This window comes from Suricata suricatta, chromosome 15 (assembly GCF_006229205.1).
Source record: "Suricata suricatta isolate VVHF042 chromosome 15, meerkat_22Aug2017_6uvM2_HiC, whole genome shotgun sequence".
Taxonomy (NCBI): Eukaryota; Metazoa; Chordata; class Mammalia; order Carnivora; family Herpestidae; genus Suricata; species Suricata suricatta.
The window spans coordinates 51,289,651-51,361,739 of record NC_043714.1 but is presented as its reverse complement, the minus strand read 5'-3'; the positions used below and the strand labels follow the sequence as shown (position 1 = coordinate 51,361,739).

At 37.7% G+C, this 72,089-nt stretch overlaps 1 protein-coding gene across 1 annotated transcript; it reads left to right on the top strand.

Annotated features, from left to right (window-relative positions):
* Window positions 1-30,053: 30,053 nt before the first annotated feature.
* On the top strand, window positions 30,054-38,264 carry KCNV1 (potassium voltage-gated channel modifier subfamily V member 1). Its single transcript, XM_029923938.1, has 4 exons — window positions 30,054-30,408; window positions 30,804-32,008; window positions 32,851-33,380; window positions 36,680-38,264. Exons 2-4 carry the CDS (start codon window positions 31,542-31,544, stop codon window positions 37,189-37,191), a joined length of 1,509 nt encoding a protein of 502 aa, XP_029779798.1. The 5' UTR covers window positions 30,054-30,408; window positions 30,804-31,541; the 3' UTR covers window positions 37,192-38,264.
* Window positions 38,265-72,089: the final 33,825 nt, after the last annotated feature.

Sequence of the window (72,089 nt, the reverse complement as noted above, 5' to 3'; positions counted from 1 at the left end):
AAAAAACAACAAAGATAATTGGTTCTAATACCTTAATTAATGGCAGGTCTGTATAGTTTTCATGTCTACAATGTTGTCTGCTCCTGATCTTGGCTCCAGTGAAAGAAAAGAAAAGATAATGCCCCCAGTCAATAGTCCTGACACTAAGCTAAGAGATGCTAAATAATTTGCCTCCTTTCTAGAACAAAGAAATGGCAGTACTGGTCCTTTTTTTCCCCAGTTGTTCTGGCCTGAAATGTCCACTACCTGCAAAACCTCAACAAATGGCACTGAGACACTAAAGTCCAGGGGACATGCAGCTTCTGAATACAATGAAGGGCCTATCACACTACACTGTACAAATGCTAAGTAGTTGGGCCTAAGTTGTATTGCACTGAAATCTTAGTGCATTATGTACTCTTGACTCAAATAATTAGTAACAGTCCATAAAATCCTCATTGCTGTAAGAGTTACAATTTTTTACCTTTCTGTTAGATTAAGGAGCAAAACATGATTGAAATTGGGGTCAGTGTAAATGCCATTTCTACAACGATAATTGTTGTATTTCTGTAAGTTAATTTGTACAAAATACAATAAAGAAAGAGAGGGGGGATAACCTGAGATCAAGAATTTTGTTTAAGAGCTTATTTCTAACCTTAAATGAAAAATATCTATTGCCGTGGAAATGAGATAAGCCCATCCTTTGGAAAATAATTTTTTCACTGGAAAAAGATACATTCTACAACTGGGAAATATTAAAGCATTTTCATGTTTCTATAGTTGACTAAGCTGGCTGAATTTAAATAAAACCATGATAATAATTATTTTACAGATATTTAAAGACAGCAAAAAATTAGGATTGGAATTCCAGGAAAAGTTAAGGGAGGCAGTAGAATATAATGGTTAGTGACTAAGTCCAAACCCTAAACTATAAAACTTCTAAAAGAAAACATAGGAGATACCTCTGTGTTCATGAGTTATGCAGTTTTTCAGATACAACTCAATAACTAAATCCATAAAAGATAACTTAGCTACTTGTATTTCATCAAAATCTAAAAAGCTGCTATTTTAGAAGGACTATCAAGAGAAAAGAAGATCAGCCACAAAGTTGAAGACATTATTTACAAGCCATATATCTGATAAAGGCCTTCTATCTCAGATCTCTGTAATAAAATAACAATACACACACACTTTCACACACACAATGAAAAAGATTTGGACACGTCTTCAAAGATACACAGATGGCAAGCATATGGAAAGGTGCTCAACATACTAGAGAAATACAAATTAAAACTGCAATGTGTTATAAGTATGCACCTATTAGACTGTTAAAAATTACAAGACTGACCATACTACCTGTTGGTGACGATGTGGAGCAACTGTTACTTTCATAACGCTGGTGATGGAGCATAAAATGGTACAATGGCTTTAGAAAACAATGTGGCAATTTTTTAAAATGGTTCATGCACTTACCACACGACCTAATCGTTTCACTCGTATTTACCCAAGAGAAATAAAATATATATTTACACAAAGATTTGTACACTATTGTCCACAGATGCTTTATTTGTAATAGCCCAACACTGGAAAAAATGAAAGTGTCCATCAAAAAGTGAGTGTATAAAAATGATATCCATAAAATGCCATACAATCCAGCAATAAAATTAAATGAACAATGGATACACACTACACATTGAACCATTTTCAAATCGTTATGTTTATAGAAAGAAGTCAAATAAAAAATGCACACTGTAGGATTCTATGTAAAATTCTAGAAAACACAAGCAAATCTATACTACTAGACAGTAGATAAGTAGTTGCTTGGGGAAGAAGAAAAGATAGGGAAGACCAGAAGAGGATTACAAAGGGACACTTTTTAGAATAATGAGTATGTTCCTTATCTTGATATTGGTCAAGGTTTCACAGATATATACATATATGTCAAAAATCATTAAGCTGTATGCTTTAAACATGTGCAGCTTATTAAATGTCAGTTGTATTTAAACAAAACTGTTGATATGCATGCACATGTGCATATACACCACGTACCAAATTATAGTCTCAACCTAACCAAAGAAAAACCACAATGCCCTCAAGGAGCAGTGTGATCTAATACAAGGCACAAAAGTGTGGCCACTCAGTCAATTATTGATCAGGTGAGGAAAAAGCAAAATGGCCATTTGTAAGAACAAGTTTCAATTTCTTTTTCTTATCATCTTTTCAAGATCTAATTCACATAACTTACTATTCAGCCATTTAAGGTACACACTTCAATGGTTTTTAGGCTACTCACAGACTTGCTCAACCACCACCTCACTCAATTTTAGAACATTTTCATCATCCCAAAAGAAACCCCATACTCAATGAAAGTCACTCCTCATTTCTCCCAACCCCTTCCCACCTTAGGCAACTAATCCATTTTCTATCATTAATTCCTATAGATTTGACTATTCTGGACATTTAATGCAAATAGAATCATACAATATGTGACCTTTTGTGACTGAGGTATTTCATTTGATAGGTTTTCAAGGTTTATCCATGTGATAGCATGTGTTGATATTCCATTTCTAAATCTTATCGAATAATATTCCATTGTTTGGATATAGGACTTTCATTTACCCATTCATCAGCTGATTCACACTTATGTTGTTTCCACCTTTTGTATATTATGAATAATTGAATAAAGCTATTGAACATTCATGTAAAGATTTTGTGTGGACGTATGTTTTCCTTTCTCTTCATAGACTAACAGTAAAATTGCTGAGTCACAGGGTAACTTCTATGTTTAACCTTTTGCAGAACTGCCAGCCTGTTTCCAAAGCAACTTCATCATTTTACATTCTCACCAGGAAGTATAAGAGCTCCAATTTCTCTTTCCCTGGTTCCCTCTGGGAAACTCGCTAGCAGAAGGTTTAGCTTGTGACTCTAATGGAGTTACCGCCTCCTCTTAGTTACTTAATACCAAAATCTCCTTTTTTTTTTTCCAGGACAGCCTCAGGCTTGAATTTACCCACACTCTCTGTTTCAAATAAAGTCAGTTTCTTTCCGGTGCACTTTCAAGCTCTCTTATGGACTACGTCTCTGAGCCACTACCCTGGTCCTGGGGAGCAAAGACACTGGCCTGTTTCTGTCAGAGTGACACCCCTGCTTTAGGAGCAGGACATTGGGCGGGGTGGTAGCCTGTCCTTCCAGGCTTGTATTTCCCAGCAAGGACCTTCCAGCCATGAGGAGCAGCAACAAGTGTGATTGAGGCCCCTGCGTCCCTACTCTGCCACACGGCAGCACCGGGACAAGTGGGAATTGTCTGGAGGAAGGGGGCTTCTAAACTCCACACTTGCCTGGAATTTGGCTGCCCGGAGGCCCGCTCTGGCTGGTCCAGGGCTCCCTGAAGGGGTAGAGGCAGACGCGAAAAATAGGTTGAGAGAGATTCACGCAGTTTCTTTCTTTCATGGCATCATCTTCCTGGCATCATTTTTCTCACCAGGTTTTGGGCCTTCATTTATAGACTTAGGACATCAAAAAGTTGAATTTTTACAAATAATTCTCAGTGATAAAGATGCTTTGAAAAGGGTACAGAAACAGGTTTTACAGAGGCATTTTTTCAGAACTATTCTACTTACAATGAGGTAACTTACACATCATAGGATGACAGGATATTCTCAATGAAAAGCAGATAACATACCCATTTGTTTGAACTGGTAGTAAATCTTACAACTAAGACAGCAGGATGTTTTCAGTGAGAAGCAGATAGCAAACACATTTTATAACAATGATGCTAAAATTCCAGCAGAAACAGGGCTAGGAGGCATTCTATTTGGCTCACAAGAGGAAGATTGTATTCGCGATGGTTACTGAGTAAACCTTTTGTCAACCTTGTTCTTTGATGTTGAAGGTGTAAGGGCCATAGGGGCCCTAGACAAGCCGGCCTTTGCATCTGAGTAATGCAAGTTAACTTGTAACTACTCTTACCCATCACTCTTACTGAGCACCAAATTAGCATATGTATGCGCAGTAGCTTATGCCTGGCTTTTGTTTGTTTCTTATTCCTAAATTAGGCCTTTTCTCCGGGCCAGGGTAAACATTATCTTTGTGTTCTTTAACCCCCTTTATTATCCACGTCTTAAGTTTGTGAAGTTCAACAGAAGAGCCTTTCGACAAACATCTGCAGTGCTTTAACTTCCTCTTTATAGAGGTGGGAATATGCTTCTTCCCATGAGGCATCTGGGGAACATCGGTCTGATTTGGAACATTGTGAGGCCTAATCAATAGCAACAGGCTTAATTTCACATGAGCATCAGTAGCAGAAGGAGATGCCAGTTTCCGTCACTTGTGGCAGGAGCCATCCAACGTCTGCCATTTCCTTACTGTGACCCTGTCATCCAGCAAGGCTGGGGCGGCTCCCAGCGTTTGGCCTCTGCAACACGGATCTGAGGGTGGTAAGAAACCCTAGTGGCCTGCCCTTCCTGGAGGGAAGCATAGTCCTTGACCAGAAACTGGAAGAAGGAGCCCTTGCCTCCTTGACCACACTGCTCAGAGCAGAGTCCCCTTCACATCCAGCTGGTATGTGACAGGAAGGCGCAAGGGCCCGAGGTGTAGGAATGAAAAATTTCAGGCCCTAGAGTGACCATGGAACTAAAGTCGTTTTTCAAATAGAAGTTGTTTGAATCCCAGGATGTGGCTTAAGATAAGCTGAAATGCTTCCCTCCCGAAAGTGTGCAAACAACCCGCTTGAGCAGCCATGTGGACTCTGCTGTTTTGCTTATCTGACGTTGCCAGATGTGTGTTGTAAAACTTATAATGGAAAAATACCTGTGAAGAAAAAAAGAAAAGAAAAAGAAAACCCTATAAGAACCCCACTTCAATCTTCTTCGGGGCTCTTCTCCTCTACCCCTGAGTGGGATAAGAGTTGAGCCCCAACGCGTCGGTCCTTGAATAAAGCCTCATGTGTTTTGCATCAAGTGACGACTCTCGCGGTTGCTTGGGGTGAGCGCCAGTACCCAGCTGACAGTGGTAGGGTCTCCTTTTGGGGTCCTTACAGAGGTTCTCACTAAGCTTGCAGAGACTTAGTAGATTTTCTTACATTCATATTTCTCCTTTTTCTTTATACACTTAGGACAATTTCCAGAGACTTTAAATTGTTGGGTTTTTTAAATAATCTCACCAGTTATGATTATTTCCTTGGAAGCAATCCACAGGGCGCCTCACACTATCAGTCTGGAAGTGGAACTTCAGATTTATTATATATCAAGAATTATAACTACATGGGTGACTTTTTACATTGCATTTTTCATATTAAATGATCATTTTTCCCTCCGTAAACACAACTACATTTAAGAAGCATTTTGAGTTATGTTAACCTGACCAAGTTTCCCATTGTTTAGCTGACTACAATTCTCGAAAATATTTAGTACTCTTGCACACCCATGTGTGGTGTATTCCAAACTGAACTTTGAAGAGAACTCACACTTACTGCTGTACCATATTTAATTGTAACTTTTAAAGGAAGACCGGAAGTTCAGATAACAGTTAATTTATTCAAGTGAAACAAACCTTGTCTTTTATCACTGAAAGATGAGGTACTCAAGAGCTGTTTCAAATTTCCTTCTGTCCCAAAGTGCTGTCAACACCATTCTGTAGTCTTCTAGGTCCTTTCAATTACAAAGTTCAAATTAGCAGCAATTTAACACTAATAGCTTACTAATTAATGCACATCCTCCTGGGCTTTTTGTCTAGTCTATTCAAATAAACCTCAGCTCTGAAAAACATACGGGGCCTATTTACCAAATTATCTCATCATATGGAATTTCTGTCATGAAACAATGCCACGCAAAGCTGGCCCACTTACAAAATTCCTTCTTCTGTTTCCTTGGATTAGCACTGAAACTAGCCCCTAAAGCTAATCATACATAAAACTGAGAATTAGGTTAAATTTTTTGCTTGAAGCTCTCCCAATTAACCTTGCTGCATTTCCTTCTCAACTGCTGACATACCTTTCTCTAAAGATAGTGTCATCATTTAGGTTTATCTTTATTGCAAAATGTCTCCACATTCCAAAATGATGCTTCCCTGCCCCCCACAACTAACTTCTGTCCTTAGATACCCCGTCTCAACTGGCTGATGCACTAAGTCACACTAAGTTGTAAGTGGATAACAATAGTTCAGTCCTTTACTGTTCTCAAGGTCATTATTATTTTACATATAGACACATTATATGCAAGTTACTAATGCAAAACACTGATGCTAGGAATTCAAAGGTGAATGAAACAGAAATCTGTGAACTTCAGTGAACTGATGAACTAAGGACAGAGTTAAATTTGGTAATAACAGCATCTAACATTTATTAAGCCTCTGCTGTGTACCAGGTAATATCCTAAGGATTTTATTTACACTATCTTTCCTAAACCTCACAGTAACCTGTTCAGGTGAATATTCGCATTTTATATGTAAGAAAGCAGACTCTGGGGGAAGCAAACTTATGTATCCAATAAGAAGCCACACCAGGATTTGAATCCACAAAGCTTATGTTTGTCCCCAAAGCCAGTTACTAACCCCCAAAATACAAACAAAACAAAACACCTGGTATTAGAAGAAAAACTTACTATCTTCCAAGCACTATATTAAGTGTTTTGTGTCTGATCACGGGTACTACTTATTATAATTCTATTAGTTAAGCACCACTAGATTTTATCTTTTTTTTTAAGTTTTATTTATTTATTTGGGGGGGCGGGCGCAGAGAGAGAGGGAGAGAATCCCAAGCAGGCTCTGAGCTGTCAGCACAAAGGCTGATGCTGGGCTCGAGCTCATGAACTGAACGATCATGACCTAAGCCTAAATCAAGTGTTGGAAATTTAACTGAAGAAGCCACCCACACTCCCCTACCTTATTTTTTAAAAGTTTATTTATTTATTTTGAGAGAGGAAGAGAACGTGAGTGCACACAAGCAAGGAAGGGGAGAGAGAGAGGGAGAGATAAAATCCCAAGCAGATTCCATACTGTCAGCACAGAGCCTAACGTGGGGCTCGATCTCACAAACCACCAGATCATGACTTGAGCTGAGATCAGCTCTTAACAGACTGAGCTTAACACTTAACAGACTGAGCTCCCCAGACACTTCATGCTACTAGATTTTAAAATGAAGACACTAAGACTTTGTTTAATGTGTTCAAAGACACACAACTGTAGGTAGGGAAATTGGGATTTGAACTCAAGTTGAGACAGAACAATTGGGGCCTATATCAATAATGTGACACACTTAAAGAAAATATTTAAGACGGGGGAGCGGCAAGATGGCAGAGAAGTAGGGACCTCTGGAATCTCTGCCAGCCAGCAACCATCAAACTGAGAAGGACTAAAGCCACAATACTCTGATCTACAAGAATGGGACACACAGAGTCCTTATAGATGACAGCATCATGGATGCCTGAGTGAGTGCGAACTGGGACCAGAGGCTCTGAGGGGAGGAAGCACCAGCCCAAAGCAGAGCCGGAAGAGTGTGCCCAGAAAAGTGGTGCAGGGCTGCACAAGGTGGCGGAAGGCCGTGCACAGAGCAGCCAAGCAGAGCGGTGGAGAGCCAAAGGGAAGAGAAAGAGAGACTGAAAATGCTCATAGAGTGGTCTCTGGAGAGGGGAGAGACGTTGGCCCAGGACAGAGAGACACAAGCATCCCATAGAAACCTGCTGGGTGAGGGGAGAGAAACTTGTCCCCTCAGCAGGCTTGTTCTCCCTTGGGCTCAGCGGCGCCCTGACTCAAGGCGGAGCCAGGGAAAAGCTGACTCCCCAGTCCCCTTACTCAATCCCAGCTAGAAAGCCGCCTGCCTTCAGGAGGACATTTCAACTGGGGCAGCAGCATTAAAGTGCACGGACTAGGATTTGGAAAGGTGGCAGAGTTTAGGGGAATAAAAGAGATTTGGCCCACCCGTGGCATGGGGAGATCGGACTCAAGAGAGTGGCTTGCAAGCGTGGTCTGAGGGGAGCTTGGGGTGCCACTATTCTTCTCACCACAAACACTAAGGTGGGGCCTCAGAGTCCAGCCCCTGAGACCCAACCTACCTACACCAAACCACGCCCATCCACGCTAGAGAGCTGCTTTTTTTTTTTAATGTATTTCCCTTGTTTTCTCTTTTCTCTTTTCCTTTTTTCTTCTTTTCTACTTTTCCCCCCTGCAGTCTGGGAAAGACCAACATTTATGTACTGCCGTGAGTAGGTCAATTCTTGCTGTCCAGGTATCTTTTCCCTTCTCTCATTCTTACCTCTCCCCTCCACAGGTTTTACGCTCCCAGACTGTCCTTTGTCTGGCTGTTTCTGCCCCTTCCACTGCCTTCTTTTTTTTCTTCTCCTTTCCTTTCTTTTCTTTTCTGTTCTTTTTTTCTTTCCCCTTTTTGTTTGCTTGTTTACTTGATTTGCCTGTGCGTTTGTGTGCTTTTGTTCCCTGTGTGTTTGTCTGTCCGTTTTCCTTTTCAGGAAACAAGCCAAAGCACACATGGTGGACACTCTCAAATATCACTGAGTAGGGAAATAAAATAATCAGAGGCATAACAAGAGAAACTGAGAGACACCATTAAAAGAACACTTACTGAAATGACAGGCCCTGGACAGTCAATGAGCCTCCTTTAATAGAGCAATACTAACAGGTGCACAGTGCAGAAAGAACTTTTAAAACTGACAAGAGAAAGAAAGCTACCAAAAATGATGAAACAAAAGAAATCTCCTCTGAAGAATTTCCAGCCACAGAACTGCACAAAACAGACACAAGTAACATAACTGAACAAGAATTTAGAACAATTGTCATAAAATTAATTGCTGGGCTTGAAAAAAGCATGGAAGTTATCAGAGAAGCTATTGATACAAAGACTAGGGACCTTCAAAATAGCTGTGACTAGTTAAAAAAGGCTATAAATAAGTTGCATAATAAAATGAAGGCAGTGACTGACTGCATGGATTGAAGAGGCAGAGAGGAGAATAGGTGAATTAGAAGACCCAGTTATAACAAAAGAGGAAGCCGAGAAAAAGAGAAAGAAAGTGATAAAGGAGCAAGAAAGGAGAATTCGAGACCTGACTCATACAATCAAATGCAACAATACCCGTATCACAGGAGTTTCTGAAGAAGAAGAATGAGAAAAAGGTCCCGAATGGGTGCTTAAGCAAATTATAGCCAAGAACCTTCCCAGTCTGGGGAAAGAAAAAGACATTGAAATTCAAGAGGCACACGGAACTCCCCTAAGATGTAACTTGAATTGACCTTCAGCACTATATATCATAGTGAGACTGGCAAAATATAAAGATAAAGAGAGAATTCTGAAAGCATCTAGGGATAAAAAGACCCTCACATACAAAGAGAAACCTATCAGAGTGGTTACAGACCTATCTAAGGAAACTTGGCAGGCAGGAAAGGAATGGCAGAAAATGTGATGAACAGGAAAAATATGCAACCAAGAATTCGTTATTCAGTGAGCCCATCATTCAAAATAGAAGGAAAGATAAAGGTTTTTCCAAATAAACAAAAATTGACAGAATTCATCACCACCAAACCAGCCCTACAAGAAATCCTAAGAAGGATTCTATGGGAAATGTAGCAAGCAATATAAGACACCAGAGACATCAATAAAAACATGAACTCTACAGAGAACACAATGAATCTAAACCCACAATTTTCGATAATAACACTGAATGTAAATGGACTGAATGCTCCAATCAAACGACATGGTAGCAGAATGAATAAAAAAAAAAATCCATCTATTTGCTGTCTACAAGAGACTCATCTTACACCTGAAGACACCTTCAGATTGAAAGTAAGTGGATGGAGAAATATGTATCATGCTACTGAAAGTCAAAAGAAAGCCAGAGTAGCCATACTTATATCGGAAAAACTGGACTTTAAAGTAAAGGCAGTAACAAAAGATGAGGAAGGACATTAGATAATAATTACAAGGTCTCTCCATCAGGAAGAGCTAAAAATTATAAACATCTATGCACCTAATTCGGGAGCATGCAAATACACAAAACAACTAATCACAAACAGAAACAATCATATTGATAAGAATGTGTTTACTGCAGGGGATTTTAATACTCCACTGATAGCAATGGATAGGTCAACCAGACAGAAAATCACTAAAGAAAAAATGGATCTGAACAGCACATTGGAACAGATGGAATTGATAGATATATTTAGAACTCTGCATCTTGAGGCTAGGGCATTAACTTTCTTCTCGAGTGCGCATGGCACATTTTCCAAGATAGATCACATACTCGATCATAAAACAGCCCTCCATAAATACAAACGAATTGAGATATACCAGGGCTATGAAACTTGAAATCAATCCCAGGAAAAAGTCTGGAAAACCTCCAAAAATGTGGAGGTTAAAAACCACCCTACTGAAGAATGATAGGGCCCATCAGGCAATTAGAGAACAAGTAAAAAATATATAGAAGCAAATGAAAATGAAAATACAACAATCCAAACTCTCTGGGATGCAGCAAAGGCAGTCCTAAGAGGAAAGTATATGGCAATCCAGGCCTATTTCAACAAACTAGAAAAAGCACAAATTCAAAATCTAACAGAGCTCCTAAGGAAACTGGAAGGGGAGCAGCAAGAGCATCCCAACCCCAGCAGAAGAAAAGAAATAATAAATATCAAGGCAGAAATATATAATATAGAATCTAAAAAACAGTTGAGCAGATCAATGAAACCATGAGTTGGTTTTTTGAAGAAATAAACAAAATTGATAAACCTCTAGCTGGGCTCCTCAGAAAGAAAAGAGAGAGCACCCAAATAGACAAAATCATGACTAAAAATGGATCTGTTAAAACTGATCCCTCAGAAATACAAGCAATCATCAGAGATTACTATGAAAAATTGTATGCCAACAAACTGGACAATCTGGAAAAAATGGACAAATTCCTAAACACACATGCACTACCAAATTCAAATGGGAAGAGATAGAAAATCTGCACAGACCCATAACCAGTGAGGAGATCGAATCACTTATCAAAAATCTCCCAATGAATAAAAGTCCAGGGCCAGATGGCTTCCCAGGGAAATTCTACCACACATGTAAAGCAGAGTTAACACCCATCCTTTTCAAGCTATTCCAAAAAATAGAAATAGAAGGAAAACTTCCAAACTCATTCTATGAAGTCAGCATCACTTTGATTCCCAAACCAGACAGAGACCCAACAAAAAAAGAGAACTACAGGCCAATATCCTTAATGAAAACATATGCAAAAGTCCTCAAGAAGATACTAGCAAATCGAATTCAACAGCACATAAAAAGAATTATCCATCATGATCAAGTGGGACTCATTCCTGGGTTACAGGGCTGGTTCAATATTTGCAAATCCATCAATATGATACATCACATTAACAAAAGAAAAGATAAGAACCATATGATCCTGTTGATAGATGCAGAAAAAGCATTTGACAAAATACAGCACCCTTTCTTAATAAAAACCCTCGAGAAAGTCAGGATAGAAGGAACTTACTTAAACATTATAAAAGCAATTTATGAAAAGCCCACAGCTAAAATCATCCTCAATGGGGAAAAACTGAGAGCTTTCCCACTGAGATCAGGAACACAACAAGGATGTTCACTGTCACACCGTTATTTAACAGAGTGCTAGAAGTCCTAGCACCAGCAATGAGGCAACAGAAGGCAATAAAATGCATCAGAATCAGCAAAGAAGAAGTCAAACTTTCACTTTTCACAGATGACATGATACTCTTCATGGAAAACCTGACCAACCCCACTTCTAGAACTGATCCATGAATTCAGCAAAGTTGCAGGGTACAAAATCAATGTACAGAAATTGGTTGCATTTTTATACACCAATAATGAAGCAACAGAAAGAGATATATAAAAAAACAGATCCCATTCACAATTACATGGAAAACCATAAAATACCTAGGAATAAACCTACCCAAAGATGTAAAAGACCTGTACAATGAAAACTATAGAAAGCTTATGAAAGAAGTTGAAGAAGACACAAAGAAATGGAAAAACATTCTGGGTTCATGGTTTGGAAGAATAAACATTGTTAAAATGTCATTATTACCCAAAGCAATTTACACATTCAATGCAATCCCAATCAAAACTGCGCCAGCATTCTTCTCAAAGCTAAAACAAACTGGGGCGCCTGGGTGGCTCAGTTGGTTAAGCATCCAGCTTCGGCTCAGGTCATGATCTCACAGTTCGTGGGTTCGAGCCCTGCGTCAGGCTCTATTGTGACAGCTAGCTCAGAGCCTGGAGCCTTCTTTGGATTTTGTGTCTCCCTCTCTGACCCTCCCCTGCTCACGCTGTCTCTCCCTGTCTCTCAAAAATAAATAAAAGACATAAAAAAAATTTTTAAAAAGCTAGAACAAACTATCCTAAAATTCATATGGAACCACACAAAAAAAATAAAAGCCGAATAGCCAAAATAATATTGAAGAAGAAAACCAAAACAGGAGGCATCACAATCCCAGACTTTAGCCTCTACTACAAAGCTGTCTTCATCAAGACAGTATGGTATTGACACAAAAACAGATACATAGACCAATGAAATAGAATAGAGAGCCCAGAACTGATCCCACAAATGTATGGCCAATTAATCTTTGACAACGCAGGAAAGAATATCCATTGGAAAAACCTCTTTAACAGGTGGTGTTGGGAGAACTGGACAGCAACATGCAGAAGAATGAAACTAGACCACTTTCTTACACCATACACAAAAATAAACTCAAAATGGATGAAGGACCTCAATATGAGACAGGAAACCATAAAAACCCTAGAGGAGAAAGCAGGAAACAGCCTCCTTGATCTCAGTTGCAGCAATTTCCTACTTGACACAACCCCAAAGGCAAGGGACTCAAGAACAAAAATGAACTATCAGGACCTTATCAAGATAAAAGCTTCTGCACTGCAAAGGAAACAAACAAACAAAAAAAAACCTAATAGGCAATTGACTGAATGGGAAAAGATAGTTGCAAACGACATATCAGATAAAGGGCTAGTATCCAAGGTCTACAAGGAACTCACCAAACTCCACACCAAAAAAATGAAAAAGCCAGTGAAGAAATGGGCTGAAGACAAGAATAGACACTTCTCCAAAGAGGACATCCAGATGGCCAACAGACACATGAAATGATGCTCAGTGTCACTCATCATTAGGGAAACACAAATCAAAACCACACTGAGATACCACCTCACGCCAGTCAGAGTGACTAAAATGAAGAAATCAAGAGACTATAGATGCTGGCGAGGATGTGGAGAGACAGGCACCCTCCTACACTGTTGGTGGGAATGTAATCTGGTGCAGCTGCTCTGGATAACAGTGTGGAGGTTCCTCAAAAAACTATCCATAGAACTCTCCTATGATCCAGCAATAGCACTGCTGGGTATCTACCCAAGGGATACAGAAGTGCTGATGCATAGGGGTACAGGTACCCCAATGTTCATAGCAGCACTTTCAACTATAGCCAAATCATGGAAAGAGCCTAAATGTCCATCAACTGATGAATGGATAAACATGTGGTTTATATATACAATGGAATACTACATGGCAATGAGAAAGAATGAAATCTGGCCATTTGTAGCAATGTGGATGGACCTAGAGGGTGTCATGCTAAGCGAAATAAGTCAAGCAGAGAAGGACAGATACCATATGTTTTTACTCATAGATCTAAAAGGAGAAACCTAACAGGGGACCATGGGAAGGCAAGGGTAGGGGGAAAGTTAGGGAGAGGGAGGGAGGCAAATCATAAGAGACTCTTGAATACTGAAAACAAACTGAGGGCTGAAGAGGGAGGGGGGAAAGTGGAAGGGGGGTGATGGTCATGGAGGGCACTTGTGGGGAAGAGCACTGGGTGTTATATGGAAACTAACTTAGCAATAAACTATTTTAAGAAAATAAAGAAAATATTTAAGGAGAATAGATAGATAGATACACACACACACACACACACAATATCTATAAAAGACATTCAATTATTGAAAAGGAAACTGCTGTGGTCTTATTAAATGCTGATTTCTATAGTAGAGGCAGAGATCAAGATAGTGAACTGAAACAGTTCTTTTTAAAATGGATTTTACAGACTCTGCGCTGACAGCTCAGAGCCTGGAGCCTGCTTAGGATTTTGTGTTTTTCTCTCTCTGCCTCTCTCTCTCTCTCTCTCTCTCTCTCTCGTTCTCAAAATAGATCAACATTAAAAGAATTTTTAATGGAGTTTGGTCTCCCACTGAAAAGGACAAATGAATAAATAGGCACAGATCCGGTGGGATAAACTCAAGAATTATGGAACAGTAAAGGAGGAGCCTACATTCAACAGAGGAAATACCTAAGCTGAAAACTAACAGACACCTTAGAGTCAGGCACGTGGAAATGGAAGTGGGAAATGGAAGCACACTGACATAGAATGTGAAGGACTCCCTCTCAGGAGTAGGGCTATGCTAGGATGCCTAAGAAAACGTGTGAGGGACAAAACTAAGTGAATCCTGGATCCTAAAACACACTGAACAGTGATCAGGAACTGAGAAAGTGCCCTGAGGAACCAAGAGCCCTTGATAGGTTTTAAGTGGGAGAATGACGTGAGCAAATGTACCAACATTTAGAAAGACCTCTCTGACTGCTAAGTGGAAAATGTGTGGGAAACTGTCAGAGGGTGAAACTTCAGTCAGGGAATTCATCATAATTGACTGAACATAATACTATAGGCACAGTTAATCTTTAGTAACATAAGTTACTATAGTTTAAGAAAATAATCCAAGAAAGAGGGAACTTAATCTCCCATAGGTGTAATTTGAGAAAACGACCCAAGAAAAAGGGAGGTTAATTTATAACACAGCCAAGGTTGAAATATGCACTTAGAAAAGAAGAATAGTTAATAAATAGCTTACTGTAATGAAGATGCAGTCTTTAACATTTTCTACTTGATTTCCTGCCTACTCATTTGTTAGAGATATATGATATGAGATAATGTCCATAAGGAAAAGCAGCTTGGTATATTTTTTATTTTATTATATTACACATTTCCCCACAATAATTTAAGATCATTTAAGCGAATAACAATAAAACAAAAGAAAAATAAACTTCAGAAAAATAACCCAGATCTATATGGGAGACAGCCTATGTAAGTTAGGCTATGTTTACAATTTGGTCCCAATATTTCCCAGTAATGTGACTTTAGACAATTACTTACCCTCTCTGCATTTCAATTTCTTTATCTGTAAAATAGGAATAATAACAATACCTATTTCATGGGGTTATTATGAGAATGAAATGGGATAACCCACACAAAATACTTTTATATGACACCTAGCTTATCGTAAGCATGTGATAAACATTCAGTGAATAAATCCTCTAAATGTCAACGTCCATAAGCAACATAAATCAATTGAAAATAATTATTCTTCCATCTGAGAAAGAAGATAATTTCATAGTAGAGATCCTCTTAGAGAGTATACCATATAATGGAATAGATATCATCCTCAGTAATATATTCTCAGAAAACTCAGACATACCCGTTTTAAAGAGCTCTTTCTTATAAGGTCCATCAGCATAGACCAGAGAACATACACCACAATATAACTCTGTTAAGAAAATTCTACACTAGACCAATTTGGCATGATCCCAATGAATATCTTGATAATGATCTGACAAAACTAATCTATAAAATGTAGACTATCTAGAATAATGGACTGGATATTTTTCAGGCAAATGTCCATAAATATTTTTCTCATGTCTAAGCATTTAAAGTCACTCAAGAGCATTGAGCTGGAGCAAACATTGTTATCATCCATGAGCAAGACTATGTTTAAAGGTTCCTGGGGGTGCTCCTGGGTGGCTCAGTAGGTTAAGAATCTGACTTTTGAATTCAGATCAGATTATGATCTAGCTGTTTGTGAGTTTAAGCCCTGCCTTGGACTCCACACTGATAATGTGGAGCATGCTTGGGATTCTCTCTCTCTCTCTCTCTCTCTCTCTCTCAAAATAAATAAACTTTAAAAAAATAAATAAATAAAGGCCCCTGGAGATTATCTAAACCAGGAGAAAAAAAGCAGTGCCAATTAGAGGCGACATATCTTTGCAATGTTCTAGGAGAGATCAAAAAACAAGTCCTCAAACCAGTAATCTATAAAGAGGCAATGTCCTTAGCTCTGGCTCCAGAAGTGGCATATTTATGTATATAAACAAATATTTTTAAACCTGAGTTTTGACAACTGCTACACTGCACAGCAGCATAGTCCGGTTTTTGGTAAGTCACTGTCTGCAAAATCTGTAATTATTAGTGTCAATTCTGTGACAGGACCTATATTAGGGCTTGAGAAAACAGTGGTGAACAGTTCAGACAAGATGACTACACTCCTGAAGCTTATATGGCTGTACTAGAGACAGAAGAGAAGATATCAGGTATTAAAAACACCCTGTTCTTCAGCATCTAGGTGTCTTAATTGATTGGACTTCTGACTCTTGTTTTCCCCTTCGGTAGTGATCCCGCAGTCGCGAGATTGAGCTCCGTTTCACGAATTGGGATTCTTTCTTTCCCTCTCCGTCTCTGTACCCCCGCCCGCTCATGCACGTGTGAGTACTTCTCTCTCACTCTTTCTCTCAAAATAAATAAATAAACTTTTAAAAATATTCTATTTCTTCCCCCATTGTATAGCTAATATTATATAAGAAATAGGAGACCAGCAGCAAAGATTAAAATGTCCATGGTTACAAATGAAGAGCTGGAGAACCAGAAGCCTTAAAGGCCATGGAAAGGAATTTAAACTTCATTCTATGTGTCATGAAAGGGGACTGAAGGCTTTTAATCAGGAAACCAGCATTATGTGATGTGAATTTTTTTTAATACCATGATGCAACCTATTGGAATTTGGGAGAAGTCAAGAGTGGAAGGAAGAAGTCATTTAATGGATACCAAGAGTTGATATTCAGACTAGAATAACAGTGAGGGTGTGGAGGAGTATATGAATTTGAAAAACATTATGGAGAGAAAACAAAGCCCTTTAATTTTTTTAATGCCAACACATTTGATAAAAGAGCATATATATATGTATATATGATTATATGTGTGTGTGTATATATACATATACATATATATATATATATATATTACTTTTTACAAAATACCTATTAACAATCTAAAAAGTTCCAGAAAAAATGTTAAGAGGAGCGGCTCATTTGAAACCATATCCATTCACACTGGTGACCATCAAAAACAGCTATGAAGGATTGTCCTTGCAAACACTCCACAGACTCATCAATATTAAATGGCCTGTTTCTAAAATTAGAAGTTAGGTGGCCCTGTTTTAACTTCAAACCCCACTAGGCTAAAAATATAGAAAGGATGGGGCATCTGGGTGACTCATTCAGTTAAGCATCCAACTTCAGCTCAGGTCATGATTTTGAGGTTCATGAGTTTGAGCCCCTATTATTGGGCTCTCTGCTGTCAGTGCAGAGCCGGCTTTGGATCCTCTGTCCTCCCCCTCTCTCTGCACCTCTCTCTCTCTCAAAAATAAATAAGTTTTAAAACATAAATAAATTAAAAATTAAAATATAGGAAGGATGGGTGAGATAAGGACACCCAGATGCCTAGGATCTATGGTGACTTAAGCAAAGCCATCAAAAGGCAAAGCAAGAAAAAAAGAACAAATATTGTTCAGGATGTGCTGAGACACAGTTTCAAGCAATAAATAAGATCCCCTGGATGCTCAGATGTAACAAGCAGTTGAGCATGCCAGGTGTGCAGTAATCAGAAACCAACTGTCTCTTTCTGTGTCTAAGAATTGATTTTTAAAGGAAGACAGATTCTGTAATAGTGACTGAAATTGTGAGGAAAACAACTGCCTTTCGTGTGTATGATGTGCTTCAAAAAGAAATAATTATGGAGAATTTACTACTTTATTTTTTTTAGTTAAACATATAGATAGCAGTCACTCAATATTAGCAATATCTTTGTGTTTTATGCACAGAAAAGAAAAAAATAAGAAGCTCTTTATGACTTTCAAAATATTTTACATGTGATCCCACTTAATCCTCAAATATTCCAATGCCCATAGACACGTCAAGCATTTGCCACCAAAGCTGCCAGATCTCATTGTTCTGCCTTTTTGTCTTTACTTGTCTTTGGGAAAATGGAACTCTTCCATCTGTTTCATACACAGGTGCTGAGATGAACTCTCTGCAAATGCTCCGTCTTAGTCACCTAATCATGCTAGTCCATTCAAGAGTCCACCCGTCCATTGGGTTTGCTTGTGGTCCTCGAGTGAATACACAAAAGCTTTGCCAGATAATCACTGCCCTCCTTTTGGTGAGGTTTTAAAGACTTTCTGATTCAACTATCTGAACTGCGCCTCATTGCAAATTTCTGGACCAATGCTGGAGAACAAAATCACTAAGAACAACAAAAGCACTAAGAGTTTCCAGTTCTGCCTCCCCAGTGAAAACTTTTAACTGTATGTTCTAATTCCTGACTACACTAAAACCAACGATTCTAAATAGTTATCTTTGAACCACAAAATGCACCTCCATTCAGTCTTTCCTAAATCACTATTAAAGTGACGGCAAACAGGCACCTGGGTGAGTAGCTCAGTTGGTTAAACATCCATCTTCAGCTCAGGTCCTAATGTCACTGCATGAGTTTGAGCCCCACATCAGGCTCTGTGCTGACAGCTCAGCTCAGAGATTGGAGCCTGCTTCAGAATCTGTGTCTCCCTCTCTCTCCGTCCCTCTCCTGCTCACAGTCTTTCTATCAAAAATAAATAAGCATAAAAAAAACTTTTTTAAGTGAAGGCAAATGAACACTAATAGTCACCAAAATTGTGAATCATGATTTAAATATATATATAGTTAACAAAAAATGTTTCTATCTCTTAAAATATTCAAAAATAAGTCAACTTCTGACAAAGATTATTTTATTTTCTATAAAAGAGAAAATACACAACATATTTGGACATGGTTATGGATTTTGTAACGTGTGTGCTAACTCACATATTGTCATCTTCCTAAATTAAAATATCTCCAAAACTTCCACTGACTCTGAATCACTCCAAATTAATTCACAGCTCAAGAAATATCTGTCATGCAAGTCCTTTAATGTTCTTTCTGGAAAAAAAATCAATTCAAATGTGCCGCTGTCATCAGGCGTAACATATGCCCATTAATGAATGCATTTGGAGGAAAAAATGGCAAAATTAAATCAATGAAAACTGTAAGATAGTTTTAAGAGAAGGCCTACTTTTGCAAATATATCACATCCACAAATGAAAAAATATTCCATCTGAATATGTTCATTTTGTGCATTGACTTAAAGAATCATAATTATATAGATGGTAGGGAATTCTGATGCCCAAATTCAATGTTTGGCCAATAGACCTGTAGGAATTTTGTATGATTATTATACATATACTATGTATTTTATTAAACGAAGACCAAGGTTTAGAATATTTTGAGTAAATAGTATCATAAATATCTAAAGGATATTTAGTTAATTATTGTATAAAAATACCTACAGGATATTTAGTTAATTATTTGCAGTCCATTTCTTTATTTCTACATGCAAACTGTTTTCTCTCACGTGTGGGAGTCAGTTAATACACTGAGTTCCCAAAGGGAAATACAGATTGGTGAAGTATAGGGAAGTGAATGGAAAAGCACTGCAAAGACATTCTGGAAACAGCAACTCTTGTTTGTAACTTTGGAAGTAAAATGATTATCTGGAAGCTAGCAAGGAGATCATTTTGGATCTTCTGTCCCTGAGACGGCTAACCAAAGGTATTAAAGAAAGTAATTTCCGTTTTTCATGGATTCTTCTGGAAACCTTGCCAAGTCAGTGGTGGAGCATACACGACAGGCTGTTTGTGTGATGTATGCCAACATCTATCCATAAGGACCTACCATCTTTACAGTTATGACAAGCAAGCAATGTTATTTTGCTGTACATTTTAAATAAATGCACATACATTTATATATTTAGTTATTCTGTTTAATGTGTCATCTCTATGCAACGGTAGCAAAAAATGATCACAAATTCAAATATATGTACATATTTCATATGATGATAATAGTATTTTTTATATTTCTGGTCCATGACATTTTGTGCAGTCAACTCAAGGCATCCATCTGGAGAATCGTGGGAAGACTTAGATAATTTGTGTGACGTCTCGTATTAAAGACCACAGCTAGGCTGGGAAGCCTCCTTCCCCAGGTTCTGAGAAATTTGTATCTAGAGCATTGTTTCTTATGCAGCATTACTAGCATTTCTGGAAGAGCAGTTCTTATTGCTCACACATTAAAGGATATTTAGCATGTCTAACTCCTTGGTAGTAATCGTCAATCCTACTCTTCAACCATCGTCACAGGTAAAAACCAGCTACCCAGTCCCCACCACCATGATCAATCACATTTCCATATGTCTCTTTAAGGAGGACATGTTAACACCGAGAACCAACGACATATACATGAGCGATAAAACATGAATAATTATAAAGAAAAAAAGGGGGAAGGGTAAGAGGATCAGCTTTAGGGTTCCTGTATCCCCCATGAACACAAATACATATCGATGATGAACCCCTGCAGGTCCAGGAGAGGCACTTAGAAGCTTCTAAGAGGTATGGAAAAGCCCGGGAATATGTGCCTTAACACTTCACCATTCATTTTAGTGAGAAGCTGCAAGCTCTGGGAGGTGCCTCAAATCCAATCGCTTCTAACTTGGGCAGATGTGATTATGTGGAAATAATATTAGAAGATTATAGACAGAAACCAGAAGTGGCTCCATGCACTGCTGAGGAGAGATAGAGATGAGATGCTGGAGGGGACTGATTAACCATTTATAACCTGGGCAAAGGGACAAAGGAGAGGAACTTAGAGACTGGAAGCAAATGGCCCAATGTTGGCTTCCAATGGTTCGCACTCGCGTATAACATTAGTCTAAGAAGCCCTCCCCCTAGTCAGCGATGATCCGATTGGTTTCCCTTAATGTATACAGGAGAATCTCATCTTTCTGGGCCACACCTAGCCCCTCTAGAGGGAGACGTAAAGGAGGCCAAAAATCTGAGACTGGGCACATTTACATAAAAAGACTATTACTTTAAAATTTTTTAAATTATCGCATTATATTAAATTTATGTGACTAAACTAAAAAGAAAAGCTTAACTTTATATTATATCCTATAATTGGAGCTGAGATTAATTACATTTTTTCTGCATATCTGAAAGTATGCATACATTCATATGGTCACATTTCTGTGTGTGTGTGTATGTGTGTGTGTGTGTGTGTGTGTGTGTGTGTGTGTGTACGTGTGCATATAAAATTTATGTTTAAGGCATGTGTGTGCTTACCTTCACAGCATACACGAGGTACAGGAATTTTTTGATGTGACCTTGCAAAACAAAATATAAATGTCCTATACTTCTTTCTGTAATTCCCACACATGTAAACATAAATTCTGTGTTTAAGTTGTCAAAATACATATATTCCTTATAACAATAGTTTTCATAACATGGTCTATAAACCGCTGAGGTTTTATGAGACATTTTAGGAGTCCTTGATTTAAAGTATTGTTTTCACAATACCAGGGAGTTATTTGTATATTCCACTGCGTCTAGATTTGCACTAATAGTATAAGAGCAATGATGGGTAGAAGTGCTTGGGGTTTTGCACACCTCAAAGCAGTGACACCAATCTGTACAGCCGTCATCATATTCTTCACATGTTTGAAGAGGTAAAAAAAAAAAAAAAGCTAGTTAACAACATCCTTGATGAATAATAATAAAAGTTACTTATTTTACTAAAATGTGAGTTTTATAAATCTTGTCACCTGAACATGTCCTTTTTCAATGTTTTATTTAACTAAATGAGAAGTGTACTGAAGCTCTCTGTCACATCCTTCAGTACAATTGTGTAATTATTCTGAATATAAGCTTTTTTCCCGTGGATCACCATTTTTACTTGAAAACATGGACTGCAGGACAAACTATTCAGATATTTATGAATAATTTCTTTAAAATGAATCAATGGACCCTGTTATTATCAAGGAAGCAGACCGTAGTTGTTGCCAATCACAAATTTTAGGCTTCCAAGTGAAAATTAGAATTTTGCAAAGCTTATTTCTACCACCATGAGGCTGATAGCTTCCCAATACTTAAAAACTTCTCTAATGAAATTGGTGGTGATATTAACAAAAGAGATTTTGTGTGTGTGTGTGTTGTTTAATTAAATGTGTCACTTTTTGGACAAACCAACATTTTCGAAAAGAATAACGCAATGACATAACAAAATCATGCATGGATTAAAAAAATAAAATTCCAAGGGCAAGATAGGCCAATGGGTTTTAATACAACCGAAGATGAAAACACACCGATACAATTCAGATTCTACTTTGGAACTAGCCTGTCAGGTTCTAGTATTACACAGACATGTATATCACAGTATATCCAAAAGCTGTTAAAATGCCCCTCTTTTTTCCAATACTTATCTATTTGGCACTGAATTTTCTTTATAAGCTTCAAAAAATGTATCAGATTTTGACAGTTTGAATACAGAAGCAGATATGAAAATATAGCTGTCTTCTATTAAGCCAGTATCAAGGAGGTATGAAAAACTGTAAAACAATTCTAAGTATATTGTTTTGGAAAACATTTTTATTTAAGGGAGTATTTATTTTGTTAATAAGTGTTGTGCTTGTTACTTTTTAAATGATTTAATAAATAAATCTAAATTTTTTGTTTTAACTTTTAATATGATAAGTATCCATAGCTATAACCCACCTCAGCAGAAGTTTGGGGTCTTCAATAACTTTTCAGAGTGTAAAGGGGTCCTGAGACCACCACCCTGAGACTTGGGCCAGCCATCTTCTAGCAAACCATGTTGAAAACCTGCAATCTTAAAAACAAATATCTTAATAGCATCCCTTATCCGTACTTATGTTAGAAAGTGTTCTCCACCAATTCACTGGAGAGAGGCTCACTCACTTTGTTACTCTCATTGCCCAAGGGACAGATTCTCCTTCAAAGAGGAGATGAAAGTAGGTCACCACTTCCCCGGTGAACACGGCTCCAACTGCCTACAAGGTTTGCCCGCATCCCTAACCCTGGACGAGGCCACACGCTCCTCTCCTGTGGCCTTATTCCAACCTGTTCAAATACATCCAGACTTGCTTTTTATTTTACAATTGTTCATTCACTACGTATTTTACAATTGCCATGATTGCAATACTATTATCAGAATAAAAGTGAAGTGAGACAAAACTTAACTGTATATGGAGTCTTTTTGAAATTTTCACTGAAAAATGATACTTTCTTATTTCTTGAGTAATATTAAATCAGGCAACAGTTCCATATTTTTGGCTTCATTAAAAAAAACAAATTAAAATTCCTGTTCTATACACATATATAAACACATATGCGTCCATAAAACTGCTTGCTATTCTCAAAACTTCTGTAGGGTCGGTAATTATCTGTTCTTAATTTCTCATCAGCTTCTGCTATCAAAAGTAAAACGTATCTGGCCTAGAGTCAGCGTCAGTTTTGAGTCTATTATGAAATCGATATTTCATAAAGTCATTTTAAAATCCCAATTTGTTTTATTTACCTTCTTTTACAATATAATTGAGAGTTATTTTCATTCCAAACAGCAAAAGCGGTATGGAACAGGATATTTCTCGCTGCGGCTGTGAAAATGAAACATTCCCAGTTACTCAATGGGTAAATTTGACCTTCTAGAAATTTATAAAAAATCAGGCCAGGACAAATTTGCAGCACTTTAACTTCCTCTGGATTCCCATTTGGTTTGGTTTTCCGGGAAATCTGTTTGTGGGAGAACAGCGAGGCCGGGTCTGTAACTGAGCTGTCAGTCAGAAGCCATGGTGGAAAGGAGAAGCCAGATGGCTCCCTGCTATTTTTCATGTTGAAAAAAATGACAAATTTTTATATTCAGTTCCCTCCAGTTTAATTACACTGTATAGAGAAAATATTCTCTGAAACCCATGCACTGGTCCAAGGCTCTTTTTTCAAATTAACCAAATAAATGTGTACTGACTGAAAACCCATATTTCTATTATATTGAACCCATGATAAAAGTAGAAGTCAAACATACAGTTAAGTGTCAAAAGCAGTAATTTTGAACTTAAACAGAATTAGTTTTTCCCCATTTATGTGCAGTGATTTAAGATGTAAAATATTTAAATTAATGTTCTAGGTGCACTGACTGAAATGAGAATCATAGGTATTCTATCAGGTTTACAATGCAGTTCACAAAACTACTTTGGAAGAGTTCGGTGTATGTGTCCTAAAAAGTTACTTCATATATTTCTTTAATTAGACCATGTTTAAAACACAGGAGGATGCTATTTAAAGCAGCTACACTATGTAACTAAGAACCATTTTGTAAAGAAAAACTGCCTTTCTCCTTACTTATCTCTAATATTTTCTTTATATTGCTTCTGATTTTTCACTACTTTTCTATCATGGAGTAATAATAATATGACCCACTGACATAGTAATCAATGTAAACTTTACTATATTGTTAGTTTTTATGTGCGTGTTGTGTCTATTCACATATAAGGTATAAATTATGCATATGATATATAATAAATATTCTATCTGTATAACCACCCTCGGCAATTGCAAAATACATTTCTATAAATATTTACCGATGGGAAACTTTTCTTTTAAGTTTACTTATGTATTTTTAAGAGAAAGACAGAGAGAGAGTGGAGGAGGGGCAGAGAGAGGGAGGGAGAATCCCAAGCAGGCTGTTCACTGTCAGTGTGGAGCCCAATGTGGGGCTTAAATTCACAAACCATGAGATCATTACCTGAACCAAAACCAAGAACCCAACGCTCAACCAACTGAGCCACCCAGGCACCCTGAAAAACTTCAATTTTGAGTTGATTCTAGGAAAATCAAGGAAATGCAACATAAAAAAACCTTATAACACATATGAAATGTAAGGATTACCTCTCTTCCACTTAGAGAATGGAATTCAAGTTTACTGAGTTCCTTAATAATGGAAGAAAGCACTGAATAGCATAAAGGTAAGTTTAAATGCAATTTTACTTCTAATATTAATAGATCACATATACTCGATGAAAAGCATTTTTAATGGTTCTGTATGACTCAATCTCTGTCAACATAAGAAAATTTGATAGAGCTGGGTAGAAAGGATTTAATTGGAATTTTCAAATTTAATATAGGGTTCACTTAACAGCTTACAGGACAGGATGAGCAAAGCACTTACCCTGCATTTGCTTCACCGCTTCTAAATCTTGTTTATAAAAATTTAATTTCAGTGTAATTATAGGAGTTAATCCAGTGAACAACAAGTGCCTGGTTCTACACAGTTTCTCAGTAACTCAGGAAAAATTCCACGATGGCTTTTGCAGGTCACAGTGGCCTAGTGAAAATCATTTAATGGCCAATCCAATCAACGACCTTCTTTATAATGGTTAGAAGAAAGAACAAATTTTTTTAAATGAAAATCACATGCAATATGTTGTTGGTCATGGCCTAAAAAGTATATAGTCATCTCAATTATTTTAAGTGTAGAGTCGAAATTTTCTCTATAAAATTGTTTTAAAAGAAAAGAGCATTTCTAACAGTAACCTCTCATCACTGCATTATTTTCATGTTAATGCCCTTCAAAGCCTCTGAGTCAGTCAAAGGTGTTCAAGTCTATTTCTACTGCCAGCATAACACTTGAAAAATCTGTTATCCTGGGTTTTTATCTGCAAAAATATGTTGAGAGTATTACTCTCTTTGTTGTGTTAAAAGAATTATAAATGAGGGGCGCCTGGGTGGCTCAGTCGGTTAAGCCTCCGATTTTGGCTCAGGTCAGATCTCACACTCGTGGGTTCAAGCCCCGCGTCAGGCTCTGTGCTGACAGCTAGCCCAGAGCCTGGAGCCTACTTCCGGTTCAATGTCTCCTTCTCTCTCTGCCCCTCCCCCTCTCATGCTCTGTCTCTCTCTGTATCAAAAATAAATAATACATTAAAAAATTTTTTTTCAAGAATTATAAATGAAATGGGGTAAGTTTTTAACATGGTAATAAGTGACATCCTATGTGATAAGGTCACATAGTAAGTGCTCAGTAAGGAGGATCAGAAAACATCTGTGAAACATAATAATAATAATAATAATAGTGACAACAGAAACAATAACACTGCACTAAACATTCACATGGATTATCTCATTTAATTTTAAAACAATAACATAAGGTAAGTCCACTTGTGACCCCTATTTTACAGATGAGGAAAAGATCTAGAGGGATTAAGAAACTCTTAATGTCACACAGTTAATAAAAGAGCAGAAGTTGAATAAGTAAATGTAGCAGCTATTATTACCATATTGTTATCCTTATCATCACCATCATCAGCCCATTCAGTGATGTCTGCAGCAGACTAGGCTATAAAAATGAGTTCTTGGGTACTTCCAAAGATAATTGCCTCCCTCTGGAAGGAATCCAGAACAAGCCCACATTAAGCTAAATTCTGCTCTAGAGTGGGCTGTTATACAGTTGGGAGGATTTATTCCAAGCACCTAGAAGGCTCATGGAAGACGGATAGATAGAATTTGTCAGATTTTCCTTTACCTTTAAACATACCCAGTGCAATGAAGAAGACAATGTCATTTTGTCCATATACAAAGGCATTTTTAACCATCATTACCATTTGTTTATCTGGTTGTCAGTCCCTGAGGAATTAAGTACTGAATCAAAGATAGGTATGCACACCTCACATGAAATATGGTCTGCACTATTAATGAATGATAAAAATTAAAGGGATTTTAGTGTAAAGGTATGAGTCTACACTTAAACAGTTGAAAATGAAGGTGGAGTTTCCTCAAATTGAATCCTACAAAACTCTTTGTCAAAAGTATTCACTTGTTATATCTCCCCTATTTAATTATTTTAAATAACTGTAAAGCTGTAGTTTTTTGATATAAATTAATACTGAATGTACATTTTTCTAAAAAATTTTTCAATGACTTATGATCATATGTGTATAATCATTTTAAAACATCTTATAAAAGATGAAACTTAATGATTTCACAGAACATCATACTTTACGTAGATTACAGAAATCAAATATAATATTGATATAAATATATTCTCCTTATTTTTTCAAAAACCTAAAAGAAATGTTCCAGAGTTTTAATAATAGGAATTTTCCATGTGCTATGAATGACTTTTAACTTTGATTTTCTTAATTGTTATCAATAATCAATTCTTCTGTTTTTGAAAGTTTTTAGGTTTTGGGGGTTTTGTTTGTTTGTTTCTTAGTAATCTCTACCCCTAACATGGGGGTTGAATTCACAGTCCCAGTCTCAAGAGTCACGTGCTTTTCCAAATAAGCCAGCCAGGGCCCCTACTGGTATCAATAATCAGTTGTTTAAAGTATGCTGTTTTTGGGGCGCCTGGGTGGCTCAGTTGGTTAAGCTTCCGACTTCAGCTCAGGTCAGATCTCACGTTCGTGGGTTCGAGCCCTGCGTCAGGCTCTGTGCTGACAGCTAGCTCAGAGCCTGGAGCCTGCTTCCGATTCTGTGTCTCCCCCTCTCTCTCTCTGACCCTCCCCCTCTCATGCTCTGTCTCTTCTGTATCAAAAATAAATAAAACATTAAAAAAAATTTAAAGTATGCTGTTTTTTTGTTTTTTAATGTTTCAAGTTTTTATTTAAATTCTTTTTTTTTTCCCTTTTAATTCAATTTAAAGACATGACTGTTGGAGTGCCTGGGTGGCTCAGTCTGTTAAGCATCTGATTTCAGCTCAAGTGATGATCTCAAAGTTCCTGAGTTTGAGCCCTGAGTCGGGCTCTGTGCTGACAACTCAGAGCCTGAACCTGCTTCAGAATCTCTCTCTCTCTCTCTCTCTCTCTCTCTCTCTCTCTCTCTGTCTCTCTGCCTCTCCCCTGCTCATGCTCTCTCTGTCTCTCAAAAATAAATAAACATTAAAAATAAAATAAAAACAAGACTGTTAAGAATGCATGTTGATGCATGTTGTTCATTAGTAAATTCAGAAATATTCACAAAAATTGGAAGAATTGAAAGCAGTGAGCTGTATCTGGAGCTTACTATTCAAATCAATATTTGGAAGACTTGATAGATAAAGCCAAACACCAGTAGAGCATTTTCTAACAAGACTGTTCATGGAAAATCACCTGAATATAACATCTGATGACTAGGGAAAATATACCCAAAGTCATTACAATGTTGCGTTTTCACATCTCAGTACTGAGCTGCCTCCTACGTGACAGTCACATTCCTCCCAGGCTTTGTAGGAAGGAAATTGAAAGCAAGACCTCACCACCCCCAAGTACTTATCAGCAATTCTTTCACTTCTTGACACATTTTAGGGTATACCTCAGGTCAAGATCAGGGACCAGGAAGGACAGCCTTTGAATGAACTTCTTTCTGCCTTTATTTATCATTGCTTTTTCACTGGGCTCTCAGATTCAAACCTGGGAACAAATGGAGGAGGAGAGACAATAGATTAAAGGGAACAGGACAGGGGAGAGAGCAGAAATTTTTATTAACTAAGAGAACTCTCTATTTTAAAATAGGTCATTTGTGTTTGTATGCTACCGGTTAACTAGGCATCATCTCTCTAGTTATGATTATTTTATTCAGTGGAAATTGTATTAACCACAATTGAAGCCCAGTTGAAACTTTTAGCATCTCATCTTGGCAGTTGAGATGAAATCTGGAGTGAGAGAGACCTCAGTTTTGGTCCCTTCATACACATGTTGACTGTGTAATTGGGAGAGCTCCTTGGAGCATGTGTGTCTGAGCGGAGATGTGTAACTAAGGAAGACAGTCCTTATACTTGAGGGGACCGTTGCGGAGAAGTCAGATACTTAGCATGGGTCTTACACTTAAAAGGTGGCTATTGTTCTAATTCCTTCTACAGGATACCACTAGCTACACCCGAAGTCCAGGGTTCTGGTGGTAGTGCAGGAGAGCTGCACACCTCAGTCACAGTTTGTTGGTCTCTGTTACCTGTCCAAGATCTCCCTTCTCACCGACACTTGGCCTTCTCCTTCCCTAGCACAGTTTGTAAAGCTAGGGTACACCTTTAATGCTAATCATCTGATGAAAGTTGTTTATGCTAAGGTATGAATGAAGTTTAACAGAAGCCTGGAATTATTTCAATGCCCAAATAATCTGGAACAGAGATGCTGAGGGAGTTTTTCTTATGTAAGAGAAGTTCTGCTTCCTTACATAAACTGACACAGTACCTAAACATATTGATGAAGAATTTACTGGATTTAACTCCTCCATATTTTCTGAATGAAAGAGTTCCTTCTAGAGGCAAAAGCTAACCAAATAAATAGCTGTCAAAGAACCATAACCTATAAATACTATAATTTTTTTAAAGTTTCACTAAAGTTACTGTTTATTCTCACAGCAAAAAGTTTAGTTCCATAAGAAAAAAAATCTTGTCTGTTCTGTTGATGGATCTATCTGAAGCACCTAGAATAGTGCCTGGTGCATAGTGGCTGCACAATAAACATTTGTTGAAAGATCAGAAAAAAGTACATCATTTAACATTAGAAATTTGCAAAAATAAGTAAAAAAAAAAAGTAAACAAAACACACTTTGATTTATTGGAAAGTCACACAAAAAGGAGATGCCCCAAACATTGTGTTTATGAGGGCAGCCTCTGGTAACTAGTCCTAGGTTTGAGTTTGGATGTGTGACCCTAAGTAAATATCTTAATTTCTGTTTTACCTCAGTTTCCTTCTTCTGTAAAATGGGTGCGCTGCTACCTCGAGATCATGACCTGAGCTGAAATCGAGTCAGATATTTAACTGACTGAGCAACCTAGGTGCCCCTAAGTCCATTTATGAAAAAGTTCTCCCCACTGTACCAAGCTGCCTGCTCATCTCTTTATATATACTTTCCAAAACTAATTACGAGGAGAAAAAGGTGGTTCACACTCTCCTGCACAGACTTTTGAAAAACGCAAACTTCTGAGACGCTTGCTGGAAATAATGAGAACCTTGACATGCTGCACAAAGCAGTCACCGTAAGTGCCCTCGCCCAGAGCGTAGCAGACATGGAAAATTTTGTTCCCGAGCATTTGCGAGCACACAGATCAGGGGAACGGGAATCCACACAGCAGTCTCTGAGGTGTCTTCGGGATGAATATGATATTCAGAGTCACGGAGTGCCTCACTTCCTCCTCCGGTCTCACCTCCCTCGGCTCCCCGCGTTCCCCACAGCTGGTGCTGGAAAGCGCGAATGGCTCGCTAGCGCGGGCGGGGGCGGCCGAGGGGCCGGAGCCGGAGGCGGGGGAGACGACGCCAGGCGACGCTGCAAGCGCCAGTGCAGAGCTCAGCTTCGAACCCAGTTTTCCTCCCGGACCTGGCACGGCAGACCTCACGTGTGCCCCGGGAGAATCTAAACGCAGGCCACCTAACCAGCGGCGGACCCTGAGCGCTGCACAGATGTGCCAGGGGCGGAAGGTGAGTCACCCTGTCCTCCTCCCCACCCCCACCCTGGTCCAACAGGTGGGCGGGGGCTCGACTCCAAGGGGCCCAGAGGGTCCACCCCTGGTCTCACCTGGGCGAGGCGCTCGGCTTCTCCCTTCGCCGAGTCGTCGTTACTATTTAAACTCCGGCCCCATCCCACGCCCGTTCTATTCCTTGTCTTTCTGTCTTCCCTTCTAAAATGAGAGCTCCGCTGTGCGCCGGGGAACGCGCCCGGAACGCCCTGCTCTCCGGGAAACTTCTACGGGCAGAAATGGTTAAGCCAAGGGCGCAGAGTGCCTCGACCCGGGGCAATGGTGACCCCTAGTTCTTAACGACTCACTGGGACCGCGGCTAAAAGTCATCATCAGTGGTCTTTATTTCTCAACCAGGAGGTCCAAACCAGACGGAGGGAGAAGAAAATGGAGCGCGAGTGACAATCAGACTAGAATGAGAATGAATGGGAGCAGATGATGCGGCCCCGTCGCCCGGCGCACCCTCCCCCACGTGCTCACACCCCCAGCGACCGCTCCCGGGGAGGCCTGTGAAGCCGCCGCAGTAAAAGGAGACGGAGGAATACATATCCTCCAGCTGGAACGGACTCAGACCAGGTTACCACTTCCTCGGCTTTCTGAACTTTTCTTCTCGGTCTTCTGGGCTGGAGTGGGTCTTGCCATCCCCCTTGCTTGCGTTCCTTCCCGCAACAGTCTTCCCGTCCTCCTCCTCCACTCGAGACCTGCCCCTGCCCGCCCGCTCCACCCGCTAAGGAACGGGGCAGTGAATACGTACACCTCCCGGGCTAGGGATCTCCCTCTCAGATTTAGCTGGGGGGCTGAGGGCGTGCGTCCCGGAGGGTGTGCCCTGGGGCTGTCCCTGGCTGAGCCCTTGCCGGGCGCGACCCCTCCGCTCCCCGCAGCCTGGGCGCGCCGGACTCGTGCGCTACCGTCGCGCACCCGCCGCGCCCTAGCTGCCGGAGGGGGAACGAGCTCAGGGGTGCGCGGGTGGGAGGCCCCCGCCTCGGGAGCCAGGGAAATCCCGGCCGCCGCCAGGGGCCGTGCCACCACCCTCGCCCGACCGAGGCTTCCGGCGCGCCCCCAACTTCGTGGCGCCCTCCGGCAGCGGCGGCGGGGATGGAGCTGCCTTGCCTCGGGCGGGCGCCGCCGGACTCGCCGCTGGACAGCTGCTCCCTGACCTCGCTGGAGTCCAGCGTTTTCTGCAGCGAGGGCGAAGGGGAGCCCCTGGCGCTCGGGGACTGCTTCACGGTCAACGTGGGCGGCAGCCGCTTCGTGCTCTCGCAGCAGGCGCTGTCCTGCTTCCCGCACACGCGCCTGGGCAAGCTGGCCGTGGTGGTGGCCTCGTGCCGCCGCCGCGGGGCCCTGGCCGCCGTGCCCAGTCCCCTGGAGCTCTGCGACGATGCCAACCCCGTGGACAACGAGTACTTCTTCGACCGCAGCTCGCAGGCGTTCCGCTACGTCTTGCACTACTACCGCACGGGCCGCCTGCACGTCATGGAGCAGCTGTGCGCGCTCTCCTTCCTCCAGGAGATCCAGTACTGGGGCATCGACGAGCTCAGCATCGACTCCTGCTGCAGGGACAGGTACCCGGGCGGCGCGCGGTGGCCGGGCGGGGAGGCGGGCGCAGTGGGGTGAGGGCGGCGGAGATCCGATGGGAGGCTTCGCAATCCTCACGGAACGCAGGCCTAAGGCTCCCTGAGGCCACTTCTGAGCTGACAGGTGGGGTGGCCCGGGGGGGGGGGGGTGCCGGAAAGTGTCAAAGCCAGCTTTCGATTGGAACTTTTTGAACCTCCTTTTTTTTTGGATGAATGCGTCCCGATTCGTTTTCATGGCAAAGGAGGTCAGGCCTGCAAGAAATGCTTGACGATTGAATAAATGAGTCAGAAAAGCTATGATCCAGAAGATGCACGTAGAGGGATGTAGGTTTCAACACGGTTATCATTTATCACTGAGAACCCTTAACTTTAAACTTGGGTGGAGAGCTGCTTTAAACACCGAAGATGGAAAGTTGGTTCCTTGACTGAATGTTTATGGGTCTTTGATGATGACTTTCCTATTATCTTGCTATTAGTGCCATTTCTTGGGAGATACCTTGCCATCACACACACAAAAGAGTTCCATAGGACAAACTTGTGTTCTTTTTACAAGAATAATGGGTAATAAAATGCATTAAAGTAGATTTATTACGTATAAATTCGGTTGTATAACCTTATACCAAGTTAAGTATCATTTAAAAATAATAATCATAAATGAGAAATTTGTAGTACTGTGGGCAGGAGACAACCTGGGTAAAATATGAATGGACATTTTCTGCATTTTACCGAAATAAAAAAGCACGACGTCACTGCTAAGTTTAATCTTTTTTTTTTTTTACTTCTGTACTTTTAAAAAGTTGGACTAATCACCAAGTTGTTTTCTCTAAAAGATACTTCAGAAGGAAGGAGCTGAGTGAAACATTAGACTTTAAGAAGGACACCGAAGACCAGGAGAGTCAACATGAGAGCGAACAGGACTTCTCCCAAGGACCTTGTCCCACTGTCCGCCAGAAGCTCTGGAACATCCTGGAGAAACCTGGGTCTTCCACAGCTGCTCGAATCTTTGGGGTCATCTCCATCATCTTTGTGGTGGTGTCCATCGTCAACATGGCCCTGATGTCCGCTGAATTGAGCTGGCTGGACCTGCAGCTGCTCGAAGTCCTGGAGTACGTGTGTATCAGCTGGTTCACCGGCGAGTTTGTCCTGCGCTTCCTGTGCGTGCGGGACAGGTGCCGCTTCCTGAGAAAGGTGCCCAACATCATAGACCTCCTCGCCATCTTGCCCTTCTACATCACTCTTCTGGTAGAAAGCCTGAGTGGGAGCCAGACGACCCAGGAGCTGGAAAATGTGGGGCGCATCGTGCAGGTCCTGAGGCTGCTCAGGGCTCTACGCATGCTCAAGCTGGGCAGACATTCCACAGGTACTCAGATTTCAGTGATGCTTTTTCATTTCCCGTTGTCTGTAGGCAGTCGTGCTTGACGGTAGTCCAAGGGAAGTGACTGAATGGATACTTAAAATGACCGACTCCCATACTTTACCCAGCCAAAATGGTGTTGGGAAATTATTACCACAAGTACAAAGAAGATGCTGCTCACTGCGTCTCTCGATACGACATGTCAGAAACAATTTGACCGCTTGTTAACCTCAATTTCTTCCAACCAGGTGCTCAGAAGATGGACAAAACTGAAAGACACTCTGCCTCAAGAAGGTTCTAGATAAACTATATATTAAACAATGCAAAAAAAGATATGCAAATATTCATGATACCTAGAGGCGTAAGCCAGTTTCTCTTCTGTGTCCAAGGAAGAGCTTACCACATACATTCCTTGGCAAAAAAGTCAGTCTTGGCGGGGCTTTCTCTGGCCATGCAGAGAGTGAGATGACCAGGCACCGGGGGCCACCCCATAATTTTTGATGAAGCAATGGAAACATTTGCTTTGGAAGAAAGAAGAAGATACTAAATAAATGTTTGGCCTAGCATCTTAAGAATCTTCTTGTCCCTAAACTGGGATGCATGAGAGAATGAGAGAGACAGTAACAGGAATTCCTCAGCTTGTATCATGTGAAGTCTTGAAGATCTAATGAACATTAACCCGAGAAAAGTCCCGCACAACACACAGTTGTGCATGAAAATAGTAGACGATGTCAGGCGAAGTTACACAAATCCATTAGAGATGATCCTTGTGTTCCTGGGGTGGCCATTCTCAGTGGCTGGTCCTGTGGCTGTGGCTGTTGGATATTCTGGAATATATATATATTTTTTTCATTAAAATCATATATATATATGATATATATGTAAATACATATATGACATATAAAATCATATATGTATGATTTTAATGAAAATAAGAATCCCTTAAAAAGCTTGTTTAAAGGCAAATTCTGATCTCCAACCCATAAAGACTCAGATTTTAGTATTTGGGGGTGGATTGAGGAGCGTACATTTTAACAAGCTCACAAGTGATTTTGATGGACCATACATTAAGTAACACTAGGGTAGGATGCCATGTTAACACGATACATATTAATACAATACATATGAATACAAACCATTTAGCTATTACCACCTTATTCCCCCAGATATGTGCCTGGTTTGTCACCTCAAGGAAGTTCATGGTAGTTGTCACTCCCTATTAATATAGGGAGAAATTAATCTCAAATATGCTTTTCCTCCCACATCTCTGAGGTAATTAGGACTTATTCTAACATAATCCTGGTAGTGTATTTTCCTAGCTAGTCTCACATACCAGCGATTTGATAATGGGGTTTCCAACAACTTTTAGAAGTACCACTCTTTGTTTTCTGACACACATAATAGGATGCTTTCTTCTAGTATTTATAAACTCTTCACAGGATTCAATTTAAAAACACCCAGTAAAGACTACATTTGCTCCTAAAAGAAAAGAAAAAGAAAATAATAGTAATCTCCACAATGTCACGTCTTCAAGGGGTTTTTTTCAGTTCTAAAGCAGTACAAAGTATTAATAAAGACTTAACTTATTGAAAGGATATGAATGCTTACATAAATATTTGACAATTTTATCTTGAGCATTACATTTAACAAAATGTAGACATGGATGACATATTTCCCCATGTATTAAACTATAAATATAAGTTGAGAGGCATTATAGAATAACAGGAGGACCAGAGAACCTGTTTAAATCCTGGCTCAGTAGCCTTGTATTATTTATGCTACTTCTCTGTGCCTCAATCTTCTCATCTGTAAAATGGCCTAATAATTACCTCAATCTTCTGTTGTTTTTGAGGATAATAGTTAATAGATATAACATGCAGAAATTCAGACAACTTTGGGTTTCTTTACAAAATTATTTAGAACATTTCATCTTGAAATGAAAACAGTCTCCTCACTATGGCATTTCTCCAATGTTGCCAATTTATTTCAGGAATACAATTCAATGCAGACACATCGAGGCCAGTTTTCCAAAAGGTATTCTAAAGATATTCTAAAAAAACCTTCTTTTGAAGATAAACATCAAAATTAATATTCCTTAATCTTTAAAAACACCTGGTAAATAATTTAAGAATATCTCAAAGTTTTAACCACAAAATTTAAAAATAATGAGAGCACAAGTGGTATTTTAATGCATTTGCAATAGTCTCTAGTGAAAACAATTAAAATAATTCTAGGAGGTATTACTTTGACCTTCAGAGACAGTATCATTGTGGCTTCAGACTGATGTGGCTTCAACATGTGGATACACTTTAGCAGTGTTCAGGAACTCTAGTGTCAGGAGAGGTACCTTATTCAAATCATAGTCCCGTTATGGGCTCATCTGACTCTCCTTAGGGGCTGAGTCTCTCTACAGACAGGATTGGATTCTCTTGGGTATGTCTCCTAGGGGTCTAATATGTCTTCAGAGTAGCAATAGGGAATGCACCAGAGCCTCACAGTGAATGAATTTTCTTGTGGCTTCGGTCCCCCCTACCATTTTGCAGTGAAAGGAATAATCTGTATTCAAGTCTGTCTCCTTAGAGGAAAGCAGAAATTCTATGTACTCAAGGGAAATGTTTCCCCACGGCTTTGGTATTAAGGGTGCACATTTCAGTGCGTGTCGTGGGAGTTCAGGAGTGCCTCCTGGAAGACCGTTAAGAGTGTCCCGTGAATGCATATGATGTTCTCACGTCAGCTTGGTCACTGATGCCTCACTCACCTCACTCTCACGACGGACATCCTTTCCCGCTTCTGGCTTGCAGATAACAATACCCTGATTATGTTCAACTTCATTAGGAGGGTGAGTCAGGCAGACACATCAAATGTAAAGAGACAGCCGAAAGCCAGCATTAGAAAAGTGAGCCAAAGCGATGCATTGAAGTGCAGATCTGGCCAAGTGAGCCTTCCAGTTGCCAGGCTGTAAAGGCCTTTCATTTTATAGATTAACCTATAATTCCCATCATACGTCCGCTGCCTGCTTTTTAGTCTCATCTGTCACTTTTTTTTTTTTAATAAATCGTAGGTGTGTAGTAAATATTCCTATCTTTTTCAACCTGGCCCCACCAACTAGACTGTGAGCTCCCTGAAGAAAAAAATTATGGTTTATCATCTCTGTGTCCCCAGAACCACCGTCCGGTGCTGCAGACATGTTAGATGTGAAATGCGTGTTTGTGGGCTGATTGCCAGGAAGGAGTGGGCGGGGAGGAGGCGGAGGGGTGGGGGAGAGGAGACGTGCCCAGGGACTGACTGCAGTTGTTCTCTTACAGGATTACGCTCGCTCGGGATGACAATAACCCAGTGTTATGAAGAAGTAGGCCTCCTGCTCCTCTTTCTGTCTGTGGGAATTTCTATATTTTCAACTGTGGAGTATTTTGCTGAGCAGAGTATTCCTGACACAACCTTCACAAGTGTCCCTTGTGCATGGTGGTGGGCCACCACATCCATGACTACTGTGGGGTACGGGGACATTAGACCAGACACCACCACAGGCAAAATCGTGGCCTTCATGTGCATATTATCAGGAATCCTTGTCTTGGCCTTGCCTATTGCTATTATTAACGACCGCTTCTCGGCTTGCTATTTCACCTTAAAGCTCAAGGAAGCAGCTGTTAGACAGCGTGAAGCTCTGAAGAAACTTACCAAGAATATAGCCACTGACTCATACATCAGTGTGAACTTGAGAGATGTCTATGCCAGGAGTATCATGGAGATGCTTCGGTTAAAAGGCAGAGAAAGGGCAAGTACTAGGAGCAGTGGAGGGGATGATTTCTGGTTTTGAAGTCACTTCCAATTTACTTACAAAAGCTTGTGTACAACTAACTCAACTGATAAAGCCTTGATATGGATGTCTGTGTACTGTTGAAGAGTCTCTTTTGAGTATACCACCTGTGTTAGTTTTTGCTCATACTTTGCCTGGTCTGCTAGAATAGTTCACATCCCCCAAACCAAGTGCACATTGTTTTGACACAGTAGCGCCTCAAAAACTAGTTATTTAACATAACTCAATACAAGTAGGTCAAATGACTGAGTTGTCAGATATAAAATAATAGTGAAATTCATCCAACAAAGTTAAAAGTCTTATGCATCACTAATTTTAAGTTTTTGTGTACCACTAATGTAAAAGAACGGGAGTTAAGCTACATGGCCCAGAGAAAAAGGTAAGTGAACATTTAAGAACATACTGGACATTCTTTAAGTAAATAAATCACTCCTTTCTCCATCAGTTAAAGTTGTTAAATACAACAATTAGCTTTGCAAAGGAAATCCTGTTTTGATGGCCAGAGATGGTGTCTCTACATCTTCCCTCTGGTGCAAACCACTGGTCACAGAAGGACTGAGTTCAGATTTCCGTTATTACTATTGGAGGTCAGAATCCCTAAGCTGCTTAGCCGCCAACAGAATAGGGGCTTCAAGAACTGTATATCCCCATCGTCTCCACAGAGTGAAGTCATCAGTCGAAAGCAGGTGTTTCTTGTATCCCCTTGGAAATTAGATGGTCTTTAAAAATCTCTTTATTGATGTAGTGTTCCAATTATGTCTTTAAAATCATGGATGTGTAAAGGTGAAGTAGTGAACATCCTAAATACATACACTAAAATTATTAAATAGACTTATTTCATAAAATGAGAATGATATGTTGGATGATATCACTGGATGAACTTGAAGATCTTTTATTTGTTACAAAAATACAGATAGCTTTCTGACTTTTGGGGTAAATATCAAATGTTCAAACCTTGCACGCATTTGACAGCATTTTGACAGTCATTCGTGATAATGATAACATTCCTAGACATTCTGTTATATGATTAAAGCCAAAAGTTCTAAACCTAAGAACTACTTTATGATTCCCAATATTCTAGTCAATGAGTTTTTAAAAACTAAGAGTGAAAAGGAGTATCGCTTTAATACCTGCCTTCTTAATGGGTATAACAGTGCCCCAAGGGGATGAAGTTGGTTCTTAGGGGAAAAAATATCAGTCCTTTTATTCATAAACACATACATACATGCAATATATAAAAAGACATAGAGTATTTTATGGTCTTAAAATTTCATGGAGTGGAAAATTAGAGAAAAAAAATGCCAAAGATGCTCCTTATCAGGGTTGGGTGGTGATTAGAAATACATATTGAGCAATACTGCTTTAATATATGGCTATACCATATTTCATCAATTTTAGTTAAAACACCTTATTATATTATGAACCATGAAAACAAAAGGGATGGAGGGAAGGAGAGGTGTAGGGAGGGAGGGAAGAAGGAAGGGAAGAGGGAAAGAAGGAGGGAAGGAAGAAAGGGAGGAAGAGAGAACCCAACCAATTATAAGATGCCATTGATTATAAAATCTATCCAGATTTTGGATAAGTAAAAATTTAAATATGCATCTTAAATCAAAATATCATATATATTACCTCCGGGTTTTGGTGTGCATGTTTAAGCTCCTAAAACATTTTCGACAGTGACATGAGCTTTGAGGTTGTATGCTAAAATACTTTAATGCACTTGGTCTGTTTTCACTTCTCCCAAATATCATGAAAGATTTAGGAGGTATGAATAGTAATAAAGTAAATATTTTCCCTCTCACACAATTCACAGGTGCTGGAGCATAGCATAGGGTCACTAATTCCAGTATAAATCCCACCCACAATCTGAAGGGGAAACAAGGCACAGAAGCCAGACTTCCTGTGGCTTCTCCAGAACGCTCCCCATTAAGAATGGTTGCTCTGATCTAGGACTGTGCTCTATGCTCATCATGTGTTATGTCATTAATCCCAAAATATCCCTATTAAACAATTACTATTATACTGTTTTAAGTATTACATTTATTTATTCAACAAATACTTATTTAGGACCCATCTATGGACTGGGCACTAAAGATTCTTAAACCAGACCCAGTCCTATTCTCTTGTATTTAATATTCTGTTCAACGGTGTGAGGGGAAGACAGATGATGAAACTGAGGCATAGGAAGGTGAAATAACCTGGCTAATTTCACCCACCCCATACACAGGTGACAGAGCCAGGAATGAATCCTAATCTGCTGAACCCTGAAAATGATACTCCTGAAAGTCATAGTATTGATTTTATTATTCCCACACAGCCTGTGGATAGGGATTCACTTTGTAGGCAGGCAAGTCAATTTCTTTGTATGGAGAGGTTTACTCTGCCTTAAGAAAAATGTCAGCTTATTCTCAGAGATGGAATGTTTATTATAAGGAAAAGTTATTGTCACACCTTAGCATCATTATGAGACAAAAAATATTATCTTTAGAATAATTAATAGCTATACAACAAAAAATTAAAATTAAAAAACTATATGTATTCTATATAGATTTTTTCTCTACCACCAAAGACTCTAAATGCATTCTTCACAAATGCGGTATGTTAGCAGGATATATTTTGTCAAGATGTGGACATTTCAAAAGAAATTTTAAATACCAGTGCTTAGTCACTTTTGCTGTTATATAAAATATCAGTGTATTTATTCAGCAATGTACATGTAGGCAAACCAAATTTAATTTAAGTAACATATGAAGTAATTGTTAATTTTATATCCCATCGTTTAAAAAACGTTTGATGTTTTTCAGAAAGGTAAGAGTTATTGCTAATAAAGCAATATATTTAATTTGTTTGGGAATGTCAATAATGGAATTATTGGCTTTCTTTAAGCTTTTGAGAGAACACTAATTAAAAACATTTGTGTACACAGAGGTACTACTTGACCACCTAAAAGAGTAATTTTAAGAAATCACTATGGTATCTCTAGTAGAAGTGGTGTGATATTCATGTTTTACCATTTTTTCCTATATATACAAAAACTTATTGCATTTATCACTTTCATACAAATTAGTATACTATAATTATATTTAATAATGAATTTGATGCACAAAAAAGTTACTTGAGGTAGAAAGCTCAGTACTGTTTTTCAATGTGGAATTCTTACTCTTCTTAAAATCTTTGACTAAGTTCTTGCAGAAAATATATATGCTGGCCCAAGTTATCTGAGCAAAGTATTATTATTGGGTAAAGTTAATGCTTTGACAAACATTTCCACTGAAACATTTTGTTAACATGAAAAGTCTGCTCTTTTGAAATATTAGCCATTAATATCCCTGTCTTATCAATCCTTCAATGCTGGTCCAAAATACCTTTGGCAAATGACATGTTTTAGGGTTTCCCTTGGTGATTTTCCTTCGCAAAGCACCACCATTCCAACCCTCTCTCCAAACCATGCTGATATATGAATAAAAATGTAAGGGTGCCTGGGTGGCTCAGTTAGTTAAGCACCTGATTTTGGCTCAAGTCATAGTCTCATGGTTCCTGAGATTGAGCCCTGCATCGGGCTCTGCACTGACAGCGTGGAGCTTACTTGGGATTCTCTCTCCCTCTCTCTGCCCCTACCTTCCTAGCACATGCTCTCTCTCTCTCTCTCTCTCTCTCTCTCTCTCTCTCTTTTTCTCTCAAAATAAATAAATAGCATTAAAAAAGTCACATAAGGAGAGTTTTATTCATAAACTCTGTTGGCAGCTGCTTACGTGGTATATCTTTAGGGTTAACAGGAAAGCTGAATACTCACCATCTTCATGTCCTCAGTTGCCTTATATTAGAATCACTCCCTTGCCTACCCCCTCAACTCCATTGCCCCCCTCTTCCTTCCTGGTATTCAATCAGTAAGACCCAGAGCCTAATTAAATCCAGCCCAGTGCCTACTTGTGCCTGCCTCCGCAGAGCTGATCACGAGTACAGAAAAAACCAACGTGCAGACTGCTCTCATTTTACATTCTTACCTACAACCCCAAATGGGTTCTTAATGCTGCCTGGCAATCATACTGCAATTCTTGAATGTATTCACTCTCTCTAGATAAATATAGACCTCTACCACCTCCTTTCCATTCCACTTTCACTGAGAAAATAGAATCAAATTTTCCACAAGGGCCAACACCCACATTCATCCACCTACCTCCACCTGTGCCAGTTCACTCTGCCTTTCCTCCTATTATGTGAATTGAATTGTCCATCCTACCCTCCTTTCCAACTCTAGGACATTGCTTCAGAAAGCTCTCCTCCTCTCCCAATTACACCATCACTTTTCCTCTTGCTAGGAGATCATTTCTATCAACATAAAAACATGATTAATTTTTCCCATCTTAAAAATAAAAACAAAAGCAAACAAATTAATTTTTAAAGCTCCTAGAATCTATGTCACCCTCTGGGACACACCCCATTCCCTGGTCTCCTTTATGGCAAAACTCCTGGACAGCATTTTCTATACTCACTTGCTCCATTTCTATATTCACTTTGTTTTTCCTGTTCTTTCTTGAAAATCTACTCACATCTGCCTCCCAACCCTACATATCCTAAAACTGTTATCCTCAAGGTCAGCAATTACTCCCACCACTGATAAATTCAATCATTAATTCCCAGAATTCATGTTGCTTGATCCATCAGCAGCATTTTATAAGGTTATCGACTTGCTAGACATACCTTCTTCACTTGACTTTCAGCTCACTGCATTCTCTTGATTTCCCCATGCCCCATTGCTCATTCATCTTTTTTGGCTGAGCTGTTCAGTCAGGGTTTTAATCCTCAGATCTCTTCTCCTCTCTATTTACATTGCCCCATTCATAAACTCATTCTGTTTCATGGCTTAAATATCATTGATAGTCAACTCCCAAATTTCTATCTCCAGACTAGCCCTTTCCTCTCTCTTCCAGCATCTTCAGATTTGTGTATGTAACTGCCTGTTCAATATCTACTCCTGAATGTCCAATAAATATCTCATGATTACCACATCTAACAGCAAATTATTTATATTTTCTCCAAACCCTGTGTTAATTCAAATCCTCTGAGAAGAAGATGCCAAGATGAGTGGTTATTGTGATATTGATTACATGTAAGACATTTACCCTGGGGGGAATCAGAAAAGGCCGGTGAAGGATGAACTAGAGAAGTCTAGAGAAGGCAGGAAGGACCTTCAGATCATGATGCAAATCTGACATCTGTGAAGGAAAAGGAGAGAGAAGAATTGAGTAAAACCAATCTCTGGTAATACCCCAGTTCTGAGAAAATGTCAACCAGGTTGATGGAGAAAGTAGCCCATCTCTTTTAGAAAGGGCGCTGTACTCAGAGGACAACAGCTCAGGCTGTCCGTCAACCATGCTCTGTACAGGAGAGCTGAGTGATGGGTTTTTATGGCCACCAACGCCAAGCCCTGAAAACACCCAGTCTGCTTCTCCACACATGTTCAGGAGTAGCCCCGATGAATCTCATGGCCCCTCTTTCTGAGGAAATTTAGAAAAAGGAAAATTTTAAAGAACATTTTTTACTACAGTTGGTCTCAAAATGACAGCCGATAGTCATGGTCTACCTCCTCTACTCGCCGCAGAGCCTCATCAGAGCACGTTATTTACCCCACCAGACCCTCACATTTTAAAAGACTTATAAAGAAAATTCTTATCTGTTTATGTTTTTCCCTAGCTCAGAGGAAATTTGATATCCTAGAAAACACTTTTTTCATTATTGTGTATCAAGGTGGACCATAATTAGTGATGCTGCATAAAATTGTTATTGCCATGCTACTTATTTTACTCTTGAACAACAACAAAAAAAGCATTAATAAAATGCTCTTTTAGGGGGAATTTCAAAATAACTTAAATCCTGTTCTATTCATCTCTGAGTTGGTACCATCATACTCAGGATGGTACTGTTTTACTAGGGCACTAGTAAAACTCCAGTGACTCTGAAAAATACTTTCAGGTGTCTATATTAACTTATGTAAAACCATTGAGGTAGATAAACGCGTTTAACTTTCAACAACATAATGAAACTACATGCAAAGTAATGAAAATAAGTTAACTTCTGGATTTCCTTTTCATATTATAAATTGAGTGACATTTCTTCCAATTATATGAAACTTACTATGCCTTCTTTGGAAGGTCTATAGTCTAAGAAGTTTTGTAAGTAAAAGATAATGGTGATATATGATTTTCTACATTATTCTATTGTTCTATACTCAAATTATTTCCAAAGAAATTATAATTGAACAGAAGAAGTTTTGACAAGTTTGGTGCACACACAGACACACAGAGACAACAGAGACAGAGAGAGGAAAGGGAGAGAGAGAAACAAAAATTTAGGGTAACAAATGAGATTTTGAAATTATGGGAAGTCAATGTTCCTTGACGTGTAACAGTAATCACCTCAATACTTCACACTGGATGCGTAGATAGAATTTCAATCATCTTTCTAAGTACGAAAACCAAATCCTCCTTAAAAAGTAATTTTGGTTTCTGTGAACTAGAACAATGTTCCTGAAACCTTGTCTTTATGCATGTCTTTGCTGTACAGCCTATGTTTTATCTTAAAGTAGTCTGTAATTATTATTGTCAACTAATTCTAAGTGTAATTCCAAATTCTAATTCTAATGTGTGAAAATAAAAGACAGTTACAGTTTCTATGGAAACTATACTTTGCAGGAAATTCATTGGAACAGACCTTGCTTCTAAAGTTAAAAACAAACAAATAAACAAACAAAAAGCTCTTCACATACAATAATACCACCCTGACCACAAGCCATCAGAAAAAGAAAGAAAAATAAATAAATATAAAATATTAATATTAAATATATAAATATAAAACAAAGTATAAATGTAAGATAAATATTTATAAAATATAAGATTAAAAATATATAAAATAAAGGCCACTATTCTACCTTTAGCTGTATTTATAGCTTGTTCCTCACATGAGCTAATTACCTTTAAGATTTCAAACAAGGAAAATAACTACACCTTGCAAAAACCTCAACACATACCATGGAATTTCTTTTTTAACTTTGAAGATAGAATATTTAACTCTGTAATCATAATTTTTAGAAAGGTATTATCACTGAATATTCGACACATTATTTAACTTAGTACTCTCCCTTTTTAGTCAAATATTCTATGCATTTTTTCACAGGGACTAATAAAATGTGCTAATCACTCAAATCAATTTGTTTGATTCCACATCCTCAATGCATGGACAAATTGGTCCTCTCTCACCACTTGGCATTCATCGTATTATCTTGTAAACAAATCTTCAGAGAAATTTTAGCAAATATATTGGATAATTCAAGTAACAAAATCATCTTTCTCACCCATTTCTGACTAGAACTGTTTTTCAGAGCACAGACCATGAGTTTTTCATTTAATTTCATATGACATCCTTTCGAGGATATTGTATATATGCTGGGGGAGGGACTAGTTACCTGGTAGTTACATCAAGGGGATGATTTATGATCTAAAAACAGTGTTTTGTAGACAATTTGTCTAGTCCATATCAGAATTGGCAAGAACAATATCATAACAGCCTTTTTCTTCCTTCTTTCAAATTTCAAGCCCTGGTAGATTTATGGATCAAAGAATGTGTTATAAAAGAAAACACACATGTTGGAGTCAAATAAAAGTAATATTTATAAAACAAATACTAGAACCATTTTTTAAAAATTTTTTTAACGTTTATTCATTTTTAAGAGACAGAGAGAGATGAGCGGGGGAGGAGTAGAGAGAGAGGGAGACACAGAATCTGAAGCAGGCTCTAGGCTCTGAGCTGTCAGCACAGAGCCTGATGTGAGGCTCAAACTCACAAACTGTGAGATCATGACCTGAGCTGAAGTCAGACACCCAACTGACTGAACCACCCAGGCGCCCCACTGGAGTCAATTTTGATTTTTGTGTAGTATTGCTCTGCATTATCATTTTAATACCAAAACAAGATGTCTATTAGAAGTAATCGTGTGACTTACTCTTAGATTTGGGAACACCTTGTGTTGTTTGAACATATAGTGTGTGTGTGTGTGTGTGTGTGTGTGTGTCAGTTTAACTGCAGATCAAAAATGATTAATGGATGACGAAATAAATTGAGTTGTGACCATTGTGACCACAATATTTTCAGTGAAGTGGGTGGACTGAATGGAATGGAGGTAGAATAGAATAAAACAGAATTGGATGGGATGGAACAGAAACCTACACAGCATGGACTGCGTCAAAGCACACCTCGCAAGGCCTGAGCAAGAACTACGCAGACCACAAAAAAACACGGCAGCGGATTATAAGGACAGTGGGGAAGGTGTACTGGAAGCACGTGTTGACCAGAAAACAACTACTTAATTTTATTTCTTGAGTTTGTGGTGTATGATTTTTGTCTGTCATTATAACTGGCACGTTAAGATTTCACCATTCAGGGACTCCTGGATAGCTCAGTTGGATAAGCCTCCGACTTCATTTCTGGTCAGGTCATGATCTCAAGGTTCCTAAGTTCAAGCCCAAAGCCCCACGATAGGCTCTGTGCTGACAGCTCAGAGCCTGGACCTGCTTTGGATTCTGTGTCTCCTCTTTCTCCCTGTCCTTCCCCCCGTTTGCGCTCACTCTCACTCTCACTCTCTCTCTCTCCAAAATAAATGGATAGACATTAAAAAACATTTTTAATTAAAAAATATTTTGCAATTTAATTTTATATTACCATAATTTATAGTGGTTCGTGAACCACAACTAATAATTTTTACCTGCTATTGATAAATTTTGTATTCCAAGGAGGTTTTCAAGCTTTCTGTGCATTTTTTGAAAGGTTATTAGTAGCATGATAATAGCTTAGTTGATGGTAATAGTAATATTTTAATTGAATTAAAACCATTGTCCTTAAAATATGGCTTTATTATGTTAAAAAATGATAATGTGAAAATTATAGGATGTGTTTAAGATCTAATGCTGGAACTTAAAGTGTAAAGAGTTGACAATATGATTTTTTTAAATTTTTATTTATTTTTGAGACAATGAGAGGCAGAGTGTAAGCCAGGGAGGAACAGAGAAAGAGAGGAAGACACAGAATCTGAAACAGGCTCTAGGCTCTGAGCTGTCCGCACAGAGCCCGATGTATGACTCGAACTCACAAACTGCAGGATCATAACCTGATCTGAAGTCGGACACTCCACCTACTGAACCACCCAGGTGCCCCAATAGTGACAATATTTGAAACAATTGCCACTGTACCTCAGCAAACTGCTGTTTCATTTTAACATTCTTTAAAAAAGAAAACCACTTGATGATGACAAATTTAGAAAATAATTTTATTAAATGTATAAGCCTCAATAAAGTAACAGATTTCAATGTATTAATTTTAATGCTATCCCTGCAAAAAGCAAGATTTAAAACTTTGAAATTGAAAATATAGCAAACTAATTGTCGCTGTCTTCCCAATATTGTCAAAGAAAAAAGTTAATTTATCAACATAATTCCCTAAGTTTCTATAACTGTTATTACAAAAAGTTCCTGCCTTATTTAGTTCATAATTTGGGACAAAAGAGACAATAAGACTCACACGACTTTCCAAAGGATTATTCTTACAGTATGTATGGAAATAGAATGTAAGATTTTTAAAATGATATATCAGCTGATAAATTAAAAACTATGCTCCGTAGTGATAATACTTAGTGATAATATTTTTGTCTAAAATTAATTCAACTTATTGTATCATCCTGAAATGTACTGATTCTCCCAGGGAAGGTCTAGGAAAGATTGTGTTGGGAGACAATTTGCCACGTGTCTCTTGCATTTCTGCATAGCTTGCAAACAGATACACCGATAGCTTTGTTCCAGAATATCCTTTCAAGGATGTCTGTATAGCATGAAGTGTTAGAAAATAGAGATAGTGTCTCCTCTGAGACAGAGGTAGATTTGTATTATGCCCAGGACAATAAAAATAATGTTTTCCTTTGAGCCGAAAGATGGACAGGTTTACTTGAAGTCTGTGAAAAGATTATGGTTTCTCTCTCTCTCTTTTTTTTTAATGTTTATTTACTTTTGAGAGAGAGACAGAGTATAAACAGGGGAAGGGCAGAGAGAGACACACACAGAACCGGAAGCAGGATCCAGGCTCCTAGCTGTCAGTGCAGAGCCCAATGCAGGGTTCGAACCCACTAGCCATGAGATCATGACCTAAGCTGAAATCAGACGTTTAATTCACTAAGCCACCCAGGCACCCCTAAAAGATTACGATTTTCTTAACTTGAGTTTCTTAACTGTGACACACACTAATACATGTGCATCTTTGACCACAGCATTTCCATGTCACCACCACGGGACTTGGGAAGCAAGAGAAATATGGAGCTCATGCTATATCATTTGTGTGAGTAATAAATTTCTTCATCTCTGTCCCAGGAGTCTCATGTATTTTACCAGGAAAAGGGAACAATCTCAGACATCTCATAATTCTTGACAGATTGGGAGCTCAAAAGTGAATTTCATGTTTTTTAAATGTAAAGCAACCTCAGTTGGCAGATACTTTTTGTGTGGTATTTTGGTAATAAATGTGGTATATTTAACTGGTATTTTAAGAATTCTTTATGAGTTAAGCTTTTGAGGGAGAAATTAACAATACTGTCAACATATGTGAAGGCTTCCAAAAGTATTATTATCATTATGGCAAACAAGACTCAAGAGTTATCACCTATCTCCCACATGTTCCCAAAATATGTTGTATCACAGTGAAGAATGCATTAACAATGAAAGACGTTTGAATGAAATAAAATTAGAAATATACATACATCTTGTTTCTCTGTTTCAAACTTTTAATCATTTCTTTATTGAAGAAAATAGACAAACTTTTAGAGGAAAAATCTAGTTACTATTCAAAACCCTGTATAAATAATTGAATTAAACTTCACACCTAAAAGAAGTAAATTATTGCAATGCACTCATCATTATAGTTCATTACAATTATTTCAATCTGGTTTTACTTTTACATTGAAAGGTAATTGCTAGTTGCTATATTTATTGTGATTTTGAATTAAAATTAATTTATTCTTTATATTGTGAAACACAAGAAATTGTTATTATTCACAATTTACTTAATTGACCCAAAATCCTCATCCCAGACTAAGATGGAGGAATATAAGGAAAAAACTCAACCAGGCATAAATAGTGTACCTAACTTTATGTATTATGGACAGCCAGAGATACATACCACACTAAATTAAATATTTTCTAATTTCTAGAAAGTTGGTTTGAGGATCTTACTTATGCTCTAGGAGACATTAATAAAATAATATTTGATATGAAAATGGTTTGGAGGGACACCTGGGTGGCTTAGTCGGTTTAGCTTCCAACTTCAGCTCAGGTCATAATCTCACAATCCGTGAGTTCAAACCCTGCATCAGGTTCTGTGCTGACAGTGCAGAGCCTACTTGGGATTCTCTCTCTCTCCCTCTCTCTCTCTGCACCTCTCTAACTTGTGCTTTCTCTCTCTCAAAATAAATAAATAAACTTAAAAAAAGAAAATGATTTTAGAAAAGGCAAACTACATATTACATGTATATATGTGTGTGTCTGTATGTCAGAGGGATGTTTACTAGGTCACTAGATAAAATGTATTTCTTGCTGCAGTTTCCTTAGTATTTGAAAACACTAATATAAAGAAACTATTAGTTAAAGTTCTTCAGAGAAATAGAACCAATAAGATATATATATACATGTGTATACATGCATATATATGCATGTAACTATGTATATACATGTGTATATATGCAATGTCATGCATGTGTATATATATGTGTGCATATGTGTGTGTATATGTGTGTGTGTGTGTATTATAAGGACTTTGCTCCAATGTGATTATGAAGGCTAACCCCAAAATCTGCAGTTGGCAATCTAGAGACCCAGGGGAACCAATGATGTAGTTCCAGAGTGATTGCCAACAAGATCAAGATCCAAGAAAAGCCACTGTTTCAGTTTGAATCCAAAGGCAGATAAAATGAATGTCCCAGGTCAAAAGCAGTTAGAAAGAAGAATTCCCTCTTACTCAGTCTTTTTGTTCTATTCAGTACTTCAACTGATTAGATGGGGCCCACCCACATTAGGGAGGGGAATCTTTACTCAGGCTATCAATTCAAATGTTAATCTTACCAAGAAACATTCTCACAGATACACCCAGAATAACATTTACCAAATATCTGTGTACTCCATAGCCCCATCAAGTTGACACATAAAATTAACCATCACACATATAAACAAATGAAGAAAAAAATGAAGTACCCAGATGCACAAAAACTTATCCAAGGCCACAACGTAAGGAAGGGATCCAAAAGGCACTCCTTAATTTACCTCACCTTAAATCACCTATTTCAGGACACTTGGGTGGTTTAATTAGTTGAGCACCCAATTCTTGATTTTAGCTCAGGTCTTGATCCCAGGATGGAGGGATGGAGCCCCACCTCCATCTCCATGCTGAGGATGGAGACTGCTTGAGATTCTTTCTCCCTCTCCCTCTGCCCTTTTCACCCCCATTCAGATTCCCCATCTTTCTAAAAAAAGAAAAGAAAAGAAAGTAAGAGAAGAGAAGAGAAAAGAAAAGAAAAGAAGAGAAAGGAAAAGAAAGGAAAAGAAAAGAATAGAAAAGAGAAAAAAAAAAAGAAATCACCTTTTTCTTCCTTTCCATCATTCTGCATTAGAGCCAAATAGAATTAGGTGTTTTTCAGTATTACAGTAATGGGAATCATGAATCATAAGGTAATGTCACAAAGAAAACATTTCTCCTAAAAAAAGATGCTCCTGAATCTCGTAGTAATTACTTCTGAGGTTGCTAAAGAAAACTACAACTCACATAAATTGTAAACGACCAAAGATGTTCTTTCTCTAGAGCTGCAATAAGACTGGAAATATAATTAGACATAGCCTACATATCTCCCTACCCCCACATACCATGATGTTGGTATCATTTTCCCTAATCTACATTTGAGGTTAAACTAAGCTGAGCATGGATGTGAGTTACTCAGGACTGAAAAACAAAGAACACAAGAGCTATTCACAATGAGAAAACTATATGCTATAAGGACTATCTAAGTGTCACTGTTACTCATATTTATTTGATTTACCAATAAGTCATTCAATTATTTTTCATGTTCAACACCATAATAGATAGATATTGCATTAGTCAAAGTTCTCTAAAGAAACAGAACCAGTAGGGTGCGTGCGTGTGTGTGTGTGTGTGTGTGTGTGTGTGTGTGTATGTGAGAAAAGAGAGAAAGAGAGAGACTCTCAGTCATTGATATACCAGTACTGGGGAGATTGACAAGTCCAAATCTGGAGGGTGAGCCATCAGCCTGGAGGCCCAGGGCCCAGTGGCAGTTCAAGTCTGAAAACAGTCTGCTGCTAGAATTTCGTCTTTCTTGGGTGAGGTCAGTCCTTTTCTTAAGGCCTTCAACCAATTGGATGAAGTCCATTCACATTATGGAGGACAATCTGTTTTGCTCAAAATGTACTGATTTAAATGTTAATCTTATTCAAAAAAAAAATTTCACAGAAACATCTAGAATAGGATTTGAGCAAATAAATATGTGCATATTATGACCTACCTAAACTGACACATAAAATGAACCATCACCTTTATCCATGAAAAATGTTTAACACCATTCGTCATTAAGGAATGTCAATTAAAATGATGAAATACCACCACGTATATAAAACTTGACTATACCAAATGTTGGCAAGGATGCATAGCAACAAGAATGTGCCTTGTCTGTTGGTGAGAATGCAGAATGAAACGTCCACTTTAGATGATAATGTGCAGTTTCCTTTTTGTTAAAGTTTTATTTATTTACATAATCTCTATACCCAACATGGGACCCAAACTCATAACCCCGAGATCAAGAGTTGTTTGCTCCTCTGACTGAGCCAGCCAGTCTCACCTAATTTGCAGTTTCTTGCCTAAAAAACTAAACCCAGATTTACCATCTGACCCAAAAATCACATTCCTAGGTATTTACCTAATCTGAAAACTCATACTCCCATTAAAAACCTGCCTGAAAAGACTTAATAGCAGTTTTGTATATAGTCTCCCCACACTGAAGTAACTAATATATCCTTCAATAGATGTTAAGATAAACTGTGGGTACATTCAGAGGATGGAATATTATTCAAAACTTGAAAAAAATATTTGCCATAGAGACATGGAAAGATAAGAAAGAGCCTGAAATGCATAGCGCTAAGTGAAAGAACCAAGTCTGAAAGGCTATGAGGATTCCAATTCTATGATATTCTGTAAAAAGCAAAGCTTTAGAGGCAGTAAAAAGAACAGTGGTTGCCCAGAGCTCATGGTCAGGGGGATGGGATTAGCAAATAAAGCACATGGAGATTTTTAGTGCAGCAAAATTATTCTGTATGACATTGTAATTATAGGTATATGATACTATGCATTTGTCAAAACCCGAGAAACTTTATAGCCCAAGAAACAAACTCTAATGTATACAAATTTTTTAAAATAATAATTTAGTTCAGGGGATTCAAAGAGGGAATGTAGACTGTGGCAAGAGAATAACTATACATAAATATTGAAACAATTTCACTGAAGAAGATGGGAGAAAATGTACTCGCGTATGTAACTTTGGAAATGAATGGGTTCTATAAGACAAAAGGCAAAAGGAACTGCACATGAGGGCCGTGATCTAGTAGAGAAAGCTGCCTCCTGGGAGGGTGGGGGTAGGCATTTACAGTTTAAATCCGTTATGTACCTGTATTATACCAGAACAACTAAGTAAGTGGTGGGAGCCAAGTTTCTTGTCGCTTATTACTTACAGGTAAGTAAGGACAGGGGCCAGGAATGATCCATGTAGTCATTGATTAGAGTTGGACATATCAGTATGAACTCACGTTTAGCTAAATGTAGTTAAAGACGGTTAGACATATTCTCCAATAAAAGCAACCAGGGGTCATGGGAGAAATCGTTGATTCTAGGCCTGAGGAAGGACATATACAAGGAGAAGCCAAAGCACATTGCAATGAAAGAGAGTAAGCAAGTAAAAAAAAAAGGCATAGGAGCCAATTGTAAGAGCTTCCAGTGACTGAAGTTAGAATAATCTGAGCAACAAAATAAATCAAGTAGTATTGTATTATAACCCATGGTATAAAATAGATATTTTTGGGTTTATGCTGATATAAAATAAATAAATAAATAAATAAATAAATAAATAAGAGAGAAGAGATAAATCTTCCATGCAGAAAAACTCCAAATAATTTATATAACTATTCTGTCCTAAAGAACAAGCAGTGTAACTCCACCCTCATTAAGAGTTGGCTGTGCATAGAGAGTTTCTTGGAAAGAGTACAGCATAGATAGGAAACAAAAGACTCACAGTGGAAAAGCTTGACTAACACCTCCATGTCGTCAAGGTCAACATCAACTACCATAAATCATGTTGAAGTACATTCCCTTAATATGATATGATGAAAATGAAACCTTACCTCTATGATCTTCCTCCCTCAAACCTATAACGCCATGAGAAAAATATCAGACAAATCCCAAGCGAAGGGGACCCTGCCATAGGCCTGACCAACCCTCAAAATATTCAAGGACGTCAAAAACAAGAAGTGTGAGAAACCCTCCCAGCCAAGCAGAGCCTAAAGAGGCATAGTGACTAAATGTAATGTGGCATCCTGACTGCAATCCTGGAACAGAAGAAGCAGGTAAAAACTAAGGACATATGAATAAACTATGAACTCTGATTAACAATATTGCGTCACTGTCCGTTCGTTAATAGTAACCATATACCATACTGATGCCTGATGTTGATAATAGAGAAACGTGGAGAGGCTCCCTATGAGAGCCCTTTACTCTATATCCTCAATTTTCCTATAACTCAAAAAGTGCTCTCAAAAAGGAAGTTTATTTTAATATATGTGCTGCCAAAGCGAGCACAAGGAAGTTTATTTTTAAAATGAAGTGATTTGAAATATGTATCAATTTGTTTCTATCTTTTACAATGTCTTGCATCAAAATATATGTTATTTCTATTCCATAGAAAAATAAAGTTTTACAAAAGGGACATACATGATTCACAGAAAATCTCAGATTACTTCTCTAAATAATTCACTTGATACTTAAGGTGACCAAGAGATGAATAATGTTTAATAATGCAGTATTTTAAAATGCAGAGATGGGAAAGTTACGATTTCAATGAAGTATGGGGGTTATCTAAAATTTCCTTCGGAATTACATTTTAATTATTAAAAATAAAATGCTCATTTAAATTTTTAATCAAATTCTACATCCACACTGCATGTAATCACTCAATTCTAAATGGATTTTCTCTCTCAGGCTCACTTGGTCTGTCTTTATATCATTATTATAAAGGGCAGTAGCTATTTCTTTGCTCCTCTAAAGAAGCTCACAAAATAGTTACATGGATAAACACAGATCAGTTTCGTTGGCCTTTGTATTTAAGAAGATACCCTTATAATGTTGCTTTTGCAACAACTCTGCAATCTCCCCGATCAAGATTAATAAAAATTCTCATCTATTTTCCTTCAGAGGAAGGCTAGAGTTTTGTCATCTCATTGGCCGTGCAAAATTGATGAATTAACATGCAATGCCTACAGAAAGCACTTGTTTATCTGAAAGACAATTCTCCTTCAGAAACTATCTCTTTTACGCTTCTTCTTTCCATGCCATTCTGTCAAAGGTTAGGCTTTACTTTCTTAGGTGAAATGGAAATTCTAAAATGCCATACAAGAAAAAAAAATTTTTTTAAGGGTGGGGGGCGCCTGGGTGGCTCAGTGGGTGAAGCATCCAACTGCGATCAGGTCATGATCTCACAGCTGGTCAGTTTGAGCAACGCATCAGCCTCTGTGCTGACAGCTCAGAGCCTGGAGCCTGTTTTGGATTCGGTCTCCAGCTCTCTCTCTGCGCTTCCCCTGCGCACACACTGTCTCTGTCTCTCTTTCTCTCTCTGTCTCTCAAATATAGATAAACATAAAATTTAAAGGCCATACAAGTATAATATATTATCATTGCATCATTATTCTTTTTTCACTTCCTATTTACTTCTTGAGTTTATGTATTTATTTTTGAGAGAAAGAGAGAGGGAAAAAGAGAATCTTAAGCAGACCTGCGCAGTCAGCACAGAGCCCAACGTAGGGCTCAAATCCAGGAACCGTGAGACAAGACCTGAGCAGAAATCAAGTCAGGTGCTTCACGGACTGAGCCACCCAGGCACCTCTCACTTCTAATTCAAACAATCTGCCAGCCTGATGCTACCATGGAGAGGCGTTTGGGAGGAAAACAAAAGAACCAACAAATATCTGTACTAGATTTTTATTCATTTCCTTTTCAATGTTTTTACTATTACTGTTGTTGTTGTTTGCCTTTTCCACTGCTTTCCCCCTAATTTTTGCTTTCCCCTTTACTAATGCTGGCACTGGGAGCCACAGAGATCATAAACAATGACAAATTCTGAACAGAACCTATCATCCATGACACCTCTCAGAGTACCCTTACTTTGGATAGCTTGCGTAAACTAAAGTTAATACTTTCTGGAGAAAGCAAAGACTAGTTGAGAATAACTAGGTCATCCAACCAGTGGAATAACCAATATGCAGGTTTTTTTTAACCAGTATGCAATTTAAGTGATCCAAATAATGGGTCTAAATATATAAGTAATAAATCATGAAGGTATAGCTAGTGCTTAATTCTATTATTTTCTAGTGTGAGAATGCTTAACATTTGCAATTGCCCACTGCTAGACCCCTTGGCTTCCAGAAGCACCCTTACTGTCACAGCTGATGGCAGGGCAATAATGCAGATGGAACCTGGGGGCTTCAACGATTTTGTGGTACAGAACCATCTACCCACCCTGCTGGACCTACCTCTATATTGTTATAAGAGAGCAAAATAAACTTCTGTCTCATCTGAGCCTCAGTACCTATAGTTATAGCTACTCAATAAAGAAATCAGTCCATACAGTGGAATAGAACAGTGACAAAACCTAAGACACAAGGCACGAGTCAGAATTGGACACCACGTAGTGAGAAACAGCCCCTGTGGGCTGGAGAGCTGCCAAACTAATGACTCCATGGCAGACCATTTGGCAAAATGGTCAGCCTCAGAAGTTTGGAAAGCTGCTAGTGTATTTCCTGAGTCTCTAGACCTAGGGAAAGTCATTGGAAAATTTCACAGAATTTTTTTTGTTGTTGGCTACTTGCTTTTTGCAAGGCACTGAGGAATGAGATGAAACTAGGCAAGACTTAATCAGTTTGCAAGCCAGGATGGGACAGCTCTGCTAAGAATCATTTTCTGGCTTCTTATAGCAATGAGATGTCCAGTAACCAGGGGCTTGGGAAGATTAGCAAAGTCAGCTGCATCAGTAGCGTAAGTAGGTGAAGATAAGGCTTCAGAGTGACCTTTCTTCATTATCTCACATTCCACTTCTCTGTCCATGCAAGCTGCGGCTTTCGACTAACTAATACTAAATGTTTTCAGTTTAACTGCTGAAAGAACCAAGGGCCAACCACAGAGATCTGGAAATAGATTCTCCAATCTTAGTAACTATATAACCAGACAAAATCCTTGGCTTGGTTACTTTTTCACATAACTCACAAGACCAAACAGACTGTTCAAAGTTTTAAAGAAAATTTTATGGTTAATGAACTCGTCAGCCTGGCTTGCAAAGGCAAATAATTACTCCACTTTAAGCAATCCTAGATTCTAAACCAGCCTGGCAGAAAGGAATTCCTAATACTTTCCCAACTTTCCTCTAGTGAGCATATCATAATTCTATTGCCAGACCATAGAATAAAAAGGATTTTCTTGTGTTTGAGCAAATATAAACACTCAACAATCACTGATGTTTACAAGCATTTATTTGTTATAATAAACAGAAATTCCTAAAGGCCAGGCAGACAGATACTCTCCAAGAGACAACGTTCTTCAGAAGTAAGGCTGATTAGCAACCAAGTATATAAAATATAATATAATCATGTTCCAAGGAAAGTATATACAAACTGGTATAAGAGTTTTCTATGTAAAGAAGTTGACGGAAAGAGTTTTTTTAAAAACATAAAGAAAATCTGGGAAAATGTGTATATAATAGGGAAAAGCTAACGACAGAATCAGAAACTGCCTGAGATGAGGTTATGAAGAATCTGACATGTGTTGGAATCTGAAGTCTGGGCTTTATCTTTTACGCCAATGTACCCCACTGTTCAATCAATGTCCTACTCCCGATTCACAGATTTTATGTGGACTATGACAATATAGTCATTTTAATTATTATTTATTTTATTGTACATTATAAAAATATGAGTGGCACATAAATGCCACAATTTCATGAATATGATTACTTAGGATGGCATTAAATCAGCTACTACCACTGCAATCCACCTTATGCAGAAATAAAGGCTGTGTTCACACAAACAGAAATGTTTCACACTTTCAGGGATTAAAACATCCATCATAACCAGTTTGAAATCATTACTAGGTAATCCGTTACTAGACCGTGAAGTATTAATTTCTGTGTAAAAAGATCAATTCAAAATTTCCAGATACTGACAGCAATTTGGACAAGAAAATTTTAAGTTCTGACAAAGGTTATGGCAATTAAATGAATGATATGGAAAAAAGAAAACAAAAATTGTTTACCATCTGTCACAATTAAATTAGCCCAGTGTATAGGTTAATCCAAAAATCCAGAAACATAAAAAGGAAAAAAAAATAGCCAATCATTCAGTTGAATGCAAATGACACATTTAAATGACTTAGCTCTCAAAATCAATGCAAGAAAATTATAAAAGGGTGGCCAAGGAGAAGTTACTTAACTAATAGCAGTCTTGGATTTTAAATACTAAAAGTCTAATCATCAGTAAAAAGTCCTGTGTCAAATATTCATATGGAATGGAAATAGGATCTAGGTCCCGATAAGGATGAATGCCTGACGTCATGTAGGAAAACATTTCTCCACATAACTATACGTTCTACACAGCGAAGAGACTGTTTTCTTAGCCATAATTCACTTAAGTCAAATGTTTTGCTCATTTTTTTTTCGGTATTGACTGCCTTTCTCAAATCTTACTTTCCCAATAAATCTGTTTATATTTGGACTGTACTAAAAATCAAACTGAGAAGTTCCTGTTGCAACAGTGCTCTCCGATACGTGAAAACTTACAAATCTTTCAGCCGTAAGGGAATAAAGCCATATCATTTTAGGAATATGCAAATCCAAGTGAATACCAGGGGGAAAATAGAATCTTCTTCTCCAAACCAGCTCTTTGAAGACTACAGATTTAAATACATCCTTTCATTTACTCCAGTAATGTAATGTAATAGAATTATATATCATTGAATGTTCTCTGTACTTATGAAAATTAAGTGAGGTCTTAATATTTTTTATTTGAAATCTTTTTATACTGCTAGAAAATCTCTACTGGATTTCTGGGTGGAAATGAACATATGAAACCATCACCAAAGCAACCGAACCTGTAAATAATATTGTGTTAGTCACAAGGAGCCCAATCTATGCTGTTTTTAGTATTTCTTCCTTTGCCCTTTGTCATCACTGACTTATGTGCAATCTAACTCTAAATTTAATATGTGAAAATTGTCCACTTTCAATTAAAAATTGCTTCTGAAGCTTAATTCTTTTTCAAAAATATGTCCAAGTTTATCCCATAAGAAGCTACCTAGTGACCTTTGCTAATTATGATAGTTATTAATAAAATATTCTATTGAAATGCAACTTGGCTTACTTAAAAGCAACAGTCTTAAGGGTTAAGATACATTTGGATACTAATCACAATTCTGCCTTTATGGCATTTTTCCTACTCTCAAAATAGGAATAAATATACAATCATTTAGGTTTGCTGTGAAAAGTAGAATGTATGTATATAAAAAGAAGGAAGCAGATACTTAGCACATGGTATCTTTATTCATATTGATGGAAACATAAGTATGCATGAGGCAACTTCATTGAACTATTATGATTCCGTTACATTATTCTGAAATAAAATTTATAAGTTAGGGACAAAAATTCATTTTTTCTATTTTCTTTTTAAACTTGAATGGTCAACATTGCTTCCTAGAGAAAAGAATCACTGGTCTTTTTAGATCATCCTGGTGGAGCAGTAACCATAAGTCTTGACTTTCCCCTCATGGACATTACACTATATCACTATGGATATCAGTCAGTATCTGAAAAGATCATCATCATTCAGTGGAGTTGCCAATGTCAGAGGCTCTGAGGCTGGTACTGTTCAGGCCATCTTGTCCACCTACAAGAGAGAGCCTCTACACAAAATAAGACTTAGCAGGAGCAAAGTGATGGAGAGAAACAGTGCATAGGCTACTGGAGGTCAGTAATCTAGATTTTCCAATTACATTAATCACAGAGGCCTTTTTGCTTGTGTTCATTTAAGCTGAATTTCTGTCACTCACAATAGGACATGTTTCTTTCCAAAAGCTTGATTACCTTTCACATAGATTTATGGTCAGCTTGGAGTTAATGTTCACATATGGTGTGAAGTAAGGTGGTTACAGAGTTGTAACTGTATTTTTTAAAAGTATACAATAATTCAAAACTGTTATTAAAAAGACATGTGTGGCTCAGTCAGTTAAGTACCCGATTTCGGCTCGCGATTTGTGAATTTGGGCCCCATGTCGGGCTCTGTGCTGACAGCTCAGAGCCTGGAGCCGGCTTCAGATTCTGTGTCTCCCTCTCTCTCTAACTCTCCCCTGCTTGTGCTTTGTCTCCCTCTCTCTCTCTCTCTCTCTCTCACATAATAATAAACATTAAAAATTAAAAAAAAAAGACCCCATTGCTCTGACACCTGTTGAGCTGACAGTGTTCATAAGAACATGAGTTTGCTTCTTTGCTCTCCTCTCCATCTGTAGGTCTAATCTGTCCATCTTGTGTCAATGCCATCATGTAAGTGCAGTAGGTTTATAATTCTTGTTACCATTTTTCCCTTATGATTATATAGGCTATTCTTGGCATTTTTCACACCCATATATAGTTTAGAATTGGTTTTTTAATTCTATTATTTTAAACTTCTGGGATTTAGTGAGTATTACATTGAATTAATTGACCAATTTGGAGGGATATCTTTAAAATAATGAGTTTTCTAATCCATGTGCAAGCTCTCCACTTATTTGGATCTTTTTATTTCTATCAATTTTATTTTCTTGAATCCCATAAAGAAGTCTTATGTTAAACTTATTCTTAAGTATTTTATGTTCCTGAGGCATTTTATAAAAGCAATTTATCTTTGTATGTTGCTTTTCTGTCCAATACCTTGCTAAATTTACTCAGTAATTATATAATTTGTTTTTTACTTTCCATAAACCTAATCATATTACCTATAAATAATGATAGTTTCATTCTTCCGCTGCAATTTTTGTACCTTTTATGTTTTCTTCCTTTTTTTGCTACACTGGCTAGAAACTCTTGGTAAGTATTAAATGGCACTGGTGATAGTGAATATCCTGTCTCAAAATGAAAACTTAGCTTACTTTTTTTTTCAAGTGTTGGCTCTAGGGAGATACTATCTAGGACATTCAAAATCAAATATTTTTTGAAGGAAAATATGATAGAAAGAGTATGAAGGGAAAGGGGTGGAACACATTAAAACAAAGAAAGGAAAAAGAACATACAACCAATTTAGATTTGGTATAATTACTAACAAGTAAAAAAGTCATTGCTGATTCTCTTGAGCATTTTTCTCTTTTTTACTTTTTTAAAGTTTATTTATTTTTGAGAGAGAAGGAAAGACAGAATAAAAACAGGGGAGGGGCAGAGAGAGAGGGAGACACAGAATCTGAAGCAGGCTTCAGGCTCCAAGCTGTCAGCACAGAGCCTGATGTGGGGGTCAAACTCATAAATCACAAGATCATGACCTGAGCCAAAGTCGGAGGCTTAACCGACTGTAGCCACCCAGGCACCCCTCTCTTGAACACTTTAATACTGATTAACTTTATAGTTTCCAGGTACCATGATACATAGCATTTTTCTATTCAGCTTTCAGTCAACTGTTTCTGAACAAAGACTTCTGGTCATTTCTATTGCAATATTCAGGATATGTAGAGGTGTTCATACAATCAATCCAAATAGAGTTATTAAAACAATTGAAGTCTTAAAATCAATTAGTTTTCCTAATACTTTTCATTTTATGTGCTCTGACTCTCACTTTCAAGACTAAAATTTTAAACTCTCTTTCACCCAAATTAGGCTGAGTATCTTTGGTAGCCAGCTTCACAGATGGCCACCAATGACTTTCACCAAATGGGTATTCACCCACCCACCTACACCCACCTAAGGCTGACATTTGTAACCAATCAGATATTTCAGAAATTGGTGGTGTGTCACTTTCAGAGGTAAGTCATAAAACACATTGATGCTTTCTCTTTGCTCTTTCTTAAATCACTTATACTGTGAAAAGCCAACTACTATATTGGCCTCTTATCAATAGCCACTACCAATATGCCAGCCATGTGAGTAAATCATCTTAGATGTAGCTTTCAGATGACCCTAGATTTTTCCAGCATTTTGAGTCCAATTTTATGAGAGACTCTGAGCCAGAATCACATAGTTATGCTGTTCTCTTATTCCTGATACACAGAAACTGAGATACTGAATGTATCTCAGGATATGTAGAGATTTCTAAAATTTTTAAATGTTTATCTAAAATTCTGAAGAAATTTGTTATAGAGCAACTGATAACTAATTAAATACTCTTGCTATTTTCTGCAATATGTGTATCAGTATTGCCTTTATTGTAACATTTTATTTCCGTTTTTAATTGTATTTCTCCATATAAAGCTATGAGTGAACAGATACTTCCCCTTTTGCTTACAATTATAAATTCAGGCTGTTATGGTGGTTGTCATTTAGTAGATGATAAATAAGTAGATGTGGTAAGAAGCAAGACGTGGAAAATTAGAAGACAGGTGGGAAGAAAGGAGAGCGAAAGACGTTTCTTTTTGACCAAGTTCTGAAGCTTTGCCTCAGTGAACATGGAGAGTCTTCATATCCTTCCCACAAGATGCATTAACTCACTTCTTAAAGCAAATCTAACAGAAACTAAATGTGATTAATTAACACCAAATTATTCTAAAGTTGTTTTAGAATTACAGGATACTTTTACTTGTAATTTAAGGGAGAATGATCTTTGTTGTTCAGTATAGAATCAAGGGTGTTTTCTAAAATAACCAATTGCTTAGACAAAACAAAGCAACTGGTCTTCCAAGACAGTCCTTTTGGTAAGAACCCCCCCACACCATACCTCTGATTTACAACTATTTTGTTAATTTATATAAAAGCTTTGAATTTCATTTCTTGGAAGCCAGGGTTGTAATAGCTCCCAAGGTATAGAGGGAGACAAAATTTACAAATTCTGGCCCCAAGTCATCTGAAAGTTACCTAGATATCTACAAAGATGCTCAGTTTAAAAAAAAAAAAATCTATGTTAGATGAAGTAGCCATTGAAGGTACACTACTGGTGAAACGTCAAAATGTCTTTTAATAACCTGCAGTGTGAAGGTTTAAATCAAAGTTATCTGATACTTAGAAATAGTGGAAAAAGTTGCAGAAACAAAGTCAGATGCTTTGTTTAACTGTAGGGACAGTTTGCCATGGCAAAGAACTCCCAGAATGTGAGGCAATCGATACATTGAATGAATTCAGTGGAAGCAAGAGTTGAAAGGCAGAGGTAACCTTGAATAGGTAAAAAGCTTTGTGGTAATTCCAAGAAAACTTGGGGAATTTCAATCAATTTTATATCAGTCATAAAGTGCAGAAAGATCCCAGGTAACACATTGGAACAGATGATAAAAGTTAGTTGACTGCAAACAGCATATGCCATTGTCTGAATGGCGTGGTTAGGGGGAAAAAAACTGTTCAAAACTGGGAAAAGGGCAAAAGAGATGACTGGGTGTCTTTTCAGGGAAATGCTTCAGTGAAATGTTGTCTAGGGGTCCCTCCACGAATTATCTGGTTATATAAAATGTTCTCCTTTGATTGCTTTTCCATTGACAAGGCAATTTTAGCACTCTCTAGAGACAGAAGTTAAATTGCAGAAGACTGGTAGTAATTCAAATGATTCATGTCCATGGCAATGCAAATGAGTTATTTTTCTGGTAGAGAGAGATATAATTAATTCTCATCCAATAGAAAAGATGACCTTAGAGAGTACATTTTACTGCTCTACTGGTTAATATTAACCAGCCTGCCGTATACCCCCACCACACACACACACACACACACACACACACACACACACACACACACAAAGAATGAAAGTAACTAAGAATCTTGTCTTCGCAATTTTCTGTGACATCTTTGACATAGGTTTAACTTGAGTAGAATGTTGAACAAAAAAGAAAAAAATAATTCTTTTGAAAGGAAGCAAAAGCTTTGTTTCACATACAACTTTACCAAAATCAATGTTCTAAATGCTAATCAATAATAGATTTACATTCCTTTTTACAAAAAAATAACTTTTATCTTGTCACATAGTCACTTTTCTTACTTTTTAAGAAAACATTTACTATCATGAAATTATATTTTAAACAATAAATGTGGTGCCTATTGTTTTTGGTTACGTTATATTTCTGTCTACAATATTTAGCATCAAATGTCAAGTTTAAAGGAAAGTTACTTTCTTCTAGGACTAAAAGGTGAAGTTATAAACAATCAAAAACTAAGTCCAACTAATTAGGAATGCTTCGGATTAGTAGCTTTAGGGTCAAGTTTTTCTATATTTCTCATTCATTGTAAGCCACAGTCCACATTAGATCTTGAACAGATCGTAATTGTACAAAGTTCCAGCTAATACACCTATGAACTTCAAAATAGTTTTTAAGTGTAAACAATCCAAGAGCCAAGTGATTCAACTGCCACAATGCTCTGATATAATGAAAATCCCTTCTTTAAAAAGTACACTTTTTTCTGCAAGGCTTACTAAATTCCAACTATTCCCTTCCTACTTGTTTCTGTTACCCTCCTACTTTTGTTTTCCACCACTATTCTTCTTGGTTTGATGTTCTGAATAATGCTTTCTATAAAAATAAGAAAATCAGTATTTAATCCAATAGTTAGCATTACATTTGACAGACTGATGCAGCAGTGTATGAAAATTACTGATGGGAATTTTATCATTGTAAAAAATTAGAGCAAAACAGGTGGATTATCTATGCTAACATTCTATTCCAATTTAGCACAAATTCCTGTTACTACTATCTTGTTTGGGGTGACTGAGGTTTGTGGTATAACTCAGCTCTTAACAAATAGATATGATGAAGGGGTATTTGAATGGACCGCTTAAAATGAAAGGCATTGGCCAAAGAAGAAAGAATATAAAAATTATTATACTTTTTTAACTGACTGTGCCCTTAACTAACACATTTTCATATCTGTGTGTGTGTGTGTGTGTGTGTGTGTGTGTGTGTGTAACAAAGTGTTCTCTCATTATTTCCCTTTATATGTAAGAGCTTTGGGGGAAAGCTGGGAAGAGAAATGGAAAACTCCATTAGAGAGTAGAGATAAAGATAAGAAAAGAACTGAAATGCTTCCTTTTTCTATGGAAGTCTGAAAATTAATATTATAATTAGGTTAGCCACTTGCACTACTTGCTTCAGAGAAAGTTGTAAACTTATCAGTCTATATTATGACAAATTAAGACTCATGTCTTGATGAAGGAAAACAATTTACATACAAATAATGGTTCCAACATTTGAATATTATTTCCTACTCTCTCTTATAATTAAAGAGGTGACTTCTCCCTCTTTCATAGTCTCTGACCCTTTTTTTTACTCTGGCATTTCTATCCTCTCCCAAACTAAAGTCTGATCAAATGACTTCTGAGATCTAAAGATAAACCTATCTCCTTACTTAGTTTATTTCCTATTGGAGTCTTGAAAATTCCTTTTTAACTTATTATAAAATTGGAATATCACCCTCTTGATCTAATTTTTGCATATTTTGTTTTTCTCAAGAAAGTAAAGTAATAAATTTGTAATCAAGATTAAAAGGGAAAAATTGAATAAAGAGCTAATAGCAATTCTATCACTACCAGTTTCCCAACCATAAATGTCATTTTGGTATTAATCCAGGAAAGTATGAAAAATTCATTTGGGTATCATGATTGGCCTACCATTATAAATGGTTATTTAAAATGATCAAGAATAAAGACTTAAGAATAAAGAAGAAGCATATAGGTTTTAGAAGGTCTACTTTGAGTCATACCAATTACAGAATACATGAAATTACACATCAATAGTGGCAATTTTGTAAAAGCTAAAATATCAGAGTTATTGAAACAGGCAAATAATAATTACATTTTTACCAATAAAAATGGATAACTCCATATTTGTCATAGAAAAGAAAAGAGAATCAAATAGTAGCAATGAACTGACTATGAGTCAGGTTTTTGGCTTTCAATTATTCCCTCAGTTTATGGCTTTTATTGACTACTTCCAAATGTATTAATCCCTCAGAAAGAATGCTTAAGAGCAAATTCCTCAACATTAGTTCCACTCTTAAAAGAATATTTGAGAAGGGCAGAGGGAAAGGGCTGCCTTTACATCTAATATATGGAACCATGAGAAAAGACCAAGGTTTGTCAAATGGTACTTTAACCAAAACAACCTCAGAAAGAAAGTAAGGAAATCTTATTTTAGAATCTGATGAGTATATTAATGGAAAACCTAGTCAAAGATTTCCAATGAGGTTAGAGTGCATAGATTATTTAATTCCAAAGCCAGAAACTATGGGGCATGTCTGCAGCAGGACCCAGGTACAAAATAATAATGTTAATAGGACTCTAGCCTTCAACTTTGCTCAAGTCTTGCATAATTGTGGCTGTCTAAACAAGTTTGTGAATCCTGAAGCTTCTCTATGATGACTAAATCATCTTAATTTGCTAGATTTCTTCTCTGGGATTAAGGAGAGCTCAGGGAGGACCATCTCATTAGGCTTCCAGCATTGAACTTGGAATCTCAGGATCAAGGTGAGCACCAAAATTTAACATTTATTGTGCACTTTATGTTCTAGGCACTACAAAGATGATATAAATACTTCAAAAAGATTTTAAACTGTCAATGGTCCCATAATAACAATTACAGAAGAGGAATCCAAAGCTTGGGGAAATTAAGCAACTTACCCACAGTTGGTGAGATAAGATTTAAACTCAAGACTAAAACTCAAGATTTAAACTCAGGACTGTGTGATTCCACAACTTTTCTTAACCTTCTCTGTAAATTTGGAAGAGATATATACCCAGGGCAATCTAATGAGGAATGCTGAAGAGTTTTGATCATGGGAGAACCTAACTCAGGATTCCCAGTAGCCAGGCTGAAGAGCAGTACCAGAGTGGCTGCAATGGTATCACCAAAGATTCTTGTTAAATACACAACTTTTGGAAACTGAATGCCATATAATATGGTCTAGTCTAGGATAATATAAACATTTGTAATCCTGGATGCAACCAGGTTCGGGTGCCACTGGTCCAGCACATGGTGAGGAGAAATGAGAAATAAGGGACTGACAACTATGACCTAAAATCTAAAAGACTGAGAAAGCATGGAGTGTGGTACAAAGAATTGATGTGGTTGAGTTCTTACTTTCATGGCCATGAACACTGACAAAGGTGCTGGAATTTCCCTTTCTTGTTTGTTAGCACAAATGCAGATGCCTGTTTAAGGGAACTGCTATGGAGTAGGCACTGCCAAGCAGATTATCTGCACCAAAGGAGAAAAAACACAGTAGCTCGGACTTTTTAGGTTTTCATTCTTTTTGAGTTTGCTCAATTTTCATATTCAGGGTATCTTTTCCTTGACATGGAAAAGTATGTTTTTCATCAGACTGTGTCATGATAATCCTAGAATCTGAACATAGGTTGATAAATTATCTCAAGACTATGCCCTATAAATTATGGAAAAGCCTGAGTATTCTGCCCTATCTAAAATACAGCACACTTCTCCAGCAACGTATTTATGTCGGCTAAATCCGTGCTGGATAAAAAAGCACCTTTGGATCTGGCAATGTCTTACAATCTTGGCTGTCTTTCACAAGGCACAGTCAGATGGTTATTGCTGCTAAGCCACAATCACACTGCCACTTCTACTTCTATGAGAGTATAGCCAGGTCTTTGGCATTTGATTTCTCAGTGTAACTAGACTCTTTAGCTAAAAATGTAGTCTTATTGTTGATTCTCATAAGTAGCTAATCCTACCTGTTACATGTAGATTCATATTAATACTTAAAGAAGAAAGTAATCTTCTTTCTTATTTAGTTCTTTCAGAGCCATTTCACTGTTATCTCTGTGTAACATCTCAACCATCTTATTATGTCACCTTCCTTAGAATTCCTTTATTCCAATTATCAGAACTGTGCCAGACTATTTTTGGTGAGAAACTGTCTGCAAAGCCTCTTTCTTTATGCAGCATGGCCCCCTTGAATGAACAGAAAATTGTCACCCCAATCAAATGAAGCCATATTCTCTTTCAATTTACAGCTCGGCTACTCAGTCTGTCTGCTATTTTCGCTTGAAAATTACAAATGTTGAATTGTTGTTCATAGAATCATGAAAGATGAAAAACAGCAAACACTAAAGGGATATTTAAATAAGAAAGCAAACTCATCCATGTCAGGATTTTACTTACACCTTGCAAAAAAAGAGTGGAACAGTTACATCTTGCTTAAAGACTATGTTTTAAAACTAATGGCACCAACAGATGTCACATATAAATGGGTAAAAGTTTAAAAAAATTGTTCAAAAAATAAGCAATTCTTAAAGACATGTGGTAAAGTGCTAGCTCTAAGAACATGATACAAGGAATTAGACAATCAGTAGAGTCTTTTATCTTTGAATCAATCAGGTTAAGAAATAAAGCATCCATATAATGCTAACTTTACTAGGCAGTTAAGAGAAAGGATACCAACAGTGTAGAATTAGGGTTTTCATAGGAGGAAAAAATAATAGCAAGCTGGAATTCAAGCTGCAAAAAGGACATGAAATATTCTAGGTGGTCTGCTAGGACAAAGACACAAAAGAGCTTAATATAACTAAAAAAAAAAATAGCAGAAGACAAATGTAGCTATCAGAAAAAAAGTAACTGGTAGAAAAATGTTATCTACAGATGCTGATAAAAATTGTCACTCCAATCAGATGAAGCCATATTCTCTTTCAATTTACATTAACAAAAGTACATTAACAAATAGCAACAAACAAGGCAAAACTAAAGCCTTCCATAAAACAAATGTTCACCTCCTGTCAAAGAAAAAATAATATAGTAAAATTATACCTGTAGGTATATGAACCATTTTACTTAAATTTTCTTGTTTCAGCCTCCTAAGAAATCCAGAAGGTATATTCCCATTTTATGTGTGAGAAAAAATGTTAAATGACTAGATGGTTTTCCCAAGGCCTCCCAGGAATTTAAAGAGTCAGAGCTCAAACTCAAGACTTGTGTACATTATTTTATAATGCCCATAATATTTAATATTTTTATAATTGGTTTTTCAGATTCGATATTACTTGATAAGTAATTGTTGGAAATATATCACAGTATTCTTCTTCGGACCTAGACTCTGCATCCATTTCCATTCCTTCTGCTTTGGGAACTACATTTAGGAGAGACTATATTACCATGGTGATTGGCTACAGTACAAATTTATAATTTTCCAACCTCAGCTGGGCCTTCACTGCAGCACGACGTATCATTTTACTCATCACTAGTTGGCTCCTTACCCCATTCTCAGTACATAAAACATAGCAGCCACCGCTTTCCTCCTGCATCAGCCCTCACCTTCCTGTCTCTGCCCTACTTCTAGCAAATTAGCTCACCTGCTGCTCAGCTGGGACATCGATGCCATTTGGTATATGTTTTTCCTCCATTAAGAACGTAGTTACCTTTCCCTTATACTTGTATCTTGCTTTGTGCCCGCCTCAGAGGAAAAAGCACTGCTGCTCTTTCTCTCTATGTCTCTTATCTTTATTTTTCAAATGTATTCCTTATCTAACTTCTTTCGTGTAATCATTTTTCTCTTTCCTTTCAAATCTATTCCATTGCTTCCACTTGGCGGAAGGAAGGAAGGGCAAGCTCACATACTTATTCATTCAGAAAATTTAGTTCACATAATTACAATGTAATGATTCAGCAGAGATGCTTAAGAAATCCTTATGAAAGCTGACAAATTTTAATCTATTTATCGAGAAAAGATTATAGACCTTTCAAGGCTTTAAGACAACCCAAATGATAATGTAATATTAAGCAAAAAAAGCTAATCTGAAGAACTTGATAAATTGCATAATAAACTATTAAAATCCAATAGGATTTCTAAAGTAATATGATTACTCCATCTGCATATTTCCAATATGTATAATATACTTTAATTCAAACTACACTTTATGTTTTATAAATGTGTTACTGACATGAAACCACATTCTCAGAAAGGATTTCCATTTACTTTAAAATATTATTATTTCAAAGCTGAAAAGCCTAAGTATAATGTTATATAAGAAACACCAGATGGTAACCATATCATGCTATAATGAAATTTGCAAATGAAAACTGGAGAGGGAAATAATATTCCCAATGGTCGATGTGCATAGATGATTGTGTTGCTAAAGAGGAAAAATCCAATCCAATCTGTATATTAAAGTTACAATGCATCATAAAATATGTCACAAAATAATAATCTATATTTATCCTAAAAGGTTGTTTTAAGTGGAATTATTCAGAATATTACAAATATCCCAAAACTTAAATGTCACTTCAAAAACAATAAAATGTCAAAAAATATTTACATTCTTTACTCTTTCCCATCCCACAGAAGAAAATAAAATGTTTAAAGTTAACATTTGCCAATTTTTCGTCACCAAGGTATTTCTGTATGGCATTTATTCTCTGGCATGACCTTCTAGTATTTTTTTCTCTCTCAGTCTCTTCTTTCATTTCTAAATGCTCTCTTACTCAGCCCTCCCAAATTTCCAACTCCTTCCTACAACAAGTCTTAAAAGTTTGGCAGGTTCATTGTTTTACCCCTTAAACACATCGATCTCCCTCTGAAGTACACATTCAAATAATTGAATAGAGGATTAGCCCCCAAATCTCCTTCATACTCTAGGATTTAAATGGATTATAACTGAATAGTTCCCACGACTTGTCACATAATACAAGTTAATAAAATGATGATTACAATTTGGGTTGTAAAATTTAGACTTAGAATTTTTATTTAAAAAACTATACATGGTCCTTTTATGTAAAATTTCATTCAGACATCTTAACTACATGTATTCTTAGCAGACACAAGATTCATGACCCCGAACCTCAAGAAGTATTTCCTGATAGTGATTAGCATATTGTCTTTCTATGTTTATTCAGTCTATTGATTATTGATCTCAACTACTTCTCTCTCTCTCTCTCTCTCTTTTTTTTTTTTTCTTACAAACCATATATTATCAACCATTCTTAACAGGGCTCTTAATAATTTTCAGTAGAAATTAAATACACCAAAATTACTGCTTACGTACATAAGTCCCTTTTATCGTGTCATTTGCAAATTTGCTGGAGGTTTTTCTTTTTTTTTTTCACCATGATTAGTAGAATAGCAACTGTGCTTATAAGAAACTTACCATCTTCAATAAAGGCTCATTAGCTGGATGGTAGGATATATGCGTTTATTAATATTATAGCACTCATTTTATTTTAAACAAAAATTGCTCACAAATTATGGAGCCTCACCCATTGATGAGTTCAACTTGTCATATGGACAATATCTGGATTCTTAATGCTCTGAGAAATTTTGTATTTGATTAAAAGAAATCCTAATACTTTCCTAGAATCGTCCTAATTTTTCTCTTCATGCCTTGGGAGGGGCTGGGGGGTGGGTGGAGGACCAGAAGGAGATGATTCTTCCACATAATTAGAGCCGCCAGGGGTCACCTCTACAGCTCTAGCTCCAGTTGCTTTTTGCCGTCCCCCTGAGCCACTGACCTCAGTCTGTGGCCCACGTTGCTGCTGTTTCTCTCTGGACGGCTGACCTCTGATGCTCTTCTCGCTTTCTCAACAGTAAGGGTGTTCTCTCATCTCCTCATTGTCAGCTCTAAAAGAGCTCACCCACAGCAGGGGTTTAGGATGCCTAAGCCACCGTTCTTTCTTTCCCTTAAGGAGGATTACAGGTTTGAGGTATTGAACCGCATAAACCCTTGCACAAAAAAATTTAAAAAAAAAACAATTAGGACCTTTAATTGTGGCACATATCCTTCATTTTGCAACCCGCCTTACTCCTGGTTACTGTTTTCCAACTCTCCTTCTTCCTCCCTGAGTCTCGCAGTGTCCCACGAGCAGCCCCAGTCGGTGGTGACTAGCAGACAGTCAACAGCAAAGCAACAATGTAGTTTGTAGAGTCACCGGCACTACTCAAACATCTGTCTTTTTTTTTTTTAAGTTGAAATCGTCAACACCAAGAACATCACCCAATAATTTGAAACTATAAAGCCTACATTCAATGTGACACAAAAATTTTTAAACAATCTGATTTCAGCCCTTTGTGGTTCCTGGAGTTACTTTGATTTTCCAGTGCGGCATTTCACTGCAAATATAAACTAGTTAGTAAACATTCATTCTTTTCAAGCTGGGTGTATAATTCCTTTTTACTTTTTAATCCTAGGATTCTTTTGCTAGCAGAAGTACTGCAGAGTCTTAGCCTGTAATTTAGTTAAATAAAGTAAAAACTCAGCACTGCTCTTAGAGGGTAGGGAAATAAAATCATGTTCATAAAAATGATGATTAACACAGTTACGAAGAAACTTGGCACCACTAAAGAACTATTCAGAAATCTAAGATTGAGAATGATAATATAAGAGTAAAAACTTGGATAGAAAATGCAGGCAATAAATTCACCGCGAGAGAACGAGGTTTATCTTAGCGTATTCTTGGTTTCTCATTAAAACAAACATCCCTGATCTCTTTCCATGGTTCCCAGAGAAAACATGAAAATCACAGCAATGGAAGTGTTCCTGTTTATCTTATGTCTTTAAAATCTAAAATTACATATTGAAATGAAAGAAGGTTCTACTGGAACAGCTCTAAATGTAGCAGTCATATAACCATATGTAGCAATTAATCAAGAGAAAACACTTTTTAAAAAATTCTACCAGATAGCCCTTTATTTCATATCATTATATTAACATAAATACTATGGAATAACTTCTGTTATTTATACTAACAGCCTTCACAACTATACTTAGACTTGATGCAGCAAATGTCAATGCATTAGTGAATTAAGTGACCCTCATTAAATAAGTAGAAATTGTTGTAAGAACGCAAAGAAAAGGTAGGGTGCACTAGTATTTATTTAGCCCCTTTGCTAAGTGTTTGGTGATTTACATTATCATGTTTAATTTTCACAACATTTTAATAGATTTTGTTCTTATTATTCAAAGCTCCATTTTATATGTTAAAACATGTCAGGCTCATGGAGTCAAGTAACTTTCTCAAGGTCATGCGTCTTGTACATGATAGGACCTACCTCAGCCACACAATCATAACAGTAGAGAAAAGAGCAAGTTTCCGCTCACATCACTTCTCATGTTCAAGTAGTCTTACCACCTCCACAAAGGTACCTTTATTTTATTTTTTAAATATTTACTATTATTTTTTAGAGAAAGAGAGAGCTTGTAAGCATGAGTGAGAAAGGGGCAGAGAGAGAGGGAGAGAGAGAATCCCAAGCAGGCTCCATGCTGTCACCACAGAACCTGACTCAGGGCTGGAACTCAGGAACGGTGAGATCATGACGTGAGCTGAAATCAAGAGTCAGATCCTCAATCTATTGAGCCTCCCAGATACCCCAAAGGTCCCTTTATTTTAGTACTTGCTTGAGATAGTGATTA

Coding starts and splice junctions, on each gene's coding strand:
- KCNV1 (XM_029923938.1), top strand. CDS start 31,542: ATGGAGCTGCCTTGCCTCGGGCGGGCGCCGCCGGACTCGCCGCTGGAC. Junction 32,009..32,850: donor GACTCCTGCTGCAGGGACAG/GTACCCGGGCGG, acceptor TTTCTCTAAAAG/ATACTTCAGAAGGAAGGAGC. Junction 33,381..36,679: donor GCTGGGCAGACATTCCACAG/GTACTCAGATTT, acceptor GTTCTCTTACAG/GATTACGCTCGCTCGGGATG.